Consider the following 72089-nt stretch of genomic DNA (forward strand, 5'->3'; position numbering starts at 1 on the left):
CATCTCGCCTCCACCCCAAGCTTTTGCTTTAAGAAAAGCTTTTAAAAATTTACTCGTCCAATGTTCTTAGATTTTGTGTTTGGCTATAGTTGGTCCACATTTTATAACTTTCGTTCCTCATTTCGGACAATGCTCCTTAATTGATTTAATTGTGAATTCTCTTGGATAAAGTATTATTGAATTTAAATATAGCAGCTCTATTAATAATTGGTCTTCCTTTTGTACAAATTATCTCAAATAATTGAAATTACAACTGGTCTGAAATTCTTCTCGTGAAAATCTATAAGATATATATGAAGATAATTTAATCCATACTTCCTATTTAAGATCCGAGATCGACTTATTTTCCAAAATATGAGAGCATAGAGCAACTCATTTGTAGTTTACATAAGCGTCTGCGTCTCTTGCTTTATTTCAAGTCATCTTGTGATGACAAGAATTTTCTTCTTTCTTGTTTTCTTTTGTTAATTTTGTGTAAACTCAAAGATTTTTTCCCTTCAACATACTTCTACATGTCATCAAATGAAGTTAAAAGATAGGAAGCAAAGATTTTTTACTCACACCTTCAATTTGCTTCTCATTGGACTATATTTGAAAGAGTGGGAACAAAAAAAAAAGAGATAAATTTGTATCACTAAATGTGAATGTTAACACCGGCAAAGTACCCTTTTGTATTTGTAGTCACCTCACCACCTTGACGACTATGGCACTGTCAGCAATGAAGACTGCAACTGAGGAAAATGATTGAATGATGAATTTAAGCAATACAATTTCATAGATTTACGTCTAAGATCAGCAAAATTTGTTTGTATGTCTTTCGGCTTGATTGGGAAGATGAGTATAAAATACAAAATTGTGTTCTGTGTCAAATGGGAAGATAATGTTCCGATTATGTGGAAAAATGGCATTGTAGTGTCGTTGTACATCCCAAATTCTTGGTCGTCTCGGTTTGTCTTAGCCCGTTAGCCCAGAATACACGTCGAAGACTTGTAAAAATGTCTTGGAGAAAAAACAGATGAAGAAGTTGAGAGAGCGAGTGCAACCGAAAGTGAGTTGTGAGCGAGTGCTCAATATAGCCACAAAAATTGGTGTAATGAACGGTTGTTCTTGACATATTGAGTTTATATAATAATAAATACCTATTCAAATAAAATATAAATTTTGCATAGAATGGTGAGAAGGGTCGAATCCACAGGGACCGGGAATAATTCGTTTCTTCTGGAGCACAGAGTAAGGGAGATTTTTATAAAAATGAGAATAATTAAATAACTCAAATAACAAGGCCTAACTGATAAGTTATTAAATTGAAACATTAATAAATAAATTCTAACCAAGGAATAATTTCGGAAATGGTTCACTAAAATTGATCACTGATGCAATAATAATTTAACTTATTAACGGATAAACAAAGTTATAACTAGCAAACCAGCGATGACAATCAACTTCTTCTTGCTATATTGGTGATTAAGGTACGATAGTTAACTACTTCCCTAATCAAGAAATAACCCTAGGTACGACCTTATAATTCAATTTTTCAATTGCTTTAAGAAGTAGAGAAGCCCTATTCTAACCAAATAACACGTTACAAGAGTTATTTTAAATTAACTTATATGTTCCTGACACAAATCCAATCATGCTAGTTACGATTATTGTAAAGCAATTAAATAATTATGGATTTAACTGCTCTAATTGATTTTAGGTTATTAGACTGAATTAAATATCGGACGCTCTTGATATTCAAACAATATAATAGCAATAAGAAATTAAATTAGAGAACATATGAATACCAGTAATAAAAGAATTAAATATTATCAATTCAATTTCACAATTTTAGATGAACCAAATCTTCTGTTGTTTTTGACTAGAATAAAGTGTTTAGTTCGTCATCATGAAAAAAGACACGCGCGAAATATTTGAGTTTAGTGCTGCGGCCATTCTCCAAAAAGTGCGATGAACAAGAAAAGAAAAGACGTCCGTTCATTTCTTACGACAAAGGAGAAAAGAAAAAGTTACGATGCTATTTTTTCGGATTTCATCTCCTATATCTCTTATAAAAAGATTGTTTCCAAAAAGTCAAGATAACTAACTAAACTGGTGTGAGAAATAGGAGGCTAGTTGTGAGCTGTAGAGTCTGACTTCCATGGTTTCAAACTGATTAAAATTCAAGATTGAAAACCACGTGCCTAATCCCAAGTTTCTGGACATGTAAAGTTAGACCCTAATGCACCCACGTCGAAGTGTATAGAAACCTAGTTAAAAACTACGTTCTTAAATTCTTTTCGCTTTGGATCCCTACAAACAACACCAATCACCAAAAATAAATAGAATCTACCAATTAATGCAATGCTTGGCCAAAATTAAGGGGAAAACAATCATAAATTAAATGACAAAATGCAACCTATTAGTTCTTTTCGAAAAATGACTGTATGGAAGGACACGAGCACTTAATGTTGTGACTCATATATGTTTTCTTAAAGATCAAAATGTGAATGAAAAAGTTAGCCAAATATTCTTTTAAGTGTAATCTACATCTTTTTATATGTTTCTATGGTTTTAATCTTTAAAAGATTATGTAAAAGGGTATTTTTTAATACTTTCTTCCAAATTTTTTAGACACTTTCTTCCAATTATGGTAATTTAATTCTTTGATACTTCATTTGTTGTTTGTTGGGTTCAGGTACTGTCATTTTTTATACTTTCATTTGATAGTTTATTTGCTTAAACATATAACTTTTTTATCTCAGTTTAAAAAAAAAAAACTTTGGTCCAACAAGTTTGATCATCTTTCAACTTTCATTTTTTAAAAAAAATCAATTTTCTAAGCATGTTTCTAATTTTAAAGAAGATCGAGTTTAGTTTGAAGAGACATTAGCCCGATTAATAAAAGATTCATGGTTGGATTCTTTTGTCTTTTGTATTGGATTCTATTGTTTAATTATTATACAAATTTGGATTTTATATTCATCATGTGTTGTTAAAGTATATGTCTAGAGTTATGGATGAACTTCATGTATCTTGTTTGTGATGTTTACTTGGTTATTTGATACTATGATTTTGAACAAGTTATTTAACAATTTTATTTATCTAATCATGATTACTGGCCATTAACTATGATAATTTCAATGTATTAGATTTGTAATGAGAATTAAAATTTAACACTAAGTGCACTCACGAAAATAGACGTGCACTTTTTTTTGCCTTTGGTGGTATTATTTTATGTAATTTCACCGAAAAAATGAACTTATATTTAATTTTATAACTACGAGAGTAGTTATAGTTTGATAACAAGTATAGATGATTCACTACAACAATATGTTTTACATAGATTAGGAAATTACACCGTGTTTAGTTAAGATAGTAATATTTAATTAACCAGTAATTTTACTTGTAAGAGTAGGAAGAAATTTCATAACCGTAGGAGCTTTGAAATGTCATTTTCACTTTATTTAATTTTATGATTGTAGATTAGATTTACTTGCTTTAATTTGTGGTTATCTAAAGAATAAAGAAATTGAAAACTATTGGTAATTGACAATTTTTTCTGGGGGATTGACACCTAATATTCCCCTCTAAATGATCTGGGAGAAAATAGAGGGTATTTAGGTTTTTAAAATTTGATGTAAAGTAAAAAATAAAAAAGAACCAGCGTTGACTTGGTATACAGAAGTATGTTTTGATCTGGAAGATAATTCCATAACCAAATTTCATCCGGTCAGAATTCATGCTATTAGTGTCTCATCTTTGTCCTGGCATACGTGCATTAGATGTACCAAGTGTCTGGTATATATATATACATAAGTACATGTAATAGACATTATTAGCCCGTGTCTGTTGTCTTAAATGCTAGCAAAACTGAGAGTATAATCATGAAGAAATTATCTCACTTGTATTTTCCCCTTGGACTCTTCTTGCTAGGTTCTCTCTTATCTTGCTTAGCCGCCCCCAACATTACCTCGGATCAATCAACCCTTGTCTCATTGAAAGCCAAAATCACTGGGGATCCTCACGAAATCTTGGCAAGCAACTGGTCGGCTACTTCCTCAGTTTGTGACTGGAGAGGAGTCACTTGTGGCTCTCGCCACCGCAGAGTCACTGCCTTGAATATCTCCAACTTGGGCCTTACTGGCACCATTCCTCCGCAACTGGGCAATCTCTCCTTTCTCACGTCCCTCGATATGAGCAGGAACAACTTTTACGGAGAACTTCCCCATGAATTGATTCGTCTGTCCAGGTTACGAGTCCTCAGTTTAGGCATTAACATGCTTAGAGGAAATATTCCCTCTTGGGTTGGTTCCTTCCAACAACTCCAACACTTTTTTCTAAAGAACAATAGCTTTACAGGCTTTATCCCACCTTCTATCTCCAACATGTCAAAGCTAGAGACATTAAATCTGCAGTTTAATTCTCTACAAGGAGCAATACCAATGGAGATTGGGAAATTAAAAAAGTTGAAGCAAATTGTCCTTGACTTTAATCAGCTTTCTAGTTTTCTGCCACTGGGGCTGTTCAATATTTCCTCACTGGAAGCTGTTGCTCTTCGAAGTAATAGCTTATCTGGCAGTCTTCCATCCAGCATATGTCCCCGTCTTCGAGGACTCACATTGCTTGACCTTTCCCTCAACAAATTAAGTGGTGTGATACCACCATCGTTATCGGAGTGTTCGAAGCTTCAGGTACTGAGGTTGGGCGGCAACAATTTGAGTGGAGTGATACCGGAAGGATTTGGGAACTTGACGGCGCTCAAGCGACTACATCTTGGCTGGAACAATTTGATTGGAGTGATACCGGTAGGATTTGGGAACTTGACGGCGCTAGTGGAACTATGTCTTGGGGACAACAATTTGATTGGAGTGATACCGGAAGGATTTGGGAACTTGACGGCGCTGGTGGAACTATGTCTTGGGGGCAGCAATTTGATTGGTACCATCCTACCTCTTGAATTTTAGCAAATATCAGATAAATGTGCATATAACTATTTGCCGTATTTACCTGACAATCAAATTCAAATATAAAACTATTGATTAATAATTTAAAAATCTAGCCTAACGTGTTTTTTTTGTCAAAATAACACTTTTTCTAAAAAATATTCCCAATGTGATTCACTTTCAAATTTTATTCCCAAATCGATGTTATTGTTGCCACCTAATTACCCTGATTGCCATGTAAGATAACAAGAAAGGAAAGCTTTAATCTAGTTTATAGTTTCCAATAAAAACTAAAAATTTAAACTGTTTTATTATAGAGGCACAAGAAAATTGCATAACTTTGATAATTTCCTTATAATTATTTAAAATAAATTTTACCATTATTGACCTTGCTATTATTGCTCTCTATAATTTTTTAAAATGTATCAAACTTATTGCATATATTTTTTCAAAAATTAATTTGCAAAATACAAAAATTGCAATGAACATTATAAGCAATAATAAGAAAAAGTTACAAAAACTTCAAGGCTATCATATTTTTTTATGTTATGCTTCCTACTCCTTGAAAAGAACTTTTACAAAAAGTAATCAAACTATTGCAATTAAGATAATGCTAAAGTTTCTCAAAAGTAACACAAGCCATTAATTGATGTTGAATAAATGTGCAAAAATACTTCAAGTATACAAGATTATTTGATTATGTGATAGAGAGGCACTACAAATGAACATGCTTATATTGAGCATGAATTTATGTTGTTACGGAGTTTTCCTCTTAGACATTTTATTAAACACACGGTATGAAAAATAATTTGTTAAAGCAATTAGTATTCAAAATTTTTTGAAGGCAATAGGAATGTTCCAAAAACTGCACAATAGAAAAGACAAGAGAATAATCTTCATTTACCTTGAAATTATCAATTTGAGGAGAATATTTTCATCTACAGATACAATATCAGGAATGATAATGAAGTTTTAGATGTTGTTAATATAAATATTGGCTTTTAACAATTACATTTTGTGACGACCCCACTTCTCCCAAGGGCGAACCCAAGGGTATCGGCGGGCCGCCTGCCTGACTCGCGCCAGAATTCAAAACTTAAAACAATAAAAGCTAGGTAAACCAAAAGAGTTCTATATACAATATATACAATCCCAAAAGAGTTCTAAGTACATCCTCCAAAATAGATATTCAGATTACTACATCACCATATGCTAATCACCAAGTATATAAAGTAGACCTGATAAAAGGGTTTTATACAGGCCACCAAAACAAGAAGAAACGACTTAAACGTCCAACTAAGACATGCACACTTAACTATACTAGTGTATGTGCCAAAGAGTTCCTCGCGTCGGCTCCTGCTAAGGAAAACAAAGGAAAAGGGGTAAGCTATATGCTTAGTAAGTAAACAGGGGTAAAAACGTAAATTGTACATAAATACGAACAATTATGCTACAAAATGTCAAAACAAAAGTACAAAATAACAACACAAATGAAGGATACAGGTTGGCTCCAAAGCCAAATCGTATGCCACGTGTGATCTCCTGTCGACACTCCGTCAATCACAAATAATGGTCCGTAGAACTCCACTTGTAATCCCACCGTACACCTTATCACCCTCACTGGCCAGTCACCTCACAAACTTTCTCGAGCGAACGAAATTGAGCTTGGTTCACAAGCTCGGGTCACAAACTTGGTTCACATACTCGGTGAACCGGATTCATAAACTTGGTGACCTCAGACTAGGTTGGACTGATTTCGACCAAGCCCTGACCGGCTCAAATAGTCCATCTAGGTCTTGAGATCAGGCCCCAAACTCACGAACTTCACAAAATCACCCAAAAGTCACCCCGAACTACAAGCTCAAGGGGTTAGTTCCAAAATAGTTCATATACATATGCCATGTACAAATATGTGTGCAGATTAGGGTTTAGGTCGAGTGCGATAAAGTACACCCTCGCCTAGGTACCCTTTTCATACATATCAAAACACATCAACAAGTAACACGTAAGAATGGCCTGAATACTTACTTCAAAACAAAGATATCAAAAGGTGTTCAATTTATGTCACGTAGAGTAGCTAGTAGTAGGCCCCACCGGCTCCGCCTAGGCCGTCACCGTCTGAAATAGAAGATTGCATCACAATATATCATAAATGGCCACTAACATGCTTAACGCAAGTAAAACGGCAAAATTGGCACATGCAAGTGCGGAAACGGCACACGGACATGGAGACGGACACGGAAACGGAAACGGCCAGATTTGCCATCCCAAACCGTTTTGATCAAAAGTTAGGCTAGGAATGTCAGATCAAGGTGGGTGAGACACCGTTTTGAAGCTAAGAGGAAGGGCTACAACTTTTATTTAGACATCTCAACCCAGATCCCAATAGGTATTGGTCAAAATGCATAAAATAGTTCCAACCATTTCATTTCGGGTTACCAAATAGGCCCTGTTTGAAAGATCGTAACTCACGACTCAGAAATCGAAATCAAGAAATTCTAGAGGTATTAGAAAGCTCATTCATAAGGCTATAACTTTCATGTTTGGACCAAAAGCTGAATCAATACGGAGCATGGGGAAAAAGGGGTTCAAACGTCCCTGTCAGAACTGTCCAAATTCGAAGGCAGTTCTGACAACCGATCTTGTTTTGGTCATAACTGAAGCTATGGAACTCGGATTTGGATGTAATTTATACCGTTTCGAAGCTAAGACCAAGATCTACATTTCTTATGAAGGTATCAACACCCATTTCGCACGTTATCGAAGTGAACTAAACACGGTCAGAGACAAAATCCAGAAACGTAGCCAAAATCCTGGGTTTAGAACAGAAGTGAAGGTTTTGGCCATAACTCAGGATCTACTGATCGGATTGGGCCAAAAGTTTGCAGGCACAACAAGGACTTAATGAGCTACAACTTTCATGTTTTGGGAAAACCCTGAATTAGTACGTAACATCAAGAAAAATGGAGCCAAAGTTCAGATGCTGAACTGTCCTGGCTTCCAGTTTTGCCGGTTTTGCGCGCCGCAAACGCACAATCCGTTTCTGTGAGTAACATGCAAGTTTGCTGGCCAAATACACACCCCTAAACCAGCTCCTAACTCCCTTCTCAGAATCCGAAATTACACCATACAATTCTACAAAACTAACCTCATGTTATCTACACCTTCTAATCCAACTTCATATGCACCCATTCACTTAAACTAACCATTAGTGTATCACACCCTAACCAAGTTAACCCTAACCAAGCAAATACTCCTTTCTTTAGCCTAGGGTTTCTTAACCCAAATCAGTTTTTACCATCCACTCACCAAACAAATAAAACAAATCATCAAACACAACCATTACAATCTTCATAGCACAAAATTAGAGCTAATTAACTTGTTTAGCATGAAACCCTAATTAGGGCTCCTATGGCCGAATCATCAAGGCCCAAATTTAACCAAATTACTCCATAAAAACAAGTGATAAACACAAGTGAAACCATAATCAATCACAACTAACAACTATTATCATCATTTCCACTATCTCAAGCATCACAAATCATACTTAGCTTTGCATAGGAACTTTCTTACCTCAAGATGAAGGTTGTATGATGACTAATGAACTCAACCCAACTCCAAGATGGATTATTTATGCTTCAAGATGAAGATCTATAGCAGAAATTTGGTTGAACTTTGCAAAATTTCCCTTGGTTTTTCTCTTCCTTCTCCACGGCTCCACCTCTCTCTTGCTCTCTCTTGTTTTGTTTTGTTTTGTCCAACTAATGACTTAGTTATGGCCCTTGAGACTAATATGTGGTGCAAGACCACTTAGGAGATATTTATTAAGCTAACCAATCATACAAGAGTGCTTTATTTGCTTTTTAGCCCTTGCACTTCAACTTAGCCTTTATTCCACTCTTGCCCTTAAACCTTTACTTTCCTATCAAATTACTCCATAAGTTGTAAACTTAATCTAGTCCCAACTAGTTAATCTTACTTAGTTCCTCTACTAATCACCCCACTAACTTAATCATCTATACTTAAACATGTATTAACATACACAAATGCAATTAAACAACAATCATGGTGTCATGGGAAATATTAAGGGTTTTTAAACCCAACTTAGTGTTCTAAGAAATTATAACACTAGAGGTTTTACTCATTTAGGGTTTCTAACCTTCTTAAACTTATTTAGCCTATATAAAATAGATCAAATCCTATACTTACCTATACTAACACACACACTAGCATAACTAACTTTAATTACAACTTGAACTTGTGATTACTACAAAACTAGGGTTTCAATCCTAACCCAAATTACTGCACAAATAATGAATATCACATAATATCAGACTTAAGAACTGTCTGGGGCCTCACACATTTGACAAGGAAAAATAACGAAAGGACACAAAATAATAAAGGAAAAAAAAGTGGGAAGGTTCAGAGAGAGAATCAGGGAAGATATTAGTTGGGAAAGAGAGATAGAATATGCCTCTATCTCTATCCTACCACAGATGCAACCTATATGGAAAAAAAAAGAATTAGAATGGTAATAAATTTTAAAATTAGGTTACTTTGGGTATATGTTTCAAAAGAAGAGTTATTTTGGCAATAAACTCCTAGCCCAACTGGGACACACGACAATAGGGCTCCATGTTTTTATTGTCATTGAGGGAAATTTGACTAAATGCAAAGAGGCATTTACATAATAAGTTGCGTGTATTACTAAGTGTCCCTTGACCTTGGTATGCTTTACAAAGTTCGTAATCTAATGTAACTTTGTTTTAATTTTAGAATAAATATTTCAAAGCTAATTAATCTCATGTCACCAAAGCTAGAAACATCAATTCTCTACGAGGGACAATTCTAATAGAGATTCGGAATCTAAACAAAAATGAAGATAGTGAACATCAACAATTAACAATCAGATTTCCTGTCCTTTGCCATGGGGGGTGTTCAATATTTCGTCATTGGAGACTATTACTTTTGCTGGTAATAGCCCAACTCTTTTTGCATTTTAGCTGAAATTAGAAAAAAAGAAGAAGTTATATATTCTCTAAAAATTAAATAATTTAGTGATTAGTAATGTGAAGGCTTGTTTGAAGGAAATCCGGATGTACACAAATTATAGAATAACATAAAGGTAATTACTTATCAAACCTGGAAAAATAGTTGGTAACACTTTCGGTAACTAAAGAAGAATACAAAGAATTTTCTTATTAAACATATGTGGTAGTAGAAAAGACCGTATAACATTTCCAGACGTAATAATCAAAATATGAATGAACACAATCACCTCAGCAAACTACCAAAGCTTAGGCTTCCCTTTTTTTAAAAAAAAAATTTGTGTGAAGTTTTATATATATATATAAGCTTGAATCTTTTTATATGGTTTTTTCTAGATTTTATCATGTTTGTAATTATTAAGCATATTAATCTGCAAAAAAATATATATGCATTTATCTGAAAGAAAAAACAATTCCATGTTGATTATATATGCAAATTTGCCTTTCTATTGTCTTCAAAGCCTATGGACTTAAATATCTCTTGGTTGTTGTGAAAGTATTTTATCCGAAAAAAAAAGCAATTCCTTGTAATGAAGACGAAGGTTTTAAGTAAATTCTTTAAAAATTCTAACACAAGTAAATTAATCCGTAGCATGCACTAACATTTGTAAACGTGATAACTCTTTAGGTAGTATTCCGCACGAGCTTGGCCGCCTAAAGCATCTTGAAAAACTTGCTTTGGGCTCCAATAGCCTAACTGGATCCATACCAGCCCAAATATTCAACATTTCGACACTGCGAGAACTGGACTTATCGAACAATACACTTTCTGGAAGGCTTCCGTCATCCACGGGTTATGGATTGATCAACCTTGAAGTGCTTGCTCTCTTTTCAAATGAGTTTGATGGAGTAATACCAGCCTCAATCTCAAATGCGTCTAAGCTTACTCATTTAGACTTGGGTGGAAATAGATTCAGCGGTCCAGTTCCAAACTCTCTTGGAAACCTAAGACTTCTAAGAGATTTGGATCTCGTTGATAATCATTTGACAACTGAACCTTCATCGAGAGAATTGAGCTTTATCAGTTACTTAACAAATTGCAAGTATCTCAAAATATTAGGTTTTGCTGAAAATCCGTTGCACGGTTTTTTTCCGATGTCAGTTGGGAATCTCTCAACTTCTATGGAGAGATTCTACGCATATGGTTGCGGAATCAAGGGAAGCATTCCCGATGGAATTGGGAATTTTAGCAGCCTAATCATTTTGAATCTATATGGAAATCACCTGAGGGGGCCCGTTCCGGTGACAATGAAATACTTGCAAAATCTTCAAGCATTGTTTTTGGATGATAATCAACTAGCAGAAATATACCGTGCTTGCGCACGGTGAAGAATTAATGTAATGCCCACCAGGAGCATTACAGAGTATGAATTTAATAAAGTACTATAATTTGTAATTGCAGTATGTTGTGTAAAAATTAGGTAGTGTAGGGGAGATAATTATAAAGATGGAAAAAAGGATACACAAACCATTAATTCAAACGACACCGCATCTGAATCAAGAAGCCAAAAGTTAGTAGAAATTTATTTTTTACCATGTAACATGAAATTTGGTGAGCAGCGGAATGCAATTATAAATTAACGATATGGAGAACTTGGCATTAATAAAAAAGTGGATAATTAAGGTAGAATATAATAAACGTAATTATTTGTTCCACTCTCAGGGTAACAGATTTTAAAAAAATTGTAGGGAATTAAAGTGGACAGATAACTGTCTGTAGGCAAAATAATTTCCTTTAACTAATAGAATTAAAGAGAATTAATTTGGTCCAAATTTCCTGAATGGTTGAAATAAATGTGCGGCACGTTTTAGATAAATAGCTAAGGTAAATTTGGTATGGGAAAAAAAGGACAATAAAAGCTGGCATTCATATGCTTAGCGAACATATAAGAAGGACAACGTTTCTCCTAGAACTAATGTAAAAGAAGCTGGCTAAGTTCTACTGGTTGGTGCATCGGAGAAGATGCAGAACTTATTGTACCAAAGGAACAGCTTTTCGACTCCACGTTTGTCGAAGATTAGGACAGTATAGTAGGACTCTGTTTCAGGGATAAATACTAAAGCGTTGCCAAATTGTAGCTGATGCTCAAAACTAAACGTGTTCCAATTTGTTGTAAACTGTCTCCGATGCATTCCAAGAGTGATTGTCTTGTTTCCAGTTCTTAGGGTGATCAGAGGAGTTTTGTCACCATGTATGAAGAAGGATACAAATTTGGGCACTCTCTGTTGTTCAGCGAAAGGAAAAATTATTAGTGGGAAAGAAAGCAGTGAATGAAAAAATAAAACAGGAGATAACTGAAGCTCACAAAATTATGTTGGTTTTGCTCAGTGAAGATCTCATAGAATGATAGACCATCAGCGAGGTCTTGAACGAAATCTGGTTTCATTGCCGATGCTACTTTCTGACACTGCATTCTTTGTTCTGTGTTTAATAAAAAAAGGTAAGCGCACAAAGCTGGCAAATAAAACAAGAATGATGCTAAAAATCTGGAAGTGTTTAAGCATGAGAAAACTAACTTTTTAGGATAACATGGTCTGGAGTATCTAACAGACCAGGTAGTGGATGAGTCCAAGGTAAGTAGTCATGCGTTTTTGTTGCTGAGTAATGGAGCACGTCGAACATCAAGTTTCCAGAATGTCGAAGGAACATTGTGTCATCTTCCCGGATGATATTATTCTCGCAGAAGTCTTGCCAGCCTTCTCCAAACCAAGTTTCTAAAATGCTGATAGTCCATGTTCTATTGCCTTCTTGAATAGTTATCGTACGTTATTGGTGGTTTCTTAGAAGCAGCAGAAATTGAACAGGGAATATCTAATTATTTTGAAAATCTTTGGTTATCATCAAAGAAATCACATGGCATGAGGAAAACAAAACTATATAGAAGCAAAAGTACCTGCTTAGAACTGCTACTCCTAAAGTACCCCTTGCAGAAGTAAAAGTACCCCTTGCTGAAGCAAGGAAAATAAGCAGCAACTTGCAGCTATCAGAACCTGGAGTAAATGAAGAGGGCCACGAAAAATAGCAATTAACGACAGAAAGCTACAAAGTGTAGAAACAATAATAGCATGCAAACGAAGATGACCAAGAAAGCATGCGAACCATATAGAACAGAGGCAATGTTTCAGCATGAAAGCTAACGAAAAGGAACAGAGGTAACTAAAAACTGGGTACAAGTGAAAGTAAAAACGAAAGGCAAAATAGTAAGAGATAACAATGGAATGAAAATGGAAACGGTAGAACAAACAGAATCGAAAAAAAAATGCAAGATGAATAATAATAGCATCATCAGGTAGAACAAAGCAGTGAGCATAATAAGTACAAGAATAGGGGGGAAAATACAAACAGTACTACAAGAATAGGGATAGCGAAATTGCAGCAACACTTACAGCAGATGTAATAGCAAATAGCAGGAAAGCAACAAGAACACTGATTGAAGAAAAACGCACAAGGAAACAGAGGTAAGGAAAAGTTGGAGGAAGAAGAAGTGGAAGAAATGCATGAAAGGAAGTAAAAGAAGAAGGAAAGGAGGCTGAAATGCAAGTGGAAGAAACTCAAATGATTACCTGGAAGCTCTTGGATGCATGAGAACCTGAGAAAGCATGTCTAGAGACGTGCAAATGTTGCATGGAGACACCCAAAAATAATGAATTGCAGGCTGCGTATGCTGAGAGGTGATTGTGCCGACCAATAGAAGAAACGGGCAAGGCATCTGCTTATGCTGGCTCAATTATTAATGTCTTGTGTTCATCGTCATTAGACTAATCTATCATTAGTATTAGGCTTATAATAATAAGTACTGTTATCATTATGATTAGTAATATTTCCATGACAATATAGATAAGATATCATACTAATGTATCATTAGTACCAGCCTTATAATAATAAGCACTATTATCATGTTGATTAATAAATTTTTTATTACAACATAGGTAAGACAGATTACATAAGAAAATATGTTTAAAAAAATGGGAAAAGAAAATATAAGGAAAATTATTACGCAGAAGGGAAAAAATATTCAGGAAGTAATAACAAAAGAAAGAATAAATATAATAGTAAAGATGAAAAAACGGGAGAAAGGAAAAAATAATATTTAAAAGTATAAAAAATAATATAAAAAGTCATACAAAAAGTAAATATTTATTTTAAAGGAGGAGAGAAAAAAACACAGCATGGGTACTATATTAAAAAAGAAGCAAATACTGAATACTGAAATAATATATAAAAAAGAATTTATAACAAATATAAAATATATAGACTAAATAAATATAATAGAAGATAGGTATATAATATATAATAATAATATGATATATAATACATTAGAAAAGCAAAGAAGGAGCGGAAAAAAAAACAGTATGGGTATATAAAAAGAACCAAATAATGGATAGTGAGCAATTTGAATTCAGGGGGGAAAAAAATAGAAGCAGGGATGCAAAAAACGACGGTGCTTGATGATGGAGGAGCAAAAAGGCAGCAAGCCACTCAGGACCAGCAATAGGATTTGCACGCCACGTGATGATACGTTCCTCGATCAACACGTTTCGAGACACGTAGCACGTTTGCCCAAGGATCTAGCGAGGATGTCCAACGCTTGGAATTGCGGGATCTAGAACCAAACGGACGACACGATTTGATTCAAGACGGTAGGACGACGACTCCAATGAAGGTGGATACTCCACGGGATAGGTCGGTGGAACAATCTAGGACGAGACGCAAGACTGCTCAAAACCCTTGCCAAAACAAGTAAAGGGGTCGAATCTCTCTCTCAAGAAGAATCGAAAATATGCAAAACTTTATTGATAAAACGTCTGCCTAAAACCTTACAAAGCAAGCCTATTTATAGGCTAAAGTGACTGAAACCCTAAAGGGACTAGGAAAGGGAAAAGTCGGCCCATGGTCTTGGGACAAGATGGGCCGGCCCATGCTCTTACTTAAACACTAATCAATTGCTAAATAACTACTAAGGCCTAAGGCCCTATTCGGCCAACTCATTTGGAGGCCCACTTGACTTCATGGGCTTGGGTCATGGTGTAGATAACCCGATTAAAATCCTTCAAGCCTTCGAGATCTCTTTGAGAGTCTTGAGTTAAAGCCGCTATCCATCTCGCCATCCGTGCACACATCAGTCCCCTCCTCTTAAGAAGGATTTGTCCTCAAATCTGGATGGAGATGAATGATACTAACAAGAATTGCCAGTATGACGCCTCAAATCTCCACATATTGGCCCTCTTTGATTGAATAACACTTGTACATGTTATGATTAATATAATTCGGTGCACATGTCTCTTAGTCAGCTTCAAGGGCCTCTCGAACAAGGACATTCGCCAAGGTAAGAAGGAACGTGTGTAAGGCTTGTGAACGTTCCAGGTTGCAATACAAAGCTCTCCAATTTGTCTTCGAGTATGGGCATTCACGTGCACTTGATAACGATGTTCGTTGGGACTAAAAAAGCCCCGAATCTGGTTGTGCAAGATGGTACAGTTCGACCCTAGGCATTGCTGAATCGACTCAACTTTCCAAGCTGGAGGTAGGACACTGAACCACCCGTGTTGTACACCCATATAAACATGACCCAGGGAGGTAGGGGTAGCATTCGGATTGTGATTGACACACTTGTGTGCATCACCCAACATAAGCGGTAGCAATGAAGTGAGACGCACTCCATACGAATCACATACGTTCGCGCCACATGCATCTGGAACAAGTACGAAATCAGGTTGCAACTCCTTAGTCATAGTTGGGGAATTTTGGCCAACTTTACAACCTACAAACACAAAATAACCTTCAACTTGAAACAATTCAGAAATTGGATAAAGAAATAAGGGAACATTATTAACTAAATAGTAAGAAGGTTTAGAGCAAGATTGAAATATGAGAACTCCCTTGGACACTTCAATATTCCTTCCACCAATTGATTCAACTTGAGAGTCCAGTGCTAGTCCTTCCTCATCAAGATCTACGTAAGAGCAACAAGAGTTAGTGCTAGTAACATGCTCAAAATAAGGCAAAGGTGATGAATGAACCATAGGTAAAGGACAAAAAGTAGAATCTGGAATTTCCCTTTTAAGATGAGCTCGAATGAATCCTCCAATGGCGCGGACAGATTTGATTGGACATTGTTCCATGAATTGATACCAAAGAGATTTAGTTCCTAAAAGACAAACTCCATGGAAACTCACAAAGTGTCCAAGTGACTTCGGGATGGAACATGCCATGACCAACTCTACTTGACTTTGTTTAACCTGCACAAACGAGGATATACTAAACAAAACACATGTTCTCTGGTTAGCAAACAAAGTGTTCACACGTTCAATGTTTGCAGACATGGTCAACTCTTTTTCTTGACTCTTCACTAAGGCCAAATTGTTCTTGCTTATCCCCACTCCCTTCTTCTCGGACCATTGATCCTTCATTGCACTTGAGTTTTGTTTTTCATTGGGGAGCTCTTGTTCACGGCTCAGCAGCAACTCATTCGTACGTAGCTCTTCAATCAACGAGGGACTAGACTGAATTTTTCCTTTATTACCACCGGTTGGCACATGGTTAAGTTGCTCCAAGTGTGAATCCAGCACTTGGCTAAGTCTTTCCATCATGTCATCAATCAATGCTTTAGTCCGACTTCGGAATTTATCCTTTGATTCACGAAGCTTTGACTCAATTCGAGAATTCTCAAACTCCTCGTCTTGATTGTCAAGACACTTCTTAGATGCACCTCGTTTGCTTGAAGTTGACCTCGATTTAGATGCTCTACGCAGACTTCTTTGGTCCTTCTCACACTCATCACAATCTTGTTTATACCTTTCATATACACACAAAGCACGGTGGCGTTGCATCTCCTCCCGGAGTGAATGATACCCATGTTGTGAACTGGATTGCATGGAACTAGAGTACTTGTGAGTAGGCATCTTGAGACCCCTCCTCTTGAGAGGCTCATTCTCCAAGAATTCTTGGTTGTATCGGTAAGACGCAACTTCTCTAGGCATGAGTGCGTGACCTGCCAAAATGGTAAGCAAAGAAAAGGAGATTCCTCACGTCACACAAGCTCACGTGTATGTGCTCATCCCTCGTGTATCTCTCGAAGCGTTCTAATGGACTTACCAAATACCTTTACCTGTTGGATTAGGTAGTTGAGAAATGCTGCTCAAGTCCAACAACCGTTACCAACCTTTCCACAAGTGTAACCACAAGAATGTAGGAGAAAAAGTAGGAAAGTGTTCCTAAAATCTAGGAGAAAATATAGGAGCAAATGTAGGAGAAAATGTAGGAAAGTTTCCTAAAATCTAGGAAGAGAATATAGGAGATTTTCCTAAAGTGGATGAGAGAATATAGGAGAGTTTCCTAAAGTGGATGAGAGAATATAGGAAAGGTCCTAAAAATGGATGAGAGAATTTGAGGAGAGTTTCCTAAAAAATGGATGAGAGAATTTAGGAAAGTTTCCTAAAAAAATGGATGAGAGAATTTAGGAAAATTTCCAAAAAAAAATGGATGAGAGAGTTTGGGAAAGTTTCCTAAAAAGGTAGGAGAGAAAGTGTCCAAGTGAGTACAAAGAGTTATCCAAGTGCTTTACTTAGTTTCCTAATTGATTTTGGAAACAAGTTAGTTTTTGGAAACCCTTTGAAAATCTTTTTCCTCTTGAACAACTTTTGGTAACCTTCTTGAAACAACTTTTGGTAATCTTCTTGAAACAACTTTTGGTAACCTTCTTGAAACAACCTTTGGTAACCTTCTTGAAACAACCTTTGGTAATCTTCTTGAAACAACTTTTGGTAACCTTCTTGAAACAACCTTTGGTAATCTTCTTGAAACAACTTTTGGTAACTTCCAAATTCTACTCCAAGAAAGATTGCACAAATCAGATTTGGTTCCCTATTCAAAACAATTCGGTTGCCACTTTCTTTCCTTTCCTTTTTTTTTTCTTGCCAACCGATTCCTCTTTTCTTTCTTTTTCTTTTCGTTTTTGTTTTCTGTTATTTTTTTCTTGACTACAACTATCAACCATGACACAAAACAAGGAAGTCCACAAATAATAACTACCAAGAACTCCAAGATCTCAAGAACTTTCAAGGAAGTTGTCAGGAACTTCAGAAATTTCAAGATTGTGATCAAGAATGCAAGAAGCTCAAGATTATTGTAAGTTCTCTTCAAGATTCACAAAATTCCAACAAGTTTTGCCAAAATCCAGATTTGAAAACCAAGTAAACAAGTTGGATAACACAAACAACAAGGCTGGACAGATTTGTATTCGGATGAACAGTATCGGTGAACAGTAACGATGAACAGTGTCGGGTGAACAGTCGGTGAACAGTGATTTTATTTTTTTTTTTTGAACAAGGCAGCGGAAAGTACTAATAATTCTACGACACAACTACGAAAAATATGGATATAACGAAAGATACCTCTACCAAAGCTCTGAAGCCAACTGATACGTTCCTCGATCAACACGTTTCGAGACACGTAGCACGTTTGCCCAAGGATCTAGCGAGGATGTCCAACGCTTGGAATTGCGGGATCTAGAACCAAACGGACGACACGATTTGATTCAAGATGGTAGGACGACGACTCCAATGAAGGTGGATACTCCATGGGATAGGTCGGTGGAACAATCTAGGACGAGACGCAAGACTGCTCAAAACCCTTGCCAAAGCAAGTAAAGGGGTCGAATCTCTCTCTCAAGAAGAATCGAAAATATGCAAAACTTTATTGATAAAACGTCTGCCTAAAACCTTACAAAGCAAGCCTATTTATAGGCTAAAATGACTGAAACCCTAAAGGGACTAGGAAAGGGAAAAGTCGGCCCATGGTCTTGGGACAAGATGGGCCGGCCCATGCTCTTACTTAAACACTAATCAATTGCTAAATAACTACTAAGGCCTAAGGCCCTATTCGGCCAACTCATTTGGAGGCCCACTTGACTTCATGGGCTTGGGTCATGGTGTAGATAACCCGATTAAAATCCTTCAAGCCTTCGAGGTCTCTTTGAGAGTCTTGAGTTAAAGCCGCTATCCATCTCGCCATCCGTGCACACATCACGTGACTTGTATAGGAGTAGAGGACGAAAGACCACCAACAATTCAAGTGGCATTCCCACTTTATATAAAGTTCTTTATATACAATACTTCCAAAGTTAATTAAGTGGTTCAATTCCAGATTGCATTTGCAAGTTAAAGAGATTGTACCAAATCTATCTGGGGCAAAACATCTTTCGTGGCTCAATACCATCATGCCTAAATAATATAAGTTCCTTGGAAGAAATTGACTTTGCCGGGAACTTATTAAACTCAAGCATACCTGGTAGCTTGTGGAACCTCACTGATCTCTTGACGTTGAACCTGCCATATAATTCATTGAGTGGCTCACTACCTTATGAAACTGGAAATTTGAAGGTAGTAACACTATTAGATTTGTCAGGAAATCACCTTAATGGGAATATTCCAAGTTCCTTAGGAGGCTTGCAAAGTTTAGCAAAGCTTTCATTAGCACAAAATAAACTTCAGGGACCTGTTCCAGACTCTCTCAATCAGATGTTAAGCTTGGAATTTTTGGATCTATCCAATAATAATCTATCAGGTCCAATACCAAAGTCCTTGGAGACACTTATATATCTCAAATACATTAATCTTTCTTTCAACCACTTAAGAGGAGAAATTCCCTCTAGTGGTCCTTTCAAGAAGTTCACATATGAATCATTCATGTTTAATGATGACTTGTGTGGCGCTCAAAGATTTCATGTTCCTCCATGTCATTCTCCTCGGATTCACAAATCGAGTCAAAAGAAAGTATTTCACCTGCTAGGCATTCTATCAGGTATTGCAGCAACAATAATTGCTGTTACAGCTGCTGCAATTTTACTTTTAAGATGCCCAAGGAAAGATGGGGTTTCAAGAAATACTGATTTGTTGCCCATGGGTTTGCCAAAAATGATTTCATACTCTGAACTTGTGCAAGCAACCAATGGTTATGATGAAAGGAATTTACTTGGCAAAGGGAGTTTTGGATCTGTATATAAGGGTATTTTAACGGATAGGACAGTTGTAGCCGTAAAAGTTTTCACTTTACTAGCAGATGTCAATTCCAGGAGTTTTGATACAGAATGTGAAGTTCTACGCAATCTTCGCCATAGAAACCTAACCAAAGTGATTGGTAGCTGCTCTAACTTGGACTTTAAAGCCTTAGTGCTTGATTATAAGTCTAATGGGAGCCTTGAGAAATGGTTGTGTCGCGCCCCACTTTTTGATTGATGTGAAATGTGTGTGATGTGTGAAGTGTGGTGTGAGCGTGTGCAAAATGAAAAGTAAAAAGGCCATGGGACTTTGGAAAGCGACGATTTGGCCAAATGAAATTTTAAAAAGGGTTTTTAAATATGAAAAACGGAGTCGCCACTTGGTATAGATTTGGGGTGTACCAAGTCACCCAAAAAAGTGTTTTTTAAAGACAAAGTAGTAAAACCCTTTTTAAAACGACTCCTAGTCCACGTAAGCCAAAGAAAAAGGTTCGGGGGTCACGTTTGACAAAGGGGAAGGCAAGGATAAAAATCCAAGGCACCCCTTCGACCTAGCCAAGGCTAGTTGCGTGACTTAAACCAATTTTTCCTAATTTTTCTACCCATGGTATGTATCGCATATTGGATATGTCTATATGAATGCAAAACCCTAGACCTAGGGGGATTGGGGGAAATTTCTCTTCAAAGGTTGAGTGGTGCCAATCACATTAATTGTGAAGCCCAATAATGATCCTTTTGGAGAGGTCACACCTAAACCTAAATGACGTGAAAAATGAGTGGAATGCATGCATGTGAAAGTGTGAGTTTATGTGAAGTGAAAAAATGATAAAAGTAATAAGATAAGAGTGAAGGTGTGCAAATGTAGATGAAAGTACTCGTGTGCGAGTGAAGATAAAAGTGTTCGTGTGCAAGTGAAAGTGATAAAAGGGTGCATGTGTGCAAATGAGACAAAAGTGAAAGTGTAATGATAGAGTGGATTGAGAATGCATGAGCCTAGGGAATTCATGCATATTGGGTACGGGGAGACCTAAATCGTGACTTGATTTTCCCTTTGATTAGAAGGCGAAACTAGCGTGCTAAGGCTATCGAGTAGCCACACTCGCTCGTTTCCCTTATCAAGAGGGGACACTCAAGCAAAATGAACCCTATAGCTAGTATGGGATGCAAAACCTAAAGTGAGGGGAAAGGGGAATCGAGGAGCATACCAGATGATAAAACTAAGAAAAAATGCATGATATGTAGTGAACAGGCAAATAATGCATTAATGAAAAACAAAGGAAAAATCCTATTGGGTCTAGCGTTGGACTAGCCCTTTCTATGAATTCCTAATGAAATACTGAGCCACAACTAGCGTTGGACTAGTGTGGTGACGTACATTCATCCATTCTATTCATTCATGGTTATGAAAGCAAGTAGACATGCCAAAACGCTTGTAAACACGTAGCACGTAGCACTTAGCATGCTCGACTAGATGCAAGAGCCTACCAAAGCAATTTAACATGTAACAACAAAAGCAAGCAACCAAGGGGAAGGGGAAATGGACCAGATGCTCTACGAGCCCTAGCTATTACAAGCCAAGAGGTGTACACATACCCCATAAAACTTAAATAAAGCAACCAAGGGGAAGGGGAAATGGACCAAAGGCTCTCCGAGCCCTATCTATTACAAGCCAAGAGGTGTACACATACCCCATAAAACTTAAATAAAAGCAACCAAGGGGAAGGGGAAATGGACCAAAGGCTCTCTGAGCCCTATCTATTACAAGCCAAGAGGTGTACACATACCCCATAAAACTTAAATAAAAGTAAAAGCAAGTAAATGCACGCAAGGAGGTAAGGAAAGCGGAGTAGGCATGCAATTTCACATAACACGTAGGAGCACATAGGGTCAAATGAAGTGCAAAATGAGGGATAGAGTGTACCTCCCTTGAAGTGACGCCCTAACGTAGTGAAATTACTAATTTTCCCTAAGAAGGATTTCGTGTCCGTTTGAACGTGAAATGTTGCTCAGGAGATGCACGCTAATTCCAGAAATGGGATTTCGAACGTCGCCGCCGAACTTCAATGCTGATGAAGTCGTCACTTTGGCTCCCGATTTAGCTATCTTCCCATGGTTTTTTCTTCAAGATCTCTGAACGGAAATCACTCCCATCGCGTTGTAGTTTGAGCAGAAATCGAAGTCGGAGGAGAAAATCCTAGTGAAAGTAGGCTGAAAAGTCAGCCTTGCTGTGGGTTTCGCAGAAGAGATTTCTGCACTGTTCTTTTCCGCGTCTTTCCTCTTTCCCTTTGCTGTATTTCTACCTTTGATCTTTCTGGTTTCCCTCTTGTTGCCCGTAGCTACCCTCTTTCTCAGTCTATCCCTACACTCCCTCGATCTTTCTTTCTCTTTTCAAAGACTCCAGCTTTGCGTCACCAGTCCCTCGTATGCTCTCTTCCTCTCGGCCCTCCGCTCAACTATCTCAGCTTTCTTCCTGTTTAATCTCTGCCCCTCACTCAGACCTCTCCAATTTTTAGCCGTGAACTCTCCTTTCATCCCCAAAACCCTTGCTCAGTTTTTCTTTTGGCCTGTCGATGCTCTCCAAAAATATCCCCTTCCGGCTGCTGCTTCTTGTCCCCTTTTATATGGAATCCAAAGACTCTAAAACCCTCCACTGAATGGTCAGGATGAAGGCCAGCCTCTGCCTTCATCCTGCCCTTCAGTGGCACGCACGAAACTAGCCCTTTGCAAGCTGCCAAAAATGCAGCTTGCAGGCCGCGATCATCCTTTTTTTTTTTTTTTTGATTAACAACTTGAAGATTACAGAAAATATAAATAATAAAATAACAATAACAATAATAACAAAATTACACAAACCAGGTAATAATAATAATAATAACAAAACAAAAATAATTTTAAAAAGAAACTAAACAAAAATGGCCATTTTTAAAATTTCCAATTTTTCATTTGTCCATCATTTTCTTTTCCTCAAAATAACTTAATAAAAATAACTAATGTGCCCAAAGACTGAATTTAAAGAAATAAACATATTTTTGTGAACGAATTTCCCTTTTTTCTTTTTTTTTTATGATTTTTCCAAGAAAACTAAAAACCTATTTTTTGAATGCTTTTCTTTTTTTTTAACAAATTCTATGATAAAACTTAAAAATAAAAATAAAACTGGAAACTAAAAACTAAAAATGAACACGATAAATAAAAAACTAAAAATGAAATTACACCAAAAATTTGGTGTCTACAGTTTGCCCCTCTTTGTCCGAGTTTTGAAAAAACTTGAGACAAAGAAGTAGACACCAAATACTTACCTGTGTTATTGGGCTGCAACAGATTCCAACGAACAGGAAGTCTAATACGGGACTGACCCGAATCATGAAAAATAAGACGGGACTGACCCGAACAGTAATTTAAAATTGGGATAGACCCACGGGATAGACCCGAACAGAAATTTAAAATTGGGATAGACCCACGGGATAGACCCGGACAGAAATTTAAAATTGGGATGGACCCACGGGATAGACCCGGACTAAAATTTAAAATTGGGATGGACCCACGGGATAGACCCGGACTAAAATTTAAAATTGGGATAGACCCACGGGATAGACCCGGACAGAAATGTAAAATTGGGATAGACCCACGGGATAGACCCGGACTGAAGTTTAAATTAGGATAGACCCACGGGATAGACCCGGACAGAAATGTAAAATTTGATGAATTGAAGTGAGATAGAGTGTTGGTGGGATGGAAACACGCACATTAGTGAGATAGGCTCGATGCTAACGGCGGTAGGATGAAAACGCGCACGTTAGTGAGATAGACTCGATGCTAACGGCGGTAGAATGAAACACGTACGTTAGTGAGATAGACTCGATGCTAACGGCGGTAGAAATGAAACACGCATGTTAGTGAGATAGACTCGATGCTAACGGCGGCAGAAATGAAAACACGCACGTTAGTGAGATAGACTCGATGCTAACGGCGGTAGAAATGAAAACACGCACGTTAGTGAGATAGATTCGATGCTAACGGCGGTTGAATAAAAAACACGCACATTAGTGAGATAGACTCGATGCTAACGGCGGTTGAATAAAAACACGCACATTAGTGAGATAGACTCGATGCTAACGGCGGTAGAATGAAAACACGCACGTTAGTGAGATAGACTCGATGCTAACGGCGGTTGAAGTAAACACGCACATTAGTGAGATAGACTCGATGCTAACGGCGGTTGAAATGAAAACACGCACGTTAGTGAGATAGACTCGATGCTAACGGCGGTAGAATGAAAACACGCACATTAGTGAGATAGACTCGATGCTAACGGCGGTTGAAGTAAACACGCACATTAGTGAGATAGACTCGATGCTAACGGCGGTTGAAATGAAAACACGCACGTTAGTGAGATAGACTCGATGCTAACGACGGTAGAACGGAAGCGCACACGTTAGTGAGATAGACTCGATGCTAACGGCGGCAGGATGAAACACACACGTTAGTGAGATAGACTCGATGCTAACGGCGGTAGAAATAAAACACGCACGTTAGTGAGATAGACTCGATGCTAACGGCAAAAATGAAAACACGCACATTAGTGAGATAGACTCGATGCTAACGGCGGTTGAAGTAAAACACGCACGTTAGTGAGATAGACTCGATGCTAACGGCGGTAGAATGAAAACCAATCCCAACATGACTTTTGTGAAGTTGGCGGCACAAAATCCAGGCCCAACGTGATCTTGTGATAGTTGGCGGCACAAAATCCAGGCCCAACGTGATCTTTGATAGTTGGCGGCACAAAATCCAGGCCCAACGTGATCTTTGTAAGGTTGGCGGCACGAAATCCAGGCCCAACGTGACATTTGTGAATGGTCAGTGGGATAAGACCCAATCCTGCCATCCAATTGGTCAAGAAATTGAATTTGATTTGTCAAAATACAAGAAATTAAATTTTGATTTTCCAAGAAACAAAAATTTGAACTTGATTTTCGATTTTTGACTTTTGAATTTTTCTGATTTTTCGAGAGAATTTTTTTCAAAAATAATTTGCCCCATTGTAGGGCCCTTTTCCCTTCTTTCTTTCCTTTCTTCGGCATCGGCCTTCCACATCGCCAGATGCTTTTCGTCGACTTCAACTGTGAATACCTGCACAGGGGGCTTACATGCACTCAAATTTTCAAGAAAAAGGCAGCATGATTGATTTGAAAGTCTTGCTTGAGTCTTTGACGAAATCCTCAAATGGACTATAAAAAATTTGCCCCAGTGTGGGCTTATTTTGTGAAATCTTGCGAATAAAAATTTTTTTGCCCCAGTATGGGCCCATTTGATTGCAAACAATTGGTTTGGATGACTTTCCATTTATGCGAACACTATAAGAAAGAAAATTTCATGATGAATTTCTCAAAATAATGCCAAATTACAAAGGATTTCTTCCTTACCTTAGCATCGAAGCTTTGGGTAATGGCGTTATTTCTGATTTGGAAATGGGAGGTCAAGATTTGTCTTATTCATGTGCTCAGATGGTATGTAACCCCTTCTATACCACATCTTGGTGAAAGCAAAGAGTTTATCATCCTTATTTCTTAAGAAAACGTAGTCCACATACAAGCTTTATAGGCTTGCAATAACACGGATGGAAACGATAGCTAAAACATGAAAAAACTAGTTGTTCCCTTATGATCACAAATGATTGATGGATTTCTTACGAGCATAGTCGTCACTTTGGATTGTCATGAAGGAATAAGTCAACGATGGACTTTATGAGCTTGTAATGTGGCTTGAAAACGATAGCTAAAGAATAAAACTTTCAAGGACATTACACCACAGATCGCATTTTTCAACATTGCCTTCATTTGGACTCCAGATTCTTGGACTTTGTTTGACTTTTATCATCACCCAACAGGGTCTTTCAACATCAAATCTTTTTGCATCTTTCTTTTGCATTCATTTCGCTCGTTTTTCTTTTCGTTTTCCCTCTTTTCAGAAATACCTTCTCGGGGTTTCATATGAAGAGCAGTCTCAACCTCACGCCAAATCAATTCAGAAATACAGCTAAAATTTTCGACATCAGAAATTTTCTTAACAGGGCCATTGCTAAGAACAGAAGTCAGGGCTTTCGGCTTTTGTAATGGGGTCAGGTGGGGTGCTTAGAAAAGTTAAGGCTTGAAAACGGATTTCAAAGTGGTTTGAAAAATCCGAGATCGCATTGTTGCGCCAACCCTATTTCAGGGTTAAATCAAAATCTGCCTCAGTTTTTGCTCAATTGAGGCTTTTCACTTTCATTTTTCTTTTTCCTTTTGACTTTTCGGCCTTTTTGCCATTCTTTGAAATTTCACAAAATTTGCCCCAGTTTACTTTTGAACTGAGGTTCTCTTTTCTTCTTTTGCCTTTTGATTTTGTGGGTTTTCACTTTTTCGCTTCTTGAAATTTTCTTTTTCAACCCAACTTGCCCCAGTGTGGGGTTTGCGATTCTCAGGGGGTGCCAAATGAAGTATTTTATTCTGAAGGCTCAAAAGGGATAACTAGGGATAGAATGTTTGATTGGAAAAGAAGATGGCCTGACTTGTATTCCGTTCCTTTCAATAACTCTGAAAGGAAATTTTCATTAATGGGAAATTTTTGGCATGTATCTGAATTAACTGATTGGGGAAGACCCTTGTTCATCCATATTTGTGAAACATAGGTGATCCACGCGGACAAAACTCTTCCTTTTCTCTTTTTTCCAAAATTCGGAACCCAAGTGGAGTCAAATTTCCCCAATTTGCGGTTCCCTCCTTATTCGAGCATTTTTGCTTTTCCCCTTTTCTTTTCCTTTTTAAAATTTCCCAATCTCCTTCCCCAATGCGAGGTACGATCATAAGTGCATTCGAAAAGAACCACCAATTTTAGCTCTAATGAGGACGCAAGGGATAAATGGTGTTTAGATTGAAGAAATGATGGCCAAAGTATCATTCTTACACTTCATGACAACCAGAGTAACGAAATGCTCATTGACAATCCATTCCCTTTTGAAAGTTTTCCAATGTAGGGTAGAGATCATTAAGGCGTTTATTTGGAAGGAAATTATTCTTCTATAGGCTCAAATGGGAGAGCAAATGATAAAAATCTGTATAGGTAGTGAAACGAATGCTTGAAGTATCATTCCAAATTTTCAAACAAATAAGAATAATGCACATTTTTGCTTTCACTTAGATGTGATTGAATCGGATTAGTTACCGCGGACATTTTCAAGCAAAAGTTGCCCCAATTTACAATTTATCGATCAATGTGACTGATTTTATTTTGGGGTTAAGTGAAGGAGAAAGGTATCTCATGGGCCCTTTTGAGTGACCTCTTTTAATTCTGAACACTCTTATTGTGAATGTTCAGGCCGGAGGTTGAAAAAAAATCCCAATTTAGTCTTATTTCTTAAAATTCATCATGAAATCTCCAATGAATAAGAATAAAGAATGAAATGTACATAAATATACACAAAACAATGATTGTCCAAAAATTTTATTGCTGAAAAAGTTTGAAACAAAATTTCTCATTCAATTTACGATACAAATGAGAAGAGAGAAACTTGTAAAGAGCTCCACATATACACTTTTTGGAACAAAATGTATTAACAAATCAAATATACAAAATTTTCCTTTGGAAAACAATTACAACATCTCTCAGAGGCTTTAGCGTAGAGCTTCCAGATAGATCATTTATGTTTTCATTATAGGACCTGCCCAAGAATCAAATAATACTTTCTGAACTTTATCGGATCAAAAATTGTTATCCAATATAGGGAAATATTTTCACCTTATTGAAACATTTTTATGAATGCAGGGGAGGGGGAAAAAAAGAAAAAATACCCCGAGTTAGTAGGCAAAACTGCAAAATCGGTATGCATGTCCTATGGGGGAGCCCTTTTGTGCCAAGGGTAGGCCTAGCATGAAAATGCAATCCTCCAGAGCAGGCACTATACCATACCTGATGGATCTGATCAACTCATTGAGTGAAAAAAATAATTTGAAAAATTTGGCCCATTGGAATGAGAAAAGACGTTGGTCAAAATAAGGACCTCGTCCGAAGGGATTGATCACTTTTGATCGATACAAGAATTTGCAAAAACGCACGGGTTTGACCTTGACGAACTTCCTATCGAAGAGATTGGAATTCGTTTTGACAACTTTTCTCAGTGAAGCACAGGTCAAAACTCCAACTGATCAAATGGCTGGATGCAACGGATGTTTTTCTCAAAATCGACTAGGTTTTTCATTTTTGAAATTCGACATTGAAACCCTAATTGGTCAAATGAAATTGACAATTTATTAAAAATCGACCGGATTACCCTAAAAAGGGAAACAGGTCAAATGAATGGAATGAAATTTAATTTATCCAAAATTAATCAGATCACCCTAAAAAGGGTAAATTGATCAACTAGACTGAACGAAACTTGATTTATTCAAAATCGGCTCGGTTGCCCTAAAAATGGATAAATTGGCCAAATGAATGAAATTGAACTAGTGATTTATTCAAAAATCGGCCGAATGACCCTAAAAAGGGTAAATTGGTCAAATGAATTGACGATTTATTCAAAATCGACCAGGTGACCCTAAAAAGGGTAAGTTGGTCAAATGAATTGATGATTTATTCAAAAATCGACCAGGTGACCCTAAAAAGGGTAAGTTGGTCAAATGAATTGATGATTTATTGAATGAATCGATGATTTATTGAATGAATTGGCAAAATGGATTGGTTGAATTATCCGGCCAATGATTATTTCAAAATTATTGAGGTGCATTAGTCTATGACCTTCTAAAAATCAAATTTTGGCCTCAATTTATTTATCGTCTCAATAGGAGGAATCATTTGTGAATTTCTTCAAATTAATGTCCTTCACGCAAGGGATTTTTACCAATTTTTGCTAAAATGGCCAAAAAGTGATTATTAGATGCTCATATTCCAAAGATCACTCTATGAAAATGATCGGATCCTACCTTACCTTGTGCACTACCCCTTTGGATGGTACAAAATGTAAACGTGCAAGTCTCACTGGATTAAGTATCCGAGACACAAGGTGGCTTATTTCTAGCACGGGATCGCCTAAATGGCATTCCCTTTTCTAGGGTTTATGCATGATGCCAGTTTATTAAAGCGATGTAAATATGTGACAAATATGGCCTAAAGGATACAAATAATGCATCGGGGGGAAAAGGTCTAAAATGAAATGCACTTATTGAAAATTAAGTGTCATGACTGAAATTTAAACATGTGAGCTATCTGGTGGGTGAGTCACTAAAAGAGTGCCAAAAAGGCCTCTTATTGCTAAGGCAAATGAATGCAAGCCAAGAAAACAAAAGAAATGGTTAGTGCAATTGATAGTACACATAACACATTAGGAGCAATTAAGAAAAGAAATATAATAAAAGCAAGTAAAAGGGGTGGAACCCCCTCCCTCGTGCCTATCGTGCTTAAAAGGGTGAGGCTGACTCTAACCTAGGCAAACTCTAACATGGATGCATGAGGCTGGGGCTCACTAATGCAACTAGACTCGATAAGTCTCGGCTCCCAAGCCTTCAGACCTAAAGGCGAAGGGTCATCACTCCCAGGGCCTTTGATCGGTGGCTCGAGTGATCCCTTAGGTAGCGCTATGGGCGCAGAGCACACCAGCCGCCTACCCAAGGCAATCGATCCTAATCCTACAAGGCGGTGTGGGAAACGCCCACGAAAAATAAAATAAAATGGGATAAAAGCAAGTAAACGTGCACGTATGAAGTGTTCCCCTATTTTGAGGGAAGGGGTTGAGAACCACGCGGGGCTCTAAAGGTGACACACACCCCCCCCAAATGCAATGCAAGCGCGAGATAAACAAGTAAACATACATCCAATCAACCAATCACACATTCGTGAGCGAGGGAGTAGTTGGATACGCGCGCGAGGCAAAAGGCCCTAAAAATGGAAAATGCAACCCTAATATCCAAATGCAATGCATAAAAAGGGTAGAAAAAGGAAACGAATGGCTAAGTCAAATGCTTGGACCCACTTAGGAGTTCCCCAGTGGAGTCGCCAACTGTCGCGCCCCACTTTTTGATTGATGTGAAATGTGTGTGATGTGTGAAGTGTGGTGTGAGCGTGTGCAAAATGAAAAGTAAAAAGGCCATGGGACTTTGGAAAGCGACGATTTGGCCAAATGAAATTTTAAAAAGGGTTTTTAAATATGAAAAACGGAGTCGCCACTTGGTATAGATTTGGGGTGTACCAAGTCACCCAAAAAAGTGTTTTTTAAAGACAAAGTAGTAAAACCCTTTTTAAAACGACTCCTAGTCCACGTAAGCCAAAGAAAAAGGTTCGGGGGTCACGTTTGACAAAGGGGAAGGCAAGGATAAAAATCCAAGGCACCCCTTCGACCTAGCCAAGGCTAGTTGCGTGACTTAAACCAATTTTTCCTAATTTTTCTACCCATGGTATGTATCGCATATTGGATATGTCTATATGAATGCAAAACCCTAGACCTAGGGGGATTGGGGGAAATTTCTCTTCAAAGGTTGAGTGGTGCCAATCACATTAATTGTGAAGCCCAATAATGATCCTTTTGGAGAGGTCACACCTAAACCTAAATGACGTGAAAAATGAGTGGAATGCATGCCATGTGAAAGTGTGAGTTTATGTGAAGTGAAAAAAATGATAAAAGTAATAAGATAAGAGTGAAGGTGTGCAAATGTAGATGAAAGTACTCGTGTGCGAGTGAAGATAAAAGTGTTCGTGTGCAAGTGAAAGTGATAAAAGGGTGCATGTGTGCAAATGAGACAAAAGTGAAAGTGTAATGATAGAGTGGATTGAGAATGCATGAGCCTAGGGAATTCATGCATATTGGGTACGGGGAGACCTAAATCGTGACTTGATTTTCCCTTTGATTAGAAGGCGAAACTAGCGTGCTAAGGCTATCGAGTAGCCACACTCGCTCGTTTCCCTTATCAAGAGGGGACACTCAAGCAAAATGAACCCTATAGCTAGTATGGGATGCAAAACCTAAAGTGAGGGGAAAGGGGAATCGAGGAGCATACCAGATGATAAAACTAAGAAAAAATGCATGATATGTAGTGAACAGGCAAATAATGCATTAATGAAAAACAAAGGAAAAATCCTATTGGGTCTAGCGTTGGACTAGCCCTTTCTATGAATTCGTAATGAAATACTGAGCCACAACTAGCGTTGGACTAGTGTGGTGACGTACATTCATCCATTCTATTCATTCATGGTTATGAAAGCAAGTAGACATGCCAAAACGTTTGTAAACACGTAGCACGTAGCACTTAGCATGCTCGACTAGATGCAAGAGCCTACCAAAGCAATTTAACATGTAACAACAAAAGCAAGCAACCAAGGGGAAGGGGAAATGGACCAGATGCTCTACGAGCCCTAGCTATTACAAGCCAAGAGGTGTACACATACCCCATAAAACTTAAATAAAGCAACCAAGGGGAAGGGGAAATGGACCAAAGGCTCTCCGAGCCCTATCTATTACAAGCCAAGAGGTGTACACATACCCCATAAAACTTAAATAAAAGCAACCAAGGGGAAGGGGAAATGGACCAAAGGCTCTCTGAGCCCTATCTATTACAAGCCAAGAGGTGTACACATACCCCATAAAACTTAAATAAAAGTAAAAGCAAGTAAATGCACGCAAGGAGGTAAGGAAAGCGGAGTAGGCATGCAATTTCACATAACACGTAGGAGCACATAGGGTCAAATGAAGTGCAAAATGAGGGATAGAGTGTACCTCCCTTGAAGTGACGCCCTAACGTAGTGAAATTACTAATTTTCCCTAAGAAGGATTTCGTGTCCGTTTGAACGTGAAATGTTGCTCAGGAGATGCACGCTAATTCCAGAAATGGGATTTCGAACGTCGCCGCCGAACTTCAATGCTGATGAAGTCGTCACTTTGGCTCCCGATTTAGCTATCTTCCCATGGTTTTTTCTTCAAGATCTCTGAACGGAAATCACTCCCATCGCGTTGTAGTTTGAGCAGAAATCGAAGTCGGAGGAGAAAATCCTAGTGAAAGTAGGCTGAAAAGTCAGCCTTGCTGTGGGTTTCGCAGAAGAGATTTCTGCACTGTTCTTTTCCGCGTCTTTCCTCTTTCCCTTTGCTGTATTTCTACCTTTGATCTTTCTGGTTTCCCTCTTGTTGCCCGTAGCTACCCTCTTTCTCAGTCTATCCCTACACTCCCTCGATCTTTCTTTCTCTTTTCAAAGACTCCAGCTTTGCGTCACCAGTCCCTCGTATGCTCTCTTCCTCTCGGCCCTCCGCTCAACTATCTCAGCTTTCTTCCTGTTTAATCTCTGCCCCTCACTCAGACCTCTCCAATTTTTAGCCGTGAACTCTCCTTTCATCCCCAAAACCCTTGCTCAGTTTTTCTTTTGGCCTGTCGATGCTCTCCAAAAATATCCCCTTCCGGCTGCTGCTTCTTGTCCCCTTTTATATGGAATCCAAAGACTCTAAAACCCTCCACTGAATGGTCAGGATGAAGGCCAGCCTCTGCCTTCATCCTGCCCTTCAGTGGCACGCACGAAACTAGCCCTTTGCAAGCTGCCAAAAATGCAGCTTGCAGGCCGCGATCATCCTTTTTTTTTTTTTTTTTTTTTTGATTAACAACTTGAAGATTACAGAAAATATAAATAATAAAATAACAATAACAATAATAACAAAATTACACAAACCAGGTAATAATAATAATAATAACAAAACAAAAATAATTTTAAAAAGAAACTAAACAAAAATGGCCATTTTTAAAATTTCCAATTTTTCATTTGTCCATCATTTTCTTTTCCTCAAAATAACTTAATAAAAATAACTAATGTGCCCAAAGACTGAATTTAAAGAAATAAACATATTTTTGTGAACGAATTTCCCTTTTTTCTTTTTTTTATGATTTTTCCAAGAAAACTAAAAACCTATTTTTTGAATGCTTTTCTTTTTTTTTAACAAATTCTATGATAAAACTTAAAAATAAAAATAAAACTGGAAACTAAAAACTAAAAATGAACACGATAAATAAAAAACTAAAAATGAAATTACACCAAAAATTTGGTGTCTACAGGTTGTACTCCCACAACCATTGCCTGGATCTGCTGCAAAGGATAAGCATAATGATGGATGTTGCTTCCGCATTGGAATATCTCCATTTTGGTTATACAACACCAGTGGTTCACTGCGATCTGAAACCTAGCAACATATTGCTCGACGAAAATATGGTTGCTCATGTAAGTGATTTTGGCCTGACAAAGTTTCTGGATGAAAGAAATAGTGTTCTGCATACCAAGACACTTGCAACGCTTGGATACTTGGCACCGGGTTTGGCATATTTGACTTCTTTTTAGTGGCTTTTTTTATCTGTTTTTTTTCATGAATTATATGTCAATCTTCCAAGTTTTCTATTTTTCTCACTTTAAGCGTGATGGATTGCCTTTCATATCACAGAGTATGGACTTGAAGGGCAGGTGTCAACAAGGGTTGATGTGTATAGTTTTGGCATAGTTTTGATGGAAACCTTTTCAAGAATGAAGCCTAGTGATGAAATGTTCAAAGATGATTTGAGCCTGAAGAGTTGGATTGAAGAATCTCTGCCTAATGCAACAACTCAGGTTGTAGATGCAAACCTACTTGGGCGACAAGATGAGCATTTCAATGAGAAATTGGAGTGTATTTCAGTGATCTTCAAATTGTCTTTGAGTTGCTGTGCTAAATGCCCGCGAGATCGGACTAATATGAAGGATGTTGTGGCAGCACTTCAAAAGATAAAACGTCAAATTAAGTATTTTCCGAATATCTCGGCATGAAAGTACGTTCTTTTACTTAATCCAACTGATCATGTTTGTTCCACTCAAATAATCTTTCCAATGTCTTTTGTTGCAGGATGATGCCAAGATTTGAAACATGAAGCAAAATAAGTTATATTATCCACCTTAAGTATGCTGATATATAAATAATATATTATTAAGATGCCAAAGTTTTCTTTCTGGTGTCTAAACATCTTGTTCTGTCAATCTATTTGTTTGTACCCAGTTTCAAGTTCATTTTCTTAGTTTTCATTTGAAAGGCATCCAGAGGAAAAACTGCATTTGCATAGTTCTGTTTCGTGAAAATCTTTATTAGAGTTAATATTTTGCACGCTTAAACCTGTTTCTTCCTTTTTTCTTTTGCTTGTGCCATAATCTTCCGCGACCAAGAATGATGATGACAATGATGAACCTTGAGTTGGCAGTGGCACTACTAGTACTAAAGTGGGTGTTGGAGATTTAATTTGTTCATTCATGGCGTCTTTCGATTTTGGGTGATGATAGTGGTAAATTCGTCTATAGATACCGAAGCTCTAAGAGGATTTGAAAGGCATCCAGGGAAGTTTTCTGTATTTTACTATGATATTAGTCACAAGAACTTAAAACAATCACACACAGTTTGGCATCTAATCTCCAACCAAACACAGGATAGGATTGTTTTTTAACTTATCCTATCCAACCGAGAACCAACCAAACACTGGATAACTTGGATTATTTATCCGGGGATGACTCAACTTGGGATTAATAATCTCAGCATGAGTCATCCCATTTCATCTAGTCCATGAACCAAACGGACCTTAAGTATTCAGTCTTTGAATGGCTAAAAACCTCCCCTGAGGTTTTTAACAATTTTACTAAGCTCTTCTGAGATTTGAAAAATAACACCCATCTCCTTTGATTTGATAGTTTTGGTAACAAAATCTTAAAATAATATTGATTTGGTCAAATTTTTAAATGAATACCCAAAAATGCCCTTGTGTAATGAGTTTTAATTTATTTCCCTATACAATTATAAGATTATCTAGTATAAAAGGTGCCGAATTTTTTATGTTCATACCTACTATTTGATAAATAACTATAATAATAATAATTTTATCACTATGATAGGATACTTTTGATAATATTTTATTATGGATTTAGATTTATAAGATAGAAAAAAAATGTTGAAATAATTCATTTAGAGTTTATGAATTTTTCGAGTAGTAGGATTATCATAATTTAGTAGTGATTTTAGACTATTTCTTTTTGATTTATTATTAATTTTAACACCAAAAAATAGAAAACAAAAATCAGCAAAAACATTAGATTACATATGAGTTAACTCATAAAAAAAAAATCACTAGTTCGACATTTGATTACGATAGAAACTAGAGGCAATAATGGTAGTTCTACAGTTTTATTGGTAAAAAATTAAAAAGAAGGAATAAGAAGAAAAAAGAATGAAAAAATTAATTTAAAAATCATTCTAAGTATAAGAATACCAAACAAGAGAATTTCATTAAAATATTCAAGGATAGTATTGTCATTTTAAATGACAAGGGAGTATGTGTAATTTTTAAAATCTTGAGGGAGCTAAATGAAATTGTTAAAAACCTCAAGAGAGGTTTCTGAAATTATCCCTAATTTTTTAGGTATTCAACTTCTAATTAAATGGCCAACTGGTTTGAAAAATATAGTCTTCATATGCTTGCGCTTTGGTACGTACAATAATCCTTATCATACAATATTTTGTTGAATAATTTGAAAGGAAAAGAGAAGATTCCTCCAGAAAATTATGAAATACAAGAAGTAAATTTGGAGGATGTATGGGTTAGGTGGTTCAGGAGGAGGGAATGTAAGTGGGTTGGCTGGTTCGGGAGGAAGAGAATGTAAGTAAGAAGTCCTGCCCTTCTACTTACATTATAAAAAAAACATTTAAAAAAATCAAATCTACAAAGTAGTTATGTTTCTAAAATTCTAGTATTGCACCCAAAAAAGAAAAATAATCCAATCCTACTTATACTGAATAGGATACTTTAAAGTACTTAAACTAATATTTTCTTGAATATAAATTGAACAGGTGGATATAGTGTCTTACCAATCACAGTAGTAAGTTGAATCGATTATCAATTGTTTTCTTTAGTTAAGTCCACATTTTACTAGAGGGCTAATGTAATTTTGCATCTTTAGCGCATTGGGATCAACTATTGAATTCAAGAATATTTTTCTAGGATGAGGTGAATTTCAGAAACTTTTGAAATCGAAATAACTTTATACCCTGCTAAAATGCACACTGTGAAGTGCTAAATGGATGGCCATTAAAGAAACCCCTCTGTGGCCATGAAAGACATTGATTCCTAAGTCAAGGAAATTTATTTAGAACTTATAAGTACAACCAATTAGAACTGTGGATAGCACAATTAATTTTTTTGCCTTGAATTTATTTAGTATTACAACACAACGGGAAGAAATTTAATCCCTGAATCAAGTACAGATGAAAACAAAGTAGGCTAGAGAAGTTAAAAATATATTAAAAAAATGAAAAGGCCATACTAAAAAGAACAATGTTTTTGCCTTGGCAACTTGTATCTCTTAACGTTAATTGATGTTCTTTTAGGGGCAAAAACTAAAGAAATAAAAGCTATAACCTATGTATCTATTCATGCTTAACTAAAATTTATAATACAACATTATATAACCACATTAAAATATTCCAATAAAAATTTAGTCCTACTTAAACTTCACATGACAATTTAAAGTCCTTAAACTGATATTTTATGGAAGATAAACTAAATTGGCTGATTTAAGATGAATCAATATCAATAGTTTTCTTCAAAGGGTAATGTAATTTTGCATCCTGAAAGTATTGGGATCAAGATTCTTTTACCATAACTTCTACCTGTCACTATTTAGTCCCTAAAAATCTATTTTCTTAATCAGTTTGACTCCATTTAATAGTGGTGATTGTTGTTCTTAGAAGGGTGAAAAAAGCATGCACAATCTCTAGCCAAGTGAAAAATAAGCATTTGAATGGAAAATTAGAGGATAACAAGATTACACGAAAGTTTTTCTTCAAAATGGGGAGAGAGAACACCTAGTTTGATCATTAAATTTGTAAGTATTACCTTATTGATCATGATTAGAATTCTGGTTGACTTCTCATCTCCTAATCTGTTATGTTACTCTCCATGTAGGTTGTTGGATACTTTATAACGTATCAGACAATCAAATGCATGAGCTAGTGTTGTATGAGCTAAAGTCTGCCAACGATAAGCCCAAGCGGGATCCAATGGATTGATATGATTTTCTTGAGCATCTTCAATGGTTTCATTTCCTATACACATGAGCAGGTTTGATGTTACTGCATTACCATGTTCTACTTTAGGTCACGTTTTGAGTTTGGAGCCAATCTGTGGTGGTTGTGATCTTTGTCTAATTTGGGAACCATTCTCTTTGCAACCTTAGCTTAAATTTAATATATTCTGAGGCTTCAATTTTACTTTCTGAAGGGAACAACCTCTTTATTGTTGAGCTATACTACAATTCAAGAAAAACTAGCAACATGAGAGTCCAGTGTCCTTTTGTTTTGCTTTCTCATTTCTCTCTCAAATTTTTTCCCCTTTCTTTCCTTTTCTTTTTTTTTAGTTTTATGTAGATTTTTTGCAGAAAACATTAGGAGGACATGATATTGATAGGTGTCGAGTCTGTGCAACAATAAATATCTACTCAATTAAAATACAAATTTTGTATATAACGGTGAGTAATGTCGAATCCACAAGGACTGAGGAAAATTCATTTCTTCTAGAGTCCAGAGTATAGGGGATTTTTAGTAAAATGGCAATAATTAAACAACTCAAATAAAATAAATAAATGAAAAGTAAATGACAATTTATTAAAATTGAAGTAATAATAGACAAACTCTAGCCAAGGAATAACTTCGAAAATTGTTCACTTAATTGATCATTGATGCAATAATAATTTCATTTATTCATTGATAAACAAGTTATGATTGCCAAACACATGATAACAATCAATTCCTCCTTACTGTACTGGTGGCCAAGATACGACCGTTAACCACTGCCCTAATTAAGAAGTAACCTTAGGTACGATCTTAGAGTTCAATTTCCTAATAACCTTAAGAATTAGAGAAGCCCAGTTCTAACCAAATAACACACTACGAGAGTCATTTTAGTTAGATCCTATGTTTCCCTGACACAAATCCAATCATGCCAGTCACCACTAATTTAAAAGAATTAAACAATTACATATTTAACTGCTTTAACTGATTTTGGGTTATTAGATTAATTCAAATACCTGGCCCTTGATATTCAAATAATATAATAACCACAAAAAATTAAATCAGAGAACATATGAACACCAGTAAATAAAAGAAATAAATATAATCAATTCGATCTCACAATTTTAGATGAACCAAATCCTCTGTTGTTCTTTGATTAGAATGAAAAGCTTAGTTTATACCCAAGGAGAAAGCCATGTGCCAAGTATTAGAAATAATTCCTACGGCCATTCTCTCTAAATTGATATCAAAGAGAGAAGGAAAGACGTCTGTCTGTTTCTCCCTGATAAAGGAGAAAAGAAAAGTTACTATCTAATGTCTTGGACCTGTAGTTTTTATTATTCCTATCGGAACTACTTTTCCTAAAACAAAACAAACTCCCAATAGATAGACTAGATTAATCTCTTAGTAAGAATAGGAAACTATTCAGTTGATAAAGAGTCTCATCCACGGCTCCAATAGAAGACTAGAAGTCACGCGTAGGGATGGCAACGGGGCGGGGGACCCCTCCCCCATCCCCCGCCCCCGCCCCCCGGCCCCGTCCCCGCCCGCCTCGTTTCCCCCGCGGGGTTAATAAAAATTTGTTATATATATTTTATTATGGTTAAATTTTAGTAAATAATCAAGTACTAAAATATTAACACATCATCAAATTATTATTCATTATAATTTTACAATTGAAACTTATAAAAACAATCAAACAAAAATTATTTGAATACAATCCAATATGATGAAATAAATATAACTAAAGTAGTCAAGTTTTCACTTTTTGCACAAATACAATCACTAATTCATTATTGTACTTGTGCTTTTTTTAAGAAAAAAATGTTATTGTATTAAGTGTAATTAGGAATTTAGTATAAATGTATTAGTAAATTTAGTATAACCAATTAATAATTTGTATTCGTACACATATATAATTAATAATATCAATTATATTATATATACTAATAGACATTATATAATACATATAACTAATAATATCATTATCATAAGTTTATAACTAATTAAATTATATATTATATATATAATTATATACATATATATATTATATATTTATTTTTTAAAGCGGGTGGCGGGGCGGGGGTACACTCCCCCGCCCCCCCCCCCGCCCCCCGCCCCGTTTCTAAGCAGGGGGGAAAAAATTCCCCCAGCCCCAGCACCCGCCCCAATCCCCTCCCCATTAGCCCCTCGTGGGGCGGGTGCCCGCCATTGCCATCCCTAGTCACGCGCCAACTCCCGAGTTTCTGAACTTGCATAATTAAATTTTGATGCGCCCACTTTGAATTGTACAAAAATTAGTTAAAATTCACGTTTTTAACTTGTTTTCACTCTGAATCCCTACAACCAACACCAATCATCAAATATAAGCAAAATCTATCAATTAATGCAATATTTGGTAAAATAAAAGAGGGAAATGACAGGTGTCGAACCTATGCAATAATAATAAATAAAACCTAACTAGCACCAAAAGTAGTCAATAATCAATTTTAGGTACTGGAGCAGGGACTCTACGTGTGCAATGGGTTACTTGATTCACCTTGTTCCCGAAGAATTTACTTAATTCGATATACCCGAATTAATTATCTGACTAAATTTACTAACTAGTACACAGTGGCAAGCAGGGTCGTCTCCTCAGGGATTGAGAAGAAATTTATTTCCTTTCAAGTCAAGATAAATGGGGGGTTTGGGATTAAATGCTAATAAACTAAATAAATCAAATGCAGAAAATAATTAATTAAAAGGAATAATTGGGAGAATTCTGGCCAAGGATACGCTTCAGAAATGGTTCACGCACCGATCATCGATTCACAGATAATTCCAACATTTATTAATAGATTAGTTATAGTTGTCATGCATGCGATAAACAACCAACCTTTTCTTAATTTCTCGATAGTTAAGGTACGACCATTAACTATTTCTCCAACCCGGAAACAACCCTAGGTACGACCGTAGGATTTAATTTCTAGATTGTATTAATAATTAGAAAGGCACAATCCTAACTAACAAACACACTACGAAAGTTTGTTTAAATTAGATCATACGTTTTCCTGACATAAATTCAATTACGTCAGTTGCTACTGAGATAGAGATATTTGAACAATTACGGATTCAATTACCCCGAATTAGAAAAATAGCCTATATGAATAATTAATTATTGCGTACTAATCAATTATACACAAGAGTTATAACAATTAAAAGCAGGAAACATAAAAATACCAATAAATGAAGGAAACAATTAAAAATGATTTAGATCTCACAGTAATTGCCTAATCAAATCGTCAGTTGTCCCCTTGACTAGAATTAGGGATTTAGTTCTCCATTAATGGAGAACGAACCGCACGTAGGGAATTGGGAAAAGTTTTCCAATCGATTTTCCCAATTTCGATCAACAACAGGAGGAAAGAATAAGGGACTTGATCGCTTCCAATTGTCTCCAAAGCAACGTAAAAGAGAATTTGAAACTCTCTTTCAATTTCGGTCAAAGCCAAGTGAAAAGCAATTCCAATGGTCCACAATTGCGGCTCTTGTTGGTTTCTCACAAAACATATGAGAAAATGCTTTTTGGTTTCTTCAATTCGGTCAACAAAAAGGAAAAGAAAATCACCAAGGTCAACAATGGTGGCCTGCTCCTAATTAGTTGTTTTCAAAGCATAAAAACCAAGAACGAAAAATCCAAGGCACCCCTACTCAAAGTACAAAATCCCCTTTTTACGTTGGTAGTCGCCGAAAACGAAGGAATTGATTTCCGTGTTATAGGCCGGCCCCACTAGAGAGGAAAACAAAACGGTTCCCTAATTCTTGTTTTTACTCCTTTCCAGAAATTGGTATTCAAATACCAAAAAAACTCCCTAAATAAAAGAAAACCTATTACAATTAAATCTCTTCAGCTTTCTTAAGCGGACCCCACTGCTTGAAGTTCCCCACGTTCGACGAACCACGGAGATCCGACTTTGTGGGTTGGAGTTAGGCGTGGGTATGCCTACTCATCAGGAAGTCCTCTGAATTTTGATTTTAAGCACTTTTCAGCATCAATGCCTGCAATTAACACCAAAATCACATCTGAGTGGAATCCACCCAATTAGTGAGATATTTAGTCAAACACTTGTGCAATATTATCCAAAATATCCCACTAAAAAGCACCCTATCAATCTCCCCTCACACCTAAACTATGCTTGCCCTCAAGCATAATTAACTCAGAAGTGCAATCAAGATACCAAGCAATTGCATTCCAAATTCCCCAATAACTGCATAGAAATTAGAATATACCAAATCGACAATTCTCATATTTAATGTACACTCATTCACTCCAAAGTGTATAGGATATGGACATAAGATGGTTTTCAAAGCAACACAATAGAATGACATTACCATAAGTTTGCTCATATATCATACCTCCACCACTTACTTATGAATTCAAATGCATCAATCAAAGGGACTTTACAAGGTTGTAATGGGGCTCGGGTGAAAGGGTAGGATAAAAAGGATTTAAAGGGTGTAAAAATGTTAAAGAAAATGCTCAAAAATTCATTGCATAGATTCTTGCACATTTGAACCTTCAAGGCACCTCAACAACCCAATAAGTGAAGTAATAGTCGGCACTCGTCCCAACCACTTTGATTTCAGCTTCTTTTCTTTCTTCTTTTTTTTTCCATCTATTTTTCTTCTCTTTTTTTTTTCTCTCTTTTTCTTTTTTTTTGAATAAGTACCAACACCATAAAAATCAACTGCACTTGTTGATTACTAGCAGTTTTTTTAATTTCTTCCTTTTTTTCTTTATATATATATAATGCCTTTCAAATAATACTCCAAATTCCTATGTAATGAAATCAAAGCACTTCAAGCAGTGGTTTTAAAAAGAAAGTCTAAAAAGAGGTTTTACGGCTAAAAACTAGGGTATTAAACGAAAAAAAAGGGTTGAGGCTCAACTTGGCTCACTAATGGTATATAAACTAAGGGTTGGTTTTTAAAAAAGTCCAAAAATGGTTCAATCCTAGGTGCCCCATTATTTTAATGCATTAAACTCATTTAAATGTGGTCTTGACATGCATAACCAAGCAAGTTTTAGAATGACAAACCATGTGCACTAACTACTCAACAAACGAAAAATTAGGCCCAAAGATCGCACAAGTTTCAAATTCATGTCAAGTTCAGCATATTCATCAATCAATTATCATCGAGAAAAAGTAGAACACCCCATGGCATGAACTTACTATTTATACTCATACCTCAATTGCATTCATCACTGTAAAGCATAGTTAACCTTCCCCCACACCTAAACCTTATATTGCCCCCAATGTAAGCAAATAAAGAGCAAAATAGAGGTAAAGGAGCAGCGACAGTTTCCTTAACACGGAGGAGGGCAGAAGCCCACGTGGTGGAAGTACTGAGCCAAGTTCTGCGCCATTCCGGCCATTTGACGCTCCATTCGCTCCAATCGAGTATCCATGTGGTGCAGCTGGAAGTGAAGGGCTGAAAACTAGTTATCGGCGGAGGAAGACGGTGGAGGTGCCGAAGATGAAGGCCGGGGGCATCCATAGAAGGACCACCGGCCTCCGAGATGGCGGATTTGGAAGCTCTGCGGTTCGGAGGAACCTGGATCGGCCCCGGGTGAGCAAATTGGAATACTCCATTGACCTGTTGCACTAAGCCCATCTTTTCCAAACAAATCAAATCAAGGGGTTCCATAGTACAAGCTTGATGCAAATTATGATTATTCAAGTCCAAAACCCCAAGATTTATAACCAATTGAGTGATATACGAACCCAAGATTAATGGCTTATTTCTTACTTAAGACAGTTCGGAGGTGAGAGGCAAACCAGAAACCCAAATTGACCTTAATCTGAGCAATCATGCACCAAGTGAAAAAGAACTCGGGTTTGATCAAAGTACCCGAACTATCTTTTCTACCAGAGAAACTATAAGCCATAAATCTATGCAAATAGCGGTAGGCGGGACTCTTGAGAAAAGATGTCTTAGACTGGCTCGGATCATAATTTTGTCGATCAACCGACAATTCTTTTCAATAACCAGTGTTATGGGAGAAAAATGGATCCGTGTATTCGCACGGACTTGCCATATATTCCTCACTCTGGGAGTAGAGAATATCAATGAAACCAAGGGCCAAATTAAACTCCGTGATAGACTGTATGAATTCCGTACCCATTAATCTAAAACGCACCACCCCTGGAGTATTAACGGAGAATTCGTCAGGGACATTAAATTCAAAAGTGGCATAGAATTTCCACGTTAACTCAATAAAAGCAGGTAAAATAATAGCAGCATAACGGGTCCAACCTATGACAGCTAACTGCTTAGCAACCTCATCCCTAAGATTTAGGTGGTCAAGTGTAGGGCCGTGAATATATTTACAAGGAATTCTTTTCCTTGTGCAGGCAGTGGCATACCTTTCCCTATCGGCGGCCCTGGTAAAGGTCAAATAGCCGCCGAAATGGGCCGGAGAAGAGAAGTGAACCTCCCTATTCCGCCCAAGGCGAGTCCGGGGTCCCCCCGGAGCAGTCGCTTGGGAAGGCCCACTCAAGGGCACAGTAGGCTGTGGGGTGGAGGTGGAAGGTCTATTCCTGCCTTTATTTTTTGGTTTAGTCATTGGATATCAGTGAACAGGGCAAAGGCCAGGTAAATGTGCTCAAAAGAAGGCAACAGGCAGCCACTAAGCAAGGGATCCCAAACACAGCTCCAGACACCAACAATGAGAGAAATAGACACTAAAAGCCCCAAAAACTAATTAAACAGATGAAAACAGCAAAATTCCCTCAAATGTCACTGGTTTAATCCCAAAATTGAACAAATAGTCAATAACAGCCACAGATAAAATCATAGCACCCAAGTTAAGCACAAAATGTCTGTTATCAGCTAGAAATTCAAAAATTTGGCCTCAGCTACGAAATTAAAATCTGTTCTCAACTAAATAAAAATTAGTAATCTGGCCTCAGCTAAAGTGACAGAAAATTAAAGAAAGAAACGACCTCAGGGAGAGCAGGCGGCGGGGGGTATTAGTGGAGCACTGGTGATGGCACCGAGGTAGAGGAGGCGACACGCGTGCCTAGCCCGCACGGACAGAGGGGAGGCGCATGGGTTGTTTGCTGGTTTGGCTCTGATAGTGGGCTCGGCGTGGTGCAGCGCTTGCGCTGCTGTGTCGCTTCCAGAGGATGCGCTGGCTGAGGTGGTCGCTTGCGCGTTGTCTAGCGCGCACGGCTCAGCACGCTGCTGGTACTTTGAGAGGCGAAGGGCACGCTGCTGCGCACTATTGCTGCGCTCAGTTGGCGCGCCAGGGGAAGAAGGGAGGGCGCGCGAGGTGCGTACGACGAAGGACGTGAGGCGGCGGCGCACGTGTGGGCTAGGGGGAGGTAGACAAAATGAGCTGCGGCGGCGGACGAAGTGAGCTGCGGCGGACGTGTGGGTGGCGGCCAAGGAAGAGAAAGGAAGAAGGAGAAAAGGAAAGAAAAGGAAGAAGAAGAAGGGAAAGAAAGAAAAGGAAGAAGAAGAAGGGAAAAAGAAAAGAAAGAAGAAAAAGTAGGGTTACGGGTCCTTGAAATTTTTTCCCTTTTCTTCTTTTTTTTTGTAAGGGCAATTTCGTCTTTTCTCACCTTTTTTTTTTTACAAGAAACCCTGTATTAGGCGTGGGCACGCCTAACTGTCTACTAGTCTTCTGACCATCCGTAGAAATTTTTGATTCTTAAGCGTGACCACCTGGCGTGGGCACGCCTAACTACGGTAGAGTCTTCTGACCGCGGACGTGAATTTTCTTTCCTTAAGCGTGATCACCTGGCGTGGGTACGCTTAACTACTATAGAGTCTTCTGACCGTGGCCTTCCAACTCTCTTCCTTAGACGTGACCACTTAGCGTGACGTCTAACTGCCATCTTCCTACCACAAAATAACAGACTACTAAATGACACCAACATTTAACAAAAACTTCAAAAATATACGGAAACTAAAGCAAATAGTCTTGGGTTGCCCCCCAAGTAGCGCCTTTCTTTAATGACTTTGACTAGACATGGCCGAAATCCTCAAGCAAGATAAATTGGATCCTTGAGGTGTACAACTTTGACTTCCTCAACAGAGAATCTCTCATAACAAGGTTTGAGACGATGGCCATTCACCACGAACTTCTTCTCCATTTTTAAACTTTGAATCTCCAATGCACCATAATGAAACACATTAGAAACGACAAATGGACCAATCCAACGAGAACGTAATTTACCGGGAAAAAGTTTAAGTCTCGGGTGATACAATAGGACTTTTTGCCCCACTACAAACGATTTTCTTGAGACTTGTTGATCATGAAAGATTTTGCTCTTCTCCTTATAAATCGTGGCATTCTGGTATGCTCGTTCCTAATCTCTTCCAGTTCTTGTAGCTACAATTTCCTTTGGACGCCCGCTTCTTCAAGATCCATATTACAATGTTTCACTGCCCAGAACGCCTTATGTTCGAATTCCACAGGAAGATGACAAGCCTTACCGAAGACTAGTCTATATGGGGACATCCCAATCGGCGTCTTATACACAGTGCGGTACGCCCATAGTGCATCTTCTAATTTCAAGCTCCAATCCTTTCTATCCGGGCGCACCATCTTTTCCAAAATCGATTTGTTATCCCTGTTCTACACTTCAGCCTGATCATTTGTCTGCGGGTGATACGGCGCGGATACTTTGTGGAGTACACCATATTTTCGGAACAGGGCAGCAATAGTTTTATTACAAAAGTGCGTGCTCCTATCACTTATCCAGCTCTCGGCATTTCAAAGCGGACAAAAATGTTAGACTTTAGAAATTTTGCAACCACTCTGAAATCATTAGTGCTGGTGGCTTTTGCTTCCACTCACTTAGAGATATAATCAACGGCAAGTAAGATGTACAGGAAACCAAAAGACGAGGGAAAAGGACCCATGAAATCTATCCCCCAAACATCAAAAATTGCAACAAACAACATGGGGGGTTTGAAGCATTTGGTCCCTATAAAAAATATTTCACATTCTTTGACACTTATCACGCGATTTACAAAATAAATAAGCATCTTTAAAAAGGGTGGACCGATAAAAGCCACTCTCCAATACCTTACGAGCTGTCTGCTTAGGCCCAAAATGCTCTCCACACACAAATGAATGACAGAAATTTAAAATAGAGTGGAATTCACCTGCACCCACACATCTTCTCAGTACTTGATCCGAACATTGCCTCCAAAGGTAAGAGTCGTTTCAAATGTAGTATTTGGGATTACTTTTCAACTTATCTCTCCTAACCTTTGGCCAACCTGGAGGCAATTGATTAGTTACTAAGAAATTTACAATATCAGCATACTAGGGTGCCGACGAATCAACGGCAAGTAGTTGCTCCTCTGAAAATGTCTCTCTCAATGGCGACTCCTCCTTTTGTGCAAGCAAGCGGCTCAAGTGATCAGCAACCAAGTTCACTGCCCCACTTTTATCTTTAATCTCCAAGTTGAACACTTGCAGGAGTAGGATCCATCTGATGAGCCTTGGTTTTGCATCCTTCTTCGTCATCAAGTATCTTAAAACTGCATGATCAGAGAAAACTGTTATTTTGGCACCCAATAAATAAGGTCCAAATTTTTCTAATGCAAAAACAACAACTAGTAATTCTTTCTCCGTTGTAGAGTAGTTAAGCTGAGCCCCGTTCAACGCCTTTGATGCATAATAGATTGCATGTGCCGCCCTTCCAATTCTTGCCCCAACACTGCTCCCACTGCGTAGTCACTCGCGTCAGACATTATTTCAAATGGGAGGTTCCGGTCTAGGGGTTGAATTACAGGCGGTGAGATTAACGATTCCTTCAATTTGTCAAATGCCATCTTGCACTCTTCGGTGAAAATCAAATGCTACGTCCTTTTGCAACAATTTGAACAAGGGTGCTTTAATTTTTGAAAAATCCTTGATGAATCTCCTGTAGAACCCTGCATGATCCAAAAAGGAATGCACATCCCGTACACTTGCGGGGTAAGGTAAAGCAGAAATAATATCGACTTTTATTTTATCTACCTCTATACCCCTAACCGACACTACATGTTCTAAGACAATACCACCATGAAGTGACATTTTTTCCAATTAAGGACTAAATTTGTCTCTATGCACCGTTTCAAAATTAAAGCTAAATTATCAAGACATTCTTCAAAACTATCTCCATATACACTAAAATTATCTATAAACACCTCAATAATCTTTTCTACATATTCGGAGAATATACTTACCATACACCTCTGAAAAGTCGCTGAAACATTGCAGAGGCCGAAAGGCATCCTCCGGTAGGCAAACGTACAAAATGGGCATGTGAATGTAGTTTTCTCCTGATCCTCCGGTGCTATCGCAATTTGGAAGTATCCTGACAAACCATCAAGGAAACAATAGTAAACACGACTAACCAATCTCTCTATCATCTGATCAATGAAAGGGACAGGGAAGTGATCCTTTTTTGTCACGGCATTCGGTCGCCGATAGTCGATGCACTGGCGCCATCCTGTGGGTTTTCTCACTGGGACCATCTCGCCCTCCTGGTTCTCTTCTACCGTTATTCCCGCCTTTTTCGGGACTACTTGAATTGGGCTCACCCATGGATTGTCTGATATGGCGAAGATGATTCTTACTTCCAGGAGTTTGAGTATCTCCTTCTTGATTACTTCCATCATTGGCGGGTCCAATTTTTGTTGCGCCTGTCTCACCGGCTTTGCATCATCCTTAAGCCGTATTCAGTGCATGCACAAGGACGGGCTGATTTCTTTGATGTCCGCTATACTCCACTCAATCGCCTCCTTATGATCTCGAAGAAGACGAACTAGGTTGTCTTCTTGACTCTGTGACAGGTGTGCAGAAATTATCACTGGTAGTGTCTTCTTGTCCCCGAGGAATGCATACTTCAAGTGCTTTGGGAGAGGTATAAACTCCAGCTCGGGTGCCTGCACAATAGAAGGCAACAATTTTGTCTGAGTTTCAAGTACAAATACAGAAGGGATCTCATACCTTAAAGAAATTGGTGGAAGTGAGTGCAGTGCTTCAACCGCACTATATAACTCATCACTTATTTCCACACCGAGAGTTGCTCCCAGCTCAAGGTGCTTCGCCAAAGCCACTTCCAATGCGTCTTCCCCATCCAATTCAAATGTTTCCTGTACAAGGGGCTCAATAACACTCAAAGCAAAAACAGAGTTAGATTCCTCTGGGTATTTCATCGCATAAAAAATATTAAAATTTACAATTTCTCCATCAAATTTCATCGACAAAATACCCTCATTCACATTTATTTTTGTTCTAACAGTGCTTCAAAATGGTTTATTTAACAAAATAGGTAACGGATTTAATGACCTCTTATCCCCCATAGCTAGGACATAAAAATCTGCTGGGAAGACTAACTCATTGATCTGTACCAAAACATCTTCAACTAACCCTTCTGAATAAGCGTTGGTACGGTCTGCTAGTTAGATTATAATACCTGTTTCTTCTAATGGCACAAGATTAAAAGATGCATAAATAGTTTTAGGCATTACATTAATCGACGCCCCTAAATCCAACATCGCTTTCTTAATTGGGGTACCTCCTATTTTACATGGAATTGTGAACATACCTGGATCTCCACACTTTAGTGGGAGTTTCCTTTGGAGTATAGCCGACACACTTTCTCCCACCGCCACTCTTTCGTCATCCCTTAGTTTTCTTTTGTGGGTGCACAAATCTTTCAAAAATTTGGCATACTTCGGTATCTGCTTGATTGCATCCAACAAGGGGATGTTGATCTCCACTTTCCGGAACACATCCAAAAGCTCTTTTTCCTTCTCTACCTTCTTGGTCTTTTCCAACCTGTAAGGAAAAGGAGGTAAATTAGATTTAATAGGGGGTGACGGAGTGAATGTTACCTTAGGGTCCTCGCGAATGCGTCCTTCCTCTTCAATCTCCTTTTCTATCTCCTCCTCACTTTTACTTTTCGAATTTCCCACTTTAGGTCCCTCCACTTCCTTGCCACTCCTTAGTGTCATAGCACTTACATTTTTGGAATTTACCTTGGGTTGCGATGACAATTTTTCATAAACGTGGGACTCCAGGCGATTAATGGCAGTTGCCATTTGGCTCATTTGAGTCTCCATATCTTTCATGCATGCTCTGGTGTCTTGCTAGAACTGAGTAGTGCTCGTGACCAAGGATCTAGTCTCTTGCTGAAGTTGAGCAGTAGTCGTGACCAAGGATCTAGTCTCTTGTTGGAGTTGAGTGGTAGTCGTGGCCAGGCTCTTGACAATATCCTCCAAAAAGTTTCCTGAATTGGAGGACGAGGGTTGAGGATTTGGTTGCCATGGTTGCTGAAATCCTGGTGGGCGATTCGAAAATGAATTCTGTGGCTTGTTCCCATAGCTGAAGTTGGGATGGTCTCTCCAATCGGGGTTGTACGTGTTGGAGTATGGGTCATACTGTCTTCGGGGCGCTGGCACGCCTCCGGCCATGTTTACCTGTTTCCCCCATCCTCTTGGAAAAGGGGACATGTGTCTGTACAGTGGTCCATGCTTGTACAGATTCCACATACTTTCGCTCGCTGCATATTTTCCATGGCTAACTGCCTAACAATAGACGTCAACTCCAACAATTGCTGCTGAATGGATGGCGTTTCTACTTCGTTGACCCTACGGGTGGGGTTGCTCTCACGGAAGCCAAATTGCTGAGAGTTTTCTGCCATGGCTTCAATAAGCTCCCACGCTTCCTTCGGCGTCTTGTTTGCCAGTGCTTCTCCACTCGCAGCGTCAATGATACTTTTGTCAGTTGACTGGAGCCCTTCATAGAAGTACCGGATCAATCGTTGTTCACTAATTTGATGCTGCGGGCATCTAGTGCATAACTTATTGAGCCCTTTCCTAATAGTCATACAAGGACTCCCCGGGATATTGCTTAATGCTGCATATCTCCTTCTTCAAACTTGCAGCCCGAGATGCAGGAAAGAATTTTTCTAAAAACTTCTTTTTCAATTGTGCCCATGTGGTAGTACTACATGCGGGTAGGTAGTATAGCCAATCCTTAGCTGCATTCTTGAGAGAAAAAGGGAAGACTCTTAGTCTAATTTGCTCCTCAGTGACCCCAGGAGGTTTCATGCTAGAGCAAACCACTTCAAATTCCTTGACATGTTTATGGGGTTCTTCACCAGAGAAACCATGGAACGAGAGTAAGAGGTGAATCAACCCCGATTTCAGTTAGAAGGCGGTATTCTCAACCAAAATTGGGAATGTAATGCACAAAAGCTGGTGAGTCAACTCCGGGGCAGCCAGCTCCCTTAGTGTTTGATTGTTTGCCATGTTATATCTGTTCTTTACTGACACAGTTGCAGTAGATAATTGCCCTTCTTTTCGTCTCCTGGTTTCTTGTCTTCACCTACGCGCTGCCTTCTCAACCTCAGGGTCGTATATCAATTCACCTGTACGAGAAGAATGGGGCATAAACTAGCAAAAATACCAAGAAGAAACTAAACTAAAAAAGAAATATTTAATTCAAACGCCAGTCCCTGGCAACGGCGCCAAAAATTGACAGGTGGCGAACCTGTACAATAATAATAAATAAAACCTAACTACCACCAAAAGTAATCAATAATCAATTTTAGGTACTGGAGCAGAGACTCTAGGTGTGCAATGGGTTACTTGATTCACCCTGTCCCCGAAGAGTTTGCTTAATCCAATATAACCGAATTAATTATCTGACTAAATTTACTAACTAGTAGACAGTGGCAAGCAGGATCGTCTCCTCAGGGATTAGGGAGAAATTTATTTCCTTTCAAGTCAAGATAAATGAGGGGGTTTGGGATTAAATGCTAATGAACTAAATAAATCAAATGCAGAAAATAATTAACTGCAGAAAATAATTAATTAAAAGGAATAATTGGGAGAAGTCTAGCCAAGGGTACACTTTAGAAATGATTCATGCACCGATCATCGATTCATAGATAATTCCAACATTTATTAATAGATTAGTTATAGTTGTCATGCATGCGATAAACAACTAATCTTTCCTTAATTTCTCGATAGTTAAGGTACGACCATTAACTATTTCTCTAACCCGGAAACAACCCTAGGTATGACTGTAGGATTTAATTTCTAGATTGCATTAATAATTAGAAAGGCTCAATCCTAACTAACAAACACGCTACAAGGGTTTGTTTAAATTAGATCGTATGTTTCCCTGACATAAATTTAATTACGCCAGTTGCTAATGAGATAGAGATATTTGAAAAATTACGGATTTAATTACCCCGAATTAGCAAAATAGCCTATATGAATAATTAATTATTGCGCACTAATCAATCATACACAAGAGCTATAACAATTAAAAGCAAGAAACATAAAAATACCAATAAATGAAGGAAATAATTAAAAATGGTTTAGATCTCACAGTAATTGCCGAACCAAATCGTCAGTTGCCCCCTTGACTAGAATTAGGGATTTAGTTCTCTATTAATGGAGAACGAGCCGCGCGTGAGGAATTGGGAAAAGTTTTCCAATCGATTTTCCCAATTCCGGTCAACAACAGGAGGAAAGAATAAGGGACTTGATCGCTTCCAATTGTCTCTAGAGCGACGTAAAAGAGAATCCGAAACTCTCTTTCAACTTCGGTCAAAGCCAAGTGAAAAGCAATTCCAATGGTCCACAATTGCGGCTCTTGTTGGTTTCTCACAAAACATACGAGAAAATACTTTTTGGTTTCTTCAATTCGGTCAACAAAAAGGAAAAGCAAATCACCAAGGTCAACAATGGTGGCCTGCTCCTAATTAGTTCAAAGCATAAAAACCAAGAACGAAAAATCCAAGGCAGCCCTACTCTCTTAACCAAAGCCCAAAGCTTTTTGCCAACAGTTTTACTAACCCTAAATCCCGTGAGAACCCCAAAAGCCGGTATCTTTTGAGGTCTCACAGGGAACTAATAAACCCATCCCAAACCCCCCCAGAACTCCGATGTGGGACAAAGCCTCCACAAACGGAGGAAGCCTGCTACTAGGCCCAACTGGAAACCCGACCCCCCCCCAGAGGCTGCTTTCTCTTAACCAAAGCCCAAAGCTTTTTGGCAACAGTTTTACTAACCCTAAATCCCGTGAGAACCCCAAAAGCCGGTATCTTTTGAGGTCTCACAGGGAACTAATAAACCCATCCCAAACCCCCCCAGAACTCCGATGTGGGACAAAGCCTCCACAAACGGAGGAAGGCAGCCCTACTCAAAGTACAAAATCCCCTTTTTACGTCGGTAGCCGCTGAAAATGAAGGAATTGATTTCCTTGTTATCGGCCGGCCCCACCAGAGAGGAAAACAAAACGGTTCCCTTAATTCTTGTTTTTACTCCTTTCCAGAAATTGGTATTCAAATACCAAAAAAACTCCCTAAATAAAAGAAAACCTATTACAATTAAATCTCTTCAGCTTTCTTAAGCGGACCCCACTGTTTGAAGTGCCCACGTTCGACGAACCACGGAGATCCGGCTCTGAGGGCTGGAGTTAGGCGTGGGTACGCCTACTCATCAGGAAGTCCTCTGAATTTTGATTTTAAGCACTTTTCAGCATCAATGCCTGCAATTAACACCAAAACCACATCTGAGTAGAATCCACCCAATTAGCGAGATATTTTGTCAAACACTTGTGTAATATTACCCAAAATATCCGACTAAAACGCACCCTATCAGAAAACAATCATAAAAGTTATAACAAAAATGCAACCTATCAATTTTCCCCACACCTAAACCATGATTGTCCTCAAGCATGAGAACAACTAATGAAGCATTACCAAGTCATTGAGTTCAAATAATGGCCATTAATCAAATCATCTATTGTCAAGTACAATTAAAACACATGTTGAGCATTAATGGCTAAATTTCAAGAAATATCTCTCCCGTTAGTTTTTAAAATGAAGGATTCTGCTAATTCTTGACTAACTAATCTAAGAAAATAAAATATTCAGCTAACAATCAATTGGAAAACGGTTCGACTATTAAGTAAAATCTCAATATTAAAACTCGTGGGTCAACAGGCTAGCAACTCATTCACACACTTTCATATTCATATACACTCATTTTTTTAAGATGTTCCCCATACTTGAGTTTTCTTGTTTTCTTAGTTTTTTTCGGAGGAAATGTTTAGTCCTTAGCCATTCAAGTCTTTTGACATGAACTCCGACATCTCCCAAATGAAGGAACCCATTTACTCAACTTTTATCACTTAAGGACCACACACTCATAGCTATTGCCATTTTTTGACACAAAAGTCGACACTTTTGGTGAAAACCCCCGATTATTAAGCAGCGATAACTAGCGGAATATAGCCAAACATAATTCACAAATAATTACCGAAACAAAATTAAGGGTTAATTACAATTTGACCCCTTGAATTTGACCTTTTATAACACTTTGCCCCCTTAAACTTTAAATAAATACACTTTGTCCCCTTAATTGACTAGTCAAGTGTTAATGATGAATTCTCCCTCCAAAAATTTAACAAAATGACATTACATAATAGTTCTAGAATAATAATGTACTTTTAATCAGAATATTAAAATTTTATTAGAAAAAACACAAAGCCATATGATTTAAAAGACTTAAAAAATAAAAGATGGTATAATACCAAAGAATTGTAAAATTGTATTATTGACAAAAAATGAATTTAAAAATTCCTAAAACATAAGCGCAAGTTTTCCATCGTTTATCTTTATTCCTTTAAATTGTAAATAGATTACTTTTGATAATTTTGTTTACTTTGTAGCTGTCACATGATTTTCACGAGTCAATAAGATACTATTTGATAATTTTATATCACATTCATACCTTGCTTTTGTATTTGGTTTGCATTTTAAATTTTTAAAAAACTAAAAATTCTCTAATACATTTTTCAATAAATTTTTATTTTTAATCATGTTTTTATCTCATATAAAACATATTAAAAAGTGTTACAATAAAAAAATATAAGCACATAGTTTTCATTCCAAATGCACTAATTAATTTTATTTCATTTAAAATAAGTATTGCTATCAGCATTGAGATAAATACATTAAGTTGGTTAGACTTATTTTTTATGAATTCTTTAATTCATTTTAAGATTAAAAAATTGAAATGCATAGTGTAATTGTGTTTTGATGCATTTAGTAACTATAAAAGAAATAGATATTTATTATGTTACAATTATTATGTGTGTTTAAAATGTAGTCAGGGATATTTTGGTCATGAGAAATATAACTTCATCTTAACCCTGTCAAAAAGTTGACTAGAATGGGTAAAGTGTATATATTTGGATTTTAGGGGGGGGAGGGGCAAATTGTTACAAGGGTCCAAGTTCAAGGGGGTAAAGTGTAATTAATCCTAAAATTAAAGACCACATAAGCCCGTTTCATTTCCCAAACATGGAGAAATAAGATTAATAATTGAACCAATTCACATGAAAAATGCTAGACAAATATTTACAATGCCTATAAAAGTTAACCAAAATGTGCAAAAGTCACAAAATCTCAAATATTCACCAAAGAAACACTTTTAGACTAACCATGTTATTCTTAACACTTTAGGGTATAAAATCTTAGTAATGGAAAAATTAAGACATCTAGTTATTGCTTATCAAGATTAACCACAAAAATGTGCAAGGAGTGGCAAAATTTGGATGAAATTCGAAAAAAAGTAAAAAAAAAAAATTCCAACAAAAATGCCTACACTTGCACTTTTTCAATATACTATCCCCCCAACACACCTATATCTTACATTGTTCCCAATGTAAGTAATAAAGAAGCAACCTTCTTAGCTTAAATTTAATATATTCTGAGGCTTCAATTTTACTTTCTAAAGGGAACAACCTATTTATTGTTGAGCTATACCATAATTCAAGAAAAACTAGCAACATGAGAGTCCAATGTCCTTTTGTTTTACTTTCTCATTTCTCTCTCAATTTTTTCCCCGTTATTTCCTTTTCTTTTTTTTAGTTTCATGTAGATTTTTTGCAGAAAACATTAGGAGGACATGATATTGACAGGTGTCGAGTCTTTATAATAATAAATACCTACTCAATTAAAATATAAATTTTGTATATAGCGGTGAGTAGGATCGAATTCACAGGGACTGGAGATAATTAATTTCTTCTAGAGTTCAAAGTATGGGGGATTTTTTGTAAAAAGGCAATAATTAAACAACTCAAATAAAATAAATAAATGAAAACTAAATGACAATTTATTAAAATTGAAGTCATAATAGACAAATTCTAACCAAGGAATAACTTCGAAAATTATTCACTCCATTGATCATTGATGCAATAATAATTTCATTTATTCATTGATGACCAAGCTATAATTACCAAATACGTGATGGCAATCAACTCCTCCTTACGTATTGGTGGTTAAGTTACGACTGTTAACCATTACTCTAATTAAGAAATAACCTTAGGTACGATCTTAGAGTTCAATTTCTCAATTGCCTTAAGAATTAGAGAAGTTGTGTTCTAACCAAATAACACACTACAAGGGTTACATTAAGTTAGCCCCTGCGTTCCCCTGATATAAATCCAATCATGCCAGTTACCATTAATTTAAAACAATTAAACAATTATGAATTTAACTGCTCTAACCGATTTGAGTTTATTAGATTAATTTAAATACATGGCCCTTGATATTCAAATAATATAATGACCATAAAAATTAAATCAGAGAACATACGAATACCAGTAAATAAAAGAAATAAATATAATCAATTCGATCCCACAATTTTAGATGAACCAAATGCTCCGTTGTTCCTTGACTAAAATGAAAAGCTCAGTTCATACCCAAGGAGAAAGCCATGCGCCAAGTATTAGAATTAATTCTTGTGGCCATTCTTTCTAAACTAATATGAAAGAGAGAACGAAAGACGTTTGTTTGTTTCTCCCTGATAAAGGAGAAAAGAAAAGTTACTATCTAATGTCTTGGACCTGTAGCATTTATTATTCCTATCGAAACTACTTTTCCTAAAACAAAACAATCCTAATAGATAGACTAGATTAATCTCTTAGTAAGATAGGAAACTATTCAGTTGATAAAGAGTCTCTTCCACAGCTCCAATCCAAGACTAGAAGCCACGCGCCAACTCCTGAGTTTTCGAACTTGCATAATTAAATTTTGATACGCCCATGCTGAATTGCACAAAAATTAGTTAAAATTTACGTTCTTAACTTCTTTTCGCTCCAAATCCATACAACCAACACCAATCACCAAAAATAAATAGAATCTATCAATTAATGCAATATTTGGTAAAATAAAAGAGGGAAACAATCATAAAAGTTATAACAAAAATGCAACCAATCAATTTCCCCCACACCTAAACCATGCTTGTCTTCAAGCATGAGAACAACTAATGAAGCACTACCAAGTCATTGAGTTCAAATAATGGCCATTACTCAAATCATCTATTGTTAAGATACAATTAAAACACATGTCTAGCATTGATAGCTAAACTTCAAGAAATATCTCTCCGGTTAGCTTTTAAAATTAAGGACTCTTCTAATTCTTGACTAACTAATCTAAGAACTTAAAATATTCAACTAACAATCAATCGGCAAACGATTCAACTATTAAGCAAAATCTCAATATCAAAATTTGTGGATCAACAGGCCAACAACTCATTCACACACTTTCATATTCATATGCACTCTCTTTTTTTCTTCTCTTTTTTTTAAAGATGTTCCCCACACTTGAGTTTTCTTGTTTTCTTAATTTTTTTAGAGAAAATGTTTAGCCCTTAGCTATTCAAATCTTTTGACGCGAACTCCAACATCTCCCAAATGAAGAAGCCCAGTTACTCAACTTTCATCACTTAAGGATCACACACTCATAGCTATAGTCATTTTTTGACGCAAAAGTCGACACTTTTGGAGAAAATTTCCAAGTATAAGGCAGTGATAACTAGCGGAATATAACCAAACATAATTCACAAATAAGTACCAAAATGAAATTAAGGGTTAATTACAATTTGACCCCTTGAACTTGACCCATTATAACAATTTGGCCCCTTAAACTTTAAATATATACACTTACCCCCTTAATTAACTAGTTAAACGTTAATGATGAATTTCTCATCCCAAAATTTAACAAAATAACATTAATGCCATTACATAATAGTTCTAGAATAATACTATACTTTTAATCGAAATATGAAATATTTTATTAGAAAAAACACAAAGGCATATAATTTAAAAAAATTTTAAAAAAATAAAAGATGGTATAATACCAAAGAATTGAAAACATGTATTGTTAACAAAATATGAATTTAAAAATTCCTGAAACATACGCACAAGTTTTCCATCGATTATCTTTCTTCCCTTAAATTGTTAACGGATTAGTTTTGATAATTTTTATTTACTTTGTAGCTGTCACGCGATTTTCACGAGTCAATAAGATGCTATTTGATAATTTTATATCACATTCATACATTGCTTTTGTATTTTGTTTGCATTCTAAATTTTTAAAAAACTAAAATTTCTCTAATACATTTTTCAATACATTTTTATTTTTAATCATGTTTTTATCTAATATTAAACATATTAAAAAGTGTTACAATAAAAAAATATAAGAACATAGTTTTCATTCCAAATGCACTAATTCATTTTATTTTATTTAAAATAAGTATTGCTATCGGCATTGAGATAAATACATTAAGTTGGTTAGACTTATTTTTTATGAATTATCTAATTCATTTTAAGTCTAAAAAAATCAAAATGCATAGTGTAATTGTATTTTGATGCACTTAGTAACTATTAAAGAAATAGATATTTTGTTTATTTCAATCCCTAACTTTTGATGATTACAAAAAATGGATGTTACTAATATTCTCTGATTAGATCTTTTCAGAATTGGAGCAGAACAGGTTCAAAGGCTAACATATGCTGAAATAGCTGTCGGACACACATAAAGACTGCATCAGCCGTCCGACAACTATTGAGTAATTTCGAACGCATGAAGAATCCATTCTCGGACGTCCGAAGATGATAAGCTAAGTCCTCTAAGCTAATTGATCTCGATCGGACGTACAACATCTGAGTACCGGACGTCTGATAAACGTTGCGACGCTTCAGACGCAAAACATTGGAAGCACCGAATGTCCGAATGAATTGAAGAAGAATTCCCAATTTTACATCATACCTTCGGACGTATATTCTGGAGGTACCGGACGTTCTAAATATTTCAAGAAAACTTGTTGAACTCACTGTCTGCGTTCGGAAGCAGAAAACTAGCCTACCGGACGTCCGACACCACCAATGGCTAGTTGACTTTTCAACTGCCTTCTATCCGTTGGTAGCATTAATTGAAGAATTTTTTGGTCTCTTGTAAAAAAGAAAAAGTCAATCACTTCAGATAACTTTTGCACATTGAGATTACATCAAATATTGAGTGATTCTAGTATGAGAATACTCTTTAAAGAAGATTTGTACTCTTAGTTGTGTAACTTTCGATAAGCTTTTCAAGTGTGTTTCTATTTCTTTAATAGTGTAGCTTTGTGAGGGTTATCCGAGTGATAGTAAAACTTCTTTGCTTGACCAAGTGCAGCGTGGGGCGAGGAGGAAGTGATCCTTCCTTTGTACACAAGAGATTGGCTGTAAGTTGATCAACTTGAAGAAATTTGCTATATAAAGTGGTATTCAAACTCAAGTAGAGTTTGAAACTTGGTTTGCTATTCTATCCTTTTACTTACTGTCTTGCAATATAAATTGTCTATCTCTTCTACTCCCAAGCACTTATCCTTCCTCATCAATTGCTCCATTATGTGGTCCTTTAGAAAAAGAGGGCAAGTTCTCAAAAAGTGACTCATATTTTGGCCAATTTTTTAAACCACCTAATTCACCCCATCTTAGGTTGTTTTCGATCCTTACAATTGGTATCAGAGCTTGGTCTCCTAGAGATTAAGCTCAATCAGCTTTGGAGTAAAAATGACAACCAACAATGCCATATTTTTTGAAGGACAATCCATCACTAGACGCCCAATATTCAATGGATCAAATTATGTGAGTCGGAAGGAGAAGATGATTATTTTCTTACAATATATTGATATTGAGTTATGGTTTATTGTCAATGAAGGTCCATATGATACCTCTATTATTGATGAAGTTACTCTTAGGCCGAGACCAAAAACAAGGAGTGAGTTGACTGGTGATGATAGAGCTCATCTTACATTAAATGCTAAGGCTATGAATGTTTTATACAGTGCTTTAGATTCAAATGAGTCTATTAGAGTCAAAGGCTGTAGATCTACAAAAGAGATTTAGGATAAATTCAGAGAAATCCATGAAGGAAGTGAGAATGTGAGAGAACAAAAGAAGTCCATTTTGGTCACTAAATATGAATCTTTTAAGATGGAATCTCATGAAAATATTGATAAGATGTATTACAGATTCAATGATCTTATTAAGGATTTAGAAGTACTTGAAAATGATTACTCTCTATGTGAGAAAAATAGAAAAATTTTGAATGCTTTATCCAAGGATTGGGAGAGTAAAGTGACTGCCATTGAGGAAACTAAAGATCTAAATACCTTGCCCATTGAATCTCTTATTAATTCTCTAACTTCTTATGAGTTGAAACTCAAGTCCAAGGTGCATAAGGAAGAAGATACAAAGGTGAGAAAGAGTATTGCTCTAAAAGCCTCACAAGATGAAGATGATTCAGCCTCCTTAGATGAAGATGACATGGAAGGTGATGATAGTGATATTGCACTCATCACAAAAAACTTCAAAAGAATACTCAACAAGAGGAGATTCAGAAAAGGTGGACCCAGTAATTCATTTCCAAATCAGTTCAACAACTTGAGAAACAAAGGGAAGTTAGAGCTCAACAAAAAATAAACTGATAAGTGCTTTGAATGCGGCCAACTTGGACACTACGCAAATGAATGTCCAATAAAGAAAAGGAAGGAAAGCAAGGTTGAACGAAAATCAAAATTTAACAATTTTTAGATCACTTGGAATGACTGCAATTTAGAAGGTAAAATCGAAAAAGAAGAGCAGTCTACCCAAATGGCTTTCATGGCCATTGGTGATGAAGAGGTAACTACTTGTAACTCTCAAACTGAGAGTGATAACGAATCTGATGATGATGTTAACTCTTTTATGGAAAGAATCCTATGTTAGAAACAAGGAACTAAAATAGAAAATTAACTTTTTGATTCAAGACAATGCAAGCCTTTTTCGACAAAATAAATGTCTGAGAAATAAAAATGAGAACCTGAAAAGAATTGAAAATTATTTGCATGCTGAACTTGATAGAAAGACAAACTTCTGTGACATACTCAAAAATGAGCAAAGTAGCTTGAAAAGAAGAATGGATGATCTTAGTCAGATGCTTCAACATAAGAAACAAAACTGTTTTCAAAGGAATGATACAGAACCTCATTTTCGTACTCATCAGAAAAGGTTGAATCATAGTGCAAATGAGTTTACTATCTATAGGAAAAGGCAAATCAGATTTATTAAACCTGTTCATTTGAATAATTCATTGACTATGTGTAACTTCTGTTGTCAATTTGGCCACATAAAAACCAATTGGTATGTTAGGTAAAATATGAGATATGGCATGAGATGCATGTGGATGGTTAGACATAATGCTAACTCTCAAGGATCTAAAAAATAAAGGGTATCAAATATTATCTTGTGGACTTTTGTGGAGGTGAACCTGGTGAACATTGTTAAGGAATCAAAGTGGTTCATAGATAGAGAATGCTCAAGACATATGACTGGTAATCCATCACAGTTCATCAAGCTCAAGCCAAAAGCAAGCGGAAAGATAACATTTGGAGATGATAACAAAGCCAAAACTATTGGAATTGGTGATGTTGGTAAGAATGGTCAAACTTTTGTTCACAATGTTCTTTTAGTTGACAATTTGAGCTATAACCTGTTAAGTGTTAGTCAATTGTGTGATAGAAATCTGTTTGTGTTATTTAAAAAACATGAATGTCCAATTGTGTGATAGGAATCTGTTTGTGTTATTTAAAAAACATGAATGTCTTGTTCTTGACTCTAAGTTCAACACTGTTTTCAAAGGAAAAAGAGTTAATGACATCTATTTAGTTATCCTTGAAAAAGTTGATTCTTCTAGTCTTAGTTGTCTCAAAGTTGCAAATGAGGACCCCTGGTTGTGGCATAGAAGGCTTTGTCATTTCAATATGGATCTGCTAAACGAAATTTTCAAAAAGAAATTTGTTAGAGGACTGCCAAAGATCAAATTTGAAAAGGACAGAATTTGTGATGCTTGCCAATTTGGAAAACAAGTCAAAGTGTCTTTTAAACCCAAGAAATGTATTTCTACTACAAAGCCTCTAGAACTTTTACATCTTGATTTATTTGGTCCTACACAAACTACCAGTTTAGGTGGCAAAAGATTATGCTTTGTTGTTGTTGATGATTGTTCTAGATACACTTGGGTGATATTTCTTACACACAAAGATGATGCTTTCAAAAACTTTGTTTCACTATTTGCAAAAGTTCAAAATCTGATTGGATTGAAAATCATCAAAATCAGAAGCGACAATGGCTCAAAATTTCATTTTTGTGGCTTTTCAGAATTTTGTAACAACAATGGTATTACACATGAATTTTCAATTGCAAGAGTTCCCCAACAAAATGGGGTTGTTGAAAGAAAGAATAGAATTCTACAAGAACCTGCTAGAACCATGCTAAGTGAGTGTAATTTACCAAAATACTTTTGGGATGAAACTATAAATACAGCTTACTATACCATGAATAGAGTTCTTTTAAGACCAATCTTGAACAAAACCTCCTATGAGCCGATGTTTGATAAAATGCCTGTAGTTGGATACTTTAAAGTCTTTGGTTGCAAATGCTTCATTTTAAACATCAAGGAAGGTATCGGAAAGTTTGATAAAAAATCTGATGAAAAAAATTTCTTGGGATATTGCGACAATAAGAGAGGTTTTAGAGTCTACAATCGAAAGACTTTGGTTCTAGATGAAACTATACATATCACTTTTGATAAATCTAATGGTGATATTTCCATAAGTTGTGGTGAAGATGATGATGCAGGTATTCAAGAAGAACTGAAGAAACTCACAATCATTGACCAAGGCATTGCTTCACCAGAAAATGATTCAAAGGAAGATGAAACTCAAGACAGTCCAATAAGGGAAGACAATGACAGAGACACTAGTACATCTAACGATCTTCCAAGAGTTTGAAAATTTGCTCAAAACCACCCTAAGGATCTCATCATTGGTGATCCATCCGAGAAGGTCAGAACTCATTCCTCCTCTAAACAACTAATGGATAATTTTGTATTAGTTTCACACTTTGAACCCAAAAATGTTATTGATGCTTTGAAAGATGAGAACTGGATTTTAGCTATGAAAGAGGAGTTAAATCAATTTGAAAGGAACAAGGTGTGGACATTAGTTGTTAGACAAAAAGATCATTCTATCATTGGCACAACGTGGGTTTTTAGAAACAAAATAAATGACAAAGGTGAGGTAGTAAGAAATAAGACCAGACTTGTAGTCAAGGGATATACTCAAGAAGAAGGAATTGATTTTGATGAATCATTTGCACCCGTAGTTAGGTTGGAATCAATTAGAATATTTTTGGCCTTTGCATGTTTCAAGAACTTTAAATTATTTCAAATGGATATTAAAAGTGCTTTGTTAAATGAATTTATTGATCAAGAAGTATATGTTGATCAACCTCCTGGTTTTGAAAATGAAATTTATCCAAATCATGTATTTAAACTCTCAAAAGTTTTGTATGGACTAAAACAAACTCCAAGAGTATGGTATGAACGTTTGAGTGATTTTTTGATTGAAAATGATTTTAAAAGAGGTATTGTGGATACTACTCTTTTCACTAAATAAAGTTCACGTGATCTTTTAATTGTGCAAATATATGTGGATGATATTATATTCGGTACTACTAATGAGAGATTGTACAAGGATTTTTCCAATATCATACAAAAAGAGTTTGAAATAAGCTTGATGGGAGAATTAAATTTCTTCATTGGACTCCAAGTGGTTCAAACCCGAGATGGAACGTTCATCAATCAAACAAAATACACCAAGGAGCTGCTCAAAAGATTTGGAATGGAGGATTCAAAGCAGGTCGGAACACCTATGTGCACATCTACCAAGCTTGACAAGGATGAAGAAAGTACAAAAGTTGATGAAAAGAAGTATAGAGATATGATTGGTAGTTTGCTTTACTTAATGGCTAGTAGACCTGATATCATGTTTACTGTGTGGTATATGCTCGTTTTCAGTCTTATCCAAAGGAATCTCATTTAAATGCAGTAAAAAGAATTCTTCGATATCTAAAAGGAACCTTGAATTTTGGCCTATGGTATCCTAAGTGTCATGAACTTCCTTTGTATGGATTCTCTGATACTGATTTCGACGGTTGTAGGGTTGATAAAAAAAGTACAACAGGTATATGTAACTTTCTTGGAAATTACTTAGTATCCTGGTTTAGCAAGAAACAAAATGCTATTTCATTATCTCCAACTGAAGCTGAATATGTTGCTGTTGACCTTGGTCCCTAACTTTTGATGTTTACAAAATAATGGATAATACTAATATCTCTTCAAAAAATACTTTCAGCTATGAAACAAATCAGATTCAAAGTTCAAGTGCATTGAAAGTGACAAAGGCTGCTGAAAGCTGTCGGATGCTTGGATCGGACGTCCGATACTCTTTGCTCAACTTCGGACGCATGAAGAACTCCATCATCGAACGTCCGAAAGAATTAAGACATTCCACCTAATTCACTGACCTCTTTCGGACGCAAGCATCGGATGTCCGATAGGATCTTTCAAAGTCGACGAAACCAACGGATGCTGAATATGTCTCCATCGGATGTCCGATAGAAACAAGATGATTTCTCAAATCTCTTTGTTTGCTATCGGAAGCATAAAGAGCTTGCACCGGACGTCTGATAGATTTGAAGAAAATCTCTTAAACTCACTGCCTGCTGTTGGACGCTAGAAACCAGACTACCGGACGTCCGATACTCTAACGGCTAGTTGACTCTTCTGCTGCTTTCTATCCGTTGGAAGCTTTAATGAGGCACTTTCTTGGTCCTATATAAATAGTGGTTGGTCATATACTATAAACAACTTTTGTACATTGAAAATACAAAAGATCTAGAGTAGTTTTAGTGAGAAAACACTCTCCAAAGAAGATTTGTAGTCTTAGTGGTGTGAGATTCATTGTAAGCTTTTCAATTGTGAGTGAATATTTCATGAGTGTAGTTCTGTGAGGGTTGTCCTGAGGGATAGTAAAACTTTCTAGGTTGACCGAGTGAAGTTCGGGGCAAGGAGGAGGTGAACCTTCCTTTGTACACAAGAGTGATTGTAATTCATCAATTTGAAGAAACTTGTTTGAATTAATCTACAAGCTCAAGAGGAGTTGGGTAGTTAATTGGTTTACAATTCTTTTCATTTTATTTACTTATTGTTACATTTGTGATCTTTACATTGCTTATCTCTTCCACTTGGTTGTCTTCGATCCTTACAATTAGTATCAGAGTTTGGTCTTCTTGAGATTAACCTCAATCGGCTTAGGAGTAAAAATGACAACCAATAATGCCATATTTTTTGAAGGACATTCTGTCATTAGATCACCTATATTTAATGGGTCAAATTATTTGAATTGGAAAGAAAGAATGATTATCTTTTTGCAATCAATTGATATTGAATTGTAGTTTATTATTAGTGAAGGTCCATATGATGCCTCTCTTATAAATAAAAATACTCATGGATCTAGACCAAAAATAAGAAGTGAACTGACTGCTGTGAATAGAGCTCATCTCACCTTAAATGTAAAAGCCATGAATGTGTTATATTGTGCTTTAAACTCAAATGAATCTATTAGAGTCAAGGGTTGCAAGTCAGTTAAAGAAATTTGGAATAAATTGAAAGAAATTCATGAAGGTAGTGAGAATGTTAGAGAACAAAAGAAATCTATCTTAGTCACTAAATATGAGTCGTTTAGGATGGAATCTCATGAAAATATTATCAAATGTATTGTAAATTCAATGATCTCATTAAGGATTTAGAAGTGTTGGAAAAAGAATACTCTCTAGGTGAGAAAAACAGAAAAATTCTGAATGCTTTGTCTAAAGATTGGGAAAGTAAAGTGACTGCTATTGAAGAGGCTAAAGATTTGAATACTATGCCTATTGAATCTTTTATTAATTCTCTAAGCTCTTATGAGCTGAAACTTAAGTTCAAAGTGCAAGAGAAAGAGGATGCAAAGGTAAGAAGGAGCATTGCTCTAAAAGCATTTCAAGATAAAGATGATTCAGCCTCCTTGGATGAAGAAGATATGGAAGTTGATGACGGTGATCTTGCTCTCATTACAAGAAATTTTAAGAGTATCCTCAACAAAAGGAGATTTAGAAGGGAATGATCTAGCAATTCAGATTCTAATCAATTCAACAATGCAAGAAACAAAGAAAAGTATGAGACCAACAAAAAGCAAGGTGACAAATGCTATGAATGCGACCAACTTGGACACTACATGAGTGAATGTCCAATGATGAAGAAGAAAGAAGGAAGAAAATCAAGAGTCAACAACTTTCAATTCATATGGAATGAGTGCAACTCCGATGGTGAAATTGAAGAGGAAGAAGAATCTGCTCAATTGGCTTTTATGGTCATTAGAGATGATGAGGTAACAACTTGTAACTCTCAATTTGAAAGTGATGATGAAACTGATGATGATATTGAATCTTTCATTATAAAATTGCATGATAGTTTGAAAGAATCCTATGCTAGAAACAAGGAGTTAAAACAGAAAATTAGTTTTTTGTTTCGAGATAATGTAAATCTTTTTCAACAAAATAAAAAGTTGAAAGCTGAAAATGATTACTTAAAAAAGAGCGAGACTGCTTTACACTTTGAGCTTGATAGAAAAACAAAGCTTTGTGAATTGTTCAAAAAGGAACAAGGTGATTTGAAAAGAAGAATGGATGGTCTAAATGAGTTGCTTAAACACAAGAAACAAGTCTGTTTTCAAAAGAATAGGTTGAATTCTAATTCAAACGAATTTACTGTTTATAAGAGAAAACAAGTAAGATTTATTAAACCTGTTCATGTAAATAATTCCTTGATTATGTGTAATTTCTGTTATAAAAAAGGTCACATGAAAAGTGATTGCTATGTGAGAAAAAATATGAAAAAAGGCACGAAATGCATATGGATAGTTAGACATGATACTAACTCTTAAGGACCCAGAAATTAAAGGGTACCATATATTAGTTCTTGAACTCTTGAGTAGGTGAATTTGGTAAATATTACTAAGGATTCAAAGTGAGTGCTCAAGATACATGACCGGTGATCCATCACATTTCTTCAAGTTCAAGCCAAAATCATGTGACAAAGTGACATTTGGAGATGACATGAGATTTAAAACAATTGGAGAATGATATATTGGTAAGATCGGTAAGATTCTGGTTCATAATGTTCTTGTGCAATTTTCTTTTGATGTTTCTGATATTTTGAACTGAGTTTTTCTTGTTATTTTTGAATATTACTGAAGTTTTATGATGACAAAAAGGGGGAGAAATGGATGCTATGTGAAAGGGGGAGTTATTCTGAGATTATAAATTTTTTTGATGCAATGAGTAAGGGGAAACTTATGCTCATATGCAAAATCTTTTTCTTTCTTCTATCCATTGTTTTGTCATCATAAAAAAGGGGGAGAATGTTGACCTTAGTCCCTAACTTTTGATATTTACAAAACAATGGATAATACTAATATCTCTTTAAGAAATACTTTCAGCTATGAAACAAATCAGATTCAAAGTTCAAATCTATTGAAAGGGACAAAGGCTGCTGAAAGCTGTCGGACGCTTGGATCGGACGTTCCATACTCTTTGCTCAACTTCGGACGCATGAAAAACTCCATCACCGGACGTCCGAAAGAATTAAGACATTCCACCTAACTTACTGACTTCTTTCAAACGCAAGCATTGGACGTCCGATAGGATTTTTCAAAGTTGACGAAACTAGCGGACGCTGAATATGTCTCCATCGGACGACTAATAGAAACAAGATGATTTTTCAAATCTCTTTGTTTGCTGTCGGACGCATAAAGAGCTTGCACCGGACGTCCGATAGATTTGAAGAAAATCTCTTAAACTCACTGCCTGCTATCGGACGCAAGAAACCAGACTACTAGACGTCCGATACTCTAACGGCTAGCTGACTCTTCAGCTACTTTTTATCCGTTGGAAGCTTTAATGAGACACTTTCTTGGTCCTATATAAATAGTGGTTGGTCATATACTATAAACAATTTTTGCACACTGAAAATACAAAAGATCTAGAATAATTTTAGTGAGAAAACACTCTCCAAAGAAGATTTGTAGTCTTAGTGGTGTGAGGTTCATTGTAAGCTTTTCATTTGTGAGTGAATATTTTATGAGTGTAACTCTGTGAGGATTGTCCTGAGAGATAGTAAAACTTCCTAGGTTGATAGAGTGGAGTTCGGGGCAAGGAGGAGGTGAACCTTACTTTGTACACAAGAGTGATTGTAATTCATCAATTTGAAGAAACTTGTTTGAATTAATCTACAAGCTCAAGAGGAGTTGGGTAGTTAATTGGTTTGCAATTCTTTCCTTTTTATTTACTTATTGTTACATTTGTGAACTTTACATTGCTTATCTCTTCCACTTGGTTGTCTTCGATCCTTACAGTTGCTGCTGGAGCTTGTTGTGCTCAATTATTGTGAATGAAAAATACATTGAATGATTTTGGATTGATGTATGATTGTGTGCCTATGTATTGTGATAACACTAATGCAATAAATTTGACAAAAAATTTCATCCAACATTCTAGGATAAAGCACATAGACATAAAGTATCATTTCATTCGCGATCTTATCCATAAGGGTGAAATTTGTGTTCAATATGTTTGTTCAAAATATCAAATTGCTGATATTCTCACAAAAACCTTACTACTGGATCAATTTGTGTATTTGAGAATAAAATTGGGCGTTTCAAAAAAAATACTCTAAAAATTCTCTGGTCACTCTTTATCGGACGTCCGATGTGTTAGAACGGACGTCCGACAGTGTTTTTGATCATTTACCCAGAAAATTTTGGTTCGGACGGAGGTGTCGGACGCTCTATTTCGTTCGACCGTCCGACATTCAAAAATTGCGTCTTATAAGGAAGCCCTCTGCGTTATTCAATTCATTCTTACCCTTTTGTTTCGGACGCAACTCTTCATATTCCCTCAATTTCAAAATTCAAATTCATCTCTCCTCGGAACAAGTACCAAGAAATCACTCTGACCGACACTTTCACATACCTATTGCGAGTTTATTGCGCATCATAACTTCCCCCAACCACCAACTGCACTATAAATTCCAATTCTTACCTGAAACCCTAACCACAAAAATTTCTTCCTCTGTGGACAGTTCGTGCATCCACTGTAGTTCATACTGTACTCCTTATCGTTTGATACTTATTTGTATCACATTACATAACAAAACCACACTGCATTGCAATCATGGTGAGGATTAGAGGAGGATCCGTGAGTGCCGGACGCACCTTCAAGTTTCGTGATGAGGAGGATGCAGATATTCAAGTTGTCAAACCTTCCATCAAATCATCAAAAAAGAAAACTGAAAATCGTGGTGGAAAAACAAAGCAATCTGCAAGGAAAAAACAGAATGTTCAAACCAAAGAGCTATCTGTTGAACCATCCGATGAGCAGATGGAGGAGCATCAATTTGAAGGGCATCCAGTAAGTGACAATGAAGAGGAACTGGAGCAGCCTACCAATGCAGATGTAACCACCACGAAATCACCCAGTAAAGGAAAAAGGACTGCCAAAAGGAAGAGCAATGCTCAACCCAAGGGAAGGCAAACTGCTGATCCTTCTGGGGAACAGCAGGATGCAGAGAAAAATGCTGAGGAATAGCAGACTGATGAACTATCTACCAGGAAGTCACCAAGGACAAGGTCTGGTGTCCAGGGTACTGCACCAACTACTCTGCGCAGTGAAAAAAGAAAGCTTCCAGAACATGAACAACTAGAGACCCAAACTGCTGTTGAACCTATTCCCCTGCCCAAGTTCATCGATGATGAAGCCAGGGAGAGGTTTGAATGGATCTCGCAGAAAGGGTTCATCACTCAAAGGACCATCATTCCCTACGAATTCCGTAAGCTTGACCTTGAACCTGTTCTCAACCTTTTTGAATTCCAAAAATGGACCCATCTGTTGACCATTCCAAACACCTACTATCCTGACATGCTTCATCAATTTTTTGCAAATCTCAGAAAGGGTAAATCACATACTGATCTCATTTCAGGCGTCAATTCTGTTAACATAGAGCTGAATCCTGAAATTGTCAACTCTGTTTTGGAAACCAAAATTGAAGATGGATTTAAAGGCAAAATTATAAATTTCGTTTCTTACGAAGAATTTCCCTCTGCATACTATCACTTTCATGTTATAAAATTGATGACCTATTTTCAGTCTCACTTTAATACTCCTGCTGAGGTAAGATTGGAAGATCTTAGTTCTCAAAACCTGATCATTTTTACCATAATTTCAAATCTGTTGGTGCCTACTGATAGTCACAAAACTGATGCAAACAAAATGGAACTTTATCTGTTCTACTGTTTTCTTGAAAAAATCTGAATTAATTTTGATTTTGTCATATGCAAATTTGTGCTCAAAATCAGCACTGACAGCCGTAGGAAACTGTCCTATGAAAAATTTCTAACTCTTATTTTTACTCATTTTAAAATTTCCTTTACTGACAAATCTCCAAAAGAGAGTGCATCAACTGTGTTTTCAAAGACTTATTATGAAAGGAAAAATCTGAAATTTTTTGAGGGTCATTGGTGCTACAAAGAAATTGTCTCTGATTCTAGGAGAAAAAATCTTCATGAAACCCCTGTAACCCCTAGGACTCCTCGAGACCAGTCTATATATGTGACACCCTTCACCCCTCATCCTAGAAGGTTAGCCTTTATGCATACTTCATCCAACCTTGAGGTCATCTCTCTACTTGATGACCTTAAACAACATATCCTGCTTCTTGAAGATGGCTTGATGATGACCATGACTTTTGAACAACAAGTCACCTTCATTACCAAAAGGAATCTGCTTGTACCTCCCATTCCTCTAGAAAATGAAATTGCACACCGAAAGGAGTCTTGAACTGAGCCAACCACTGAGACTATCCCAGAGTACCGTGCCTCCAGTTCTCAACCACAGGACAAGGGAAAAGCTCCAGCAACTAAAGAAGAGACTGAAGAGGATGATGATGATGAGGATGAGGACACTGAGGAAGAAGACCCTACCCAGTTTCGTCGAACTAGAAGAAGGCCTGGATCCTCTAAGATCACCATATAGGTATTACTAGGTTACTGCACTTCATGATTAGGATAATAGTTCATAGTAGGTTTCTGCATCTTTTGCACTTAAAAATATTTGGTGTGCTCTGTCTTAAGGATTTTACTCCTCTACTGATCTGTAAAACTATTTAGTTATCATTTATGTTGAATGTTGCTTATTTCAGTTTATCTGCTAATATTAGTTTCTGGTTGATGATGTTTTGGTTTTGGTACTGGATGGATGATATTGCTATTCTGCTGTGTTTTGTTTTACTGTTTTGCTAAATTCAGTTTGGATGTGTGTTGCTGTGTTTTATCTTGCTGATAATACCTGGTGATAATATTGGTGAGCCAATGAACGACCACATTGTTGGTAATATGGATAATTTCACTGGTTGATTCAATGATGACAAAAAAGGGGAGATATGGATATGTAAATGGATATGTAATCTATATGTGAGGGGGAGTCATTTTAAGGGGGAGTTGTGAATAATCATGAGTGGACATTATTCTGAAAGGAAGTTGTGAATACTCCTTGAATGCATTAAGTTAAGGGGAGCTGTACCTAAAACCTTTTTACTCCATCCATTGTTTTGTCATCATCAAAAAGGGGGAGATTGTTTATCTCAATCCGTAACTTTTGATGATTACAAAAAATAGATGTTACTAATATTCTCTGATTAGATCTTTTCAGAATTAGAGCAGAATAGGTTCAAAGGCTAACATATGCTGAAATAGCTGTCAGACGCACATAAAGACTGCATCGGCCGTCCGACAACCATTGAGTAACTTCGGACGCATGAAGAACCCACTCTCGGACGTTTGAAGATGATAAGCCAAGTTCTCTAAACTAATTGACCTCAATCATACGTACAACACCTGAGTACCGGACGTCCGACAAACGTTGCGACACTTCGGACGCAAAACATTGGAGGCACCGGACCTTCGAACGAATTGAAGGAGAATTCTCAATTTTACATCATACCTTCGGACGCATATTCTGGAGGTACCGGACGTCCTAAATATTTCAAGAAAATTTCTTGAACTCACTGCCTGCGTTCGGACGCAGAAAACTAGCCTACCGGACGTCCGACACCACCAACGGCTAGTTGACTCTTCAGCTGCCTTCTATCCGTTGGTAGCATTAATTGAAGAATTTTTTGGTCTCTTATAAAAAGGAAAAAGTCAACCACTTCAGATAACTTTTGCACATTGAGACTACATCAGATCTTGAGTGATTCTAGTGTGAGAATACTCTTTAAAGAAGATTTGTACTCTTAGTTGCGTAACTTTCGATAAGTTTTTCAAGTGTGTTTCTATTTCTTCAATAGTGTAACTTTGTGAGGGTTATCCGAATGATAGTAAAACTTCCTTGCTTGACCAATTGCGGCTTGGGGCAAGGAGGAAGTGATCCTTCCTTTGTACATAAGAGATTGGTTGTAAGTTGATCAACTTGAAGAATCTTTCTATATAAAGTGGTATTCAAAATCAAGTGGAGTTTGAAACTTAGTTTGCTATTCTATCCTTTTACTTACTGTCTTGCAATATAAATTGTCTATCTCTTCTACTCCCAAGCACTTGTGCTTCCTCATCAATTGCTCCATTATGTGGTCCCTTAGAAAAAGAGGGCAAGTTCTCAAAAAGTGACTCATATCTTGGCCAATTTTTTAAACCACCTAATTCACCCCCCTCTTAGGTTGTTTTCGATTCTTAC

At 36.8% G+C, this 72089-nt stretch overlaps 2 protein-coding genes across 2 annotated transcripts; both read left to right on the top strand.

Moving 5' to 3' along the window:
* Positions 1-4367: 4367 nt before the first annotated feature.
* Positions 4368-11302, top strand: LOC113760058 (LRR receptor-like serine/threonine-protein kinase ERECTA). The gene is made up of 2 exons (XM_027302631.1): positions 4368-4920; positions 10602-11302. Exons 1-2 carry the CDS (start codon positions 4368-4370, stop codon positions 11300-11302), a joined length of 1254 nt encoding a protein of 417 aa, XP_027158432.1.
* Positions 11303-20024: 8722 nt separating this feature from the next.
* Positions 20025-33917, top strand: LOC113763877 (probable LRR receptor-like serine/threonine-protein kinase At3g47570). Its single transcript, XM_027307860.1, has 4 exons — positions 20025-20181; positions 33030-33283; positions 33410-33770; positions 33845-33917. Exons 2-3 carry the CDS (start codon positions 33079-33081, stop codon positions 33766-33768), a joined length of 564 nt encoding a protein of 187 aa, XP_027163661.1. The 5' UTR covers positions 20025-20181; positions 33030-33078; the 3' UTR covers positions 33769-33770; positions 33845-33917.
* Positions 33918-72089: the final 38172 nt, after the last annotated feature.

The sequence above is a fragment of the Coffea eugenioides genome, chromosome 2, assembly GCF_003713205.1.
Source record: "Coffea eugenioides isolate CCC68of chromosome 2, Ceug_1.0, whole genome shotgun sequence".
NCBI lineage: Eukaryota > Viridiplantae > Streptophyta > Magnoliopsida > Gentianales > Rubiaceae > Coffea > Coffea eugenioides.

Bases quoted from the DNA above. Each gene is read 5' to 3' on its own strand.
- LOC113763877 (XM_027307860.1), top strand. From the start codon at position 33,079: ATGATGGATGTTGCTTCCGCATTGGAATATCTCCATTTTGGTTATACA. The intron at 33,284-33,409 runs GTTTGGCATATT...TTCATATCACAG, and splicing joins GCTTGGATACTTGGCACCGG to AGTATGGACTTGAAGGGCAG.
- LOC113760058 (XM_027302631.1), top strand. From the start codon at position 4,368: ATGTCAAAGCTAGAGACATTAAATCTGCAGTTTAATTCTCTACAAGGA. The intron at 4,921-10,601 runs GTACCATCCTAC...ATAACTCTTTAG, and splicing joins TGGGGGCAGCAATTTGATTG to GTAGTATTCCGCACGAGCTT.